The following is a 72,089-nucleotide window of genomic DNA, read 5'->3' on the forward strand; positions in this document are numbered from 1 at the left end:
AAAATCTATAGCCCCAAGCAGGAACTCAGTTTACATTTAAGTAATCTCATCGATTTTTGATAGTGATTTTAGTAGCACTGCCTGTGTGTTTAAACACAGGAAAAAAACCTGTATCAAATTCTGTGGAAGCTCATGATGGAAGCAACTCATGGAAGCAATATCGAGAAAAAGATTTCAGGAGATGTATCATAACCACTGGAATTGCCCTGATGTTGTTGGGAGGCTCCTGGAGGTGATGCGCTGTCTCTGAGATCATAAACTGCTGTGGTGCAGCACAAAGCACTTGCAGCAGAAGTGCTGCACCATGCCCAAATATGGCATGGTATGAACAAATAAGTATGGAAAGTTCCTCTGTGCACTTCTTCATGAAACAGTGCTGATATCTTGCCTTCTCCTCAAGCAAAAATGTTCCAAAGAGCACAGTTATGATTTCTCACAATTACCATTCTCTAAGCAGATCTACTCTTTCATACAGGCTATATAGATATATATTTATATGAATTTAAAACAGGAAAGTTTCTGAGCTCCTGCAATAAAGTTATTCAAATGGAATTCATAGCCATAATGAAATTAAGCTGAAGCCAAGAATTAAAAAGATTAAGGTAAAATGCAGTATTCTAAAATGTAAATGAAAAAATATCTGTGATACCCTTTGCCATTTTTTCTTGGTCAGTTTTGAGAGTTCCATGTACTACGAAGTTCCTTAGCACTGCCCATACCTGTGCAGCTGAGCTGGAGTTACACTTCTCAACATTTAAAAAGGACTGCTTGTTCTCTGTTGAATCAGCCTCAGGTCATTATCAAACTTACAACCTAGGCCCAGTCTTGCAAAGGCTTTTACACACAGGCTTAGCTTTATGCACATGAATAGTCCTTTAGAATTCATTAGAATGATTTGTGCACAAAGTAAGCAGGTGCATGACTAGCTTCACTGAAGGATTGGGACCCAAAATGTCAAAGACTCCATATTCCCTATTAACAAATGCCTCTTCTGCATTAGAAAAATACTGACAGTATAAAGATGAGTGTGATCTTTTGTTTTGTCCGTTCACTATAATACAATGGAGATCATTCAAATAACTTTATAGTTACTTTATATCCAAAAAGGGCATTATGTATTTACTTGTACAGATGTAGACGTTGGAAGAATACTGCAGGCGGTATGAACACAGAGTGATATATCCAGAGGAGCTTAAAGGATTTAGGTGCCTATCTTGCATTGTAATATGGATATATTAACTCCTTAAGGCTATTTGAGAGGCTCAACTCAGCTACATAGTATAGGTCCCTAATTTCAACTATCGGTCCATGAATCTCATATCTAAAGCAGATCTGGATCTGGTTCCTGAAGCCAATGGAGGAGCCTGCTAGGATACTGAATGATTGATTGGACCAATAATAACAGATGTGGTCTATTAAATGATAACTGTCCAGCTACTGGGGTACAGAGATTTATAAGTTAACTGCTGAAGCAGGAGGTAAATTTAAATTTGAGCAACTTAACTGTTCCACAGAAAAGGCTAGGAAGACTGTATGTTTAGAAAATGACTTGGCTCCCAGCTAAGCTGTGTGAAAAGCTTGTACATAGCACAGCTGAAGAACCTTATTTTAAATATTCTTAAGCATCCATCACCATTATTTCTTTTAAAATAATAGCCAAATTATACTAATAAAGATGCAAGCTACAGTTTTTAAAATCAAGCACTCAGCAATCAAGGAATCCCAAAAGTTAAAGTTTCTCTGAAGTAAATGTGCTATATTCCTCTTTCCCTGTTAAATATAGATTTTCAAGTATCCCATTAAACCTGAGTTAAATATATACTATGTGCAGCATGTACATATTAATGCAGTGGAAAATCATTAATTTTTAGACTATCTTCAGGTATGAGTGCTTAATTTCACAATGCTTGTGTCAATTTACTGAGAGTTTACAGACAAGGGAAACACTATGAGCATAGAAACCTACTCTGCAAGACACCTACATTTTCATGTGATAGTCTCAAAAGGAAATTACAGAAAGGAGGTTTATAATCAAACCTTTCAAAGTAGCTATAGAAGTCTAAAATTCGTGAACACAGAATAATTATAATAATAGTTCACTGACTTCTAAGAGAGCTGCTGAGCTGGGCCTTGCAGAGGTCAGTTCTTGATCCTAAATTATATAACTGAAGAATTTTGTGCAGAAGATGCTAATCTTATTTGCAGACAGCAGCAAGAAAGAGGGGGCAGGCAGGTAGATAAAAAATATGGTGTAAAATTACTGAACAAAGACATGAAAAATAATGACCAAAGTAAGGCAAAGCATGGAGCAGAATTGGAAAATCTGAAGGGTAAAAAAATTCAGAAAGGAGGGGCCACAGGTCTACGTGCATGTCAGGATAAGGACACTAAACAGAAAACAGGCAACAGCCTCATGAAGATTTTGCATTTTGTTAGGAATGATAAAATTACTGCAAGTCAGAAATATAAGATACTTGTAGTTGCTTTTTTTTTTTCTTTAAATGCAAATACATCACAGCTGTATTTCCCACAGGACATTCATACAAATCCCCTTCCAATCCTGTCTGAACAGGGCTTTCTAAATTTTGATAGAGTGAGAGAAACACCGAAAGGTCAGCAAAGACATTTGCTTTGAAGGAATGCAGCTCCTATTGGAGAATTAGATTTGCAATTCAGAGCCTTTATTTGATGAAGTTAATAAGCACATGGCTACATTTTAGGGAAGCAGGCTGCGTTTCTTCAGCTGGAGCAGTGCTTAAAATTAGGCACCAGCTTAAGCCTCTTGTTGAACCAGGACCCATAACCTTGGTTGGAGTGATGCCTTTTCCTAGGTACCCAGGTAGCAACAGAAGTGAAGTGCTCTTCTTCTGAAATTAATGCTTGGAAAAATAAATAAGAACTTTTATTCTGGAGGGGAATTTGTTATGTCCTATTCTATTTTAATCCAATGGGTAGGATACTATCAATTTTCTATTTATAAACTGAGATAATTTAGTGCAGCACTGATAATCTGAATATTAAGGAAAACTACATTTACAGTAGTCACTGCCAAGCTGAACCACTTGCCTGGGGCACTGGGCAGAATTCAGTGTATTGTTTTTATCTCTGAAGCTCCCAATGATTTCAGTTTAATTTTTTTTCTGAAGTGTTGTCTCTTTTGCCTTTCTATGCACTACAGCTGACATAAGCAGAAGTACACAGCATGAGCTTTTCTATTCAGGAGAAAAATCTGCTTATACATTACACAGGCTCCTTAGCTCAGCATTTCACTCTTTAGCACAACAAACCTCAGCCACTGGTACATTCTGCAAAGCACCCACCTTTGGGTGTTAGTTAGGGACAAAATTAAAGTGCGAGTTCAGTAATTACGTTAATATAATATTCAGCAGAAATAGTGCTAGTAATTATAACAGTGGTGACCAGCAAACAGAATTTGTGTCAATTTATTAAACTTTACTGTGATTTTAAAGTGCCTAAAGGCACCTAGAGTTGGAAAGAGGTGTATATCTATATCATTTTATGAACCAAATAAAAAGGAGCAATAGTCCAAAACCAAAAGAAAATTCTTTTCCATTTCAAAATAATTTTCACCCAAACAACAATATTTGCTATTGTGTTTATATTTTTGGTGGGAGAGGCTTTCATACACCTCAGAGATCCATTTCAGGGATCCAAGCTGCAGAAGATTTAATATTATCATGATAACTCTATCCCTGAATGTTGAAAGCAATTCCAGATTATTCCCTCCCTTGGTAGCCACATTATTAAAATATCTCAAAGCGGCCATTACTGCCAAGTTACACATATTTAAATCTTCTGATCCCTCATTCTAAACTAGAATCTGTATCTCCGGCAATCTACTTCTTGCCAGTTTTCTACAAATTCCCTCCAAATTACCAGTATCTTTCCAGCAATGAGAGCTTCCAATATTTTATTGTTTCACCAGCTTTAGTGAGCATGCCATGTAATTTCCTCTGTCTTTATGGGAGGCCTGGATTTACTGTGGCCAGCTTTACTGCCAGAGGCGATTGCAAGTGTATTCATTTTTACTGTGCACTACACACAGTGAGCATATAATCATCTTCTGGAACCGTTCTGCTCTGGTCTGTCTCTTGCATTAGATATGAATGTTTAACATACTTTGTCTTAGTGTATTTGCACATTTTTTTCTGTATTCTCATTTTCTCACATGCTCTCATTTTTCTACTCTCTTAAATCAATTTAGATTATTTCTGTTCATGCTTGCAAAATGCATTACATAATTTAATCTGTGAAATTTCAGATGCTACCAAATTTATTCAACTAGCAGCTGCAACACAGCTCAAGGCTTCCTGAGATAGTGAAAGTAGGAAGAAAATCTATGTCCTCTTTACCCACAGGAATCATTACTGTTTCTCTAAGAGAAGACATTTGTCATTGACAGTAAGAAGGCCAAGATCCAGTTTCTGCTTAGTAAATAATAGGTGGACATCAACAACTCTACAGACTGCTTCATGGTCTTTTGCCTACTCTTCTTGTAATGATCACTGAATAAATAATGGTACATCACCTCCACCATCTCTTGATATCCTCCACATTCATTCATCCTCCCTTATATTTCCATGTATATGGCAGTGTAACCTCCAGTACCTTTCTGACATTTATGTGCTTATCACTTTATTTTTCATTCGAAACATTCTGTACCCCAAAACAACCTCTTGCTAGGGATAAAGATAACGTGCTCAAAAGCAAAGGAAAGGTCTCAGGTCTCTCAACTAATAAAGCTACATCTAGCCCCTGCTAAGTAGGCATACACCTGCTCCATCACTCCAGGAAAGCTGCATTTTTCAGAAGGGGAATTTATCAGGTAGCTGAGCTTTCATCACTTGAAGTTTAAAACTTGGTTCAAACATCTGAACTTGATCTATCTTTGCAGGTCATTGGAGATTCAGTCAGGGCAAATTGCCACCTCTGACACTGAGAAGCAACAATCAATACCAGGGTGTTACATCTGTGCTCCATATTCTGTTCTGGCCAGCAAATTACTTACATGTTTATTCAGTGTTATAGTGCTGGTGGGGGAAGGGGAAAAGAGATTGTATTCTCTTTTATTCTTGAAAGCTTCATGATTTGATCCAAATGATTATGTTCCGCAGAATTGCTTCAGCTGCCTGTCCAGAGATAAAACTGCAAGAGCCAGGGCAGGCTGAAGCAGCAAGTCCTTGACCATGAGCTGGAATTACCATTGTTGGACAGAACTGCAAAATAAAATTTCACAATCTTTCTTAACTGACTACCATGTTTTGTGTATGTGTTCAAGATACTGTCATTTGACAAAACCAGTATCTTTGCAGGAATTAAGTAAGTTTCTCTACATTTCAGAGCTTCCAAATCAGGAACACATTCTGCATAAGCATTTATGAACCAGAAGAGTGGTTCTCATCATCCAAATCCAGCCAAATGCATCTAGCTCACCTTAGATAAGATATTCTTGCAAAACGCAGTTCTCCATGAAATGTATTTGTAACCATTAGCACTGAAGTCCTCTTTGGAACTAATTTTCCTATGGAACTGAGCAGACTCTACTTGAGACTTCTCAAATATTTAAGTTGGTTGCTGAATGGAGACACAGAATACTATGTCTTCAGTTTAGTGGGATTTATTTTCACTAAATTAAGGTAAGTTTTATCTGGATGCTTTACAGAGGAATGCCTTTAAAAGACCCCCCAAATCTTCAGTCAAATAAATTAATCTGCCTTCCTAACATCTTTATTTAAGAATGCTTTAACATTTGTATATACAACATCCACCATTTCCCAATGGAATAAAAAATTCTGGGGGGAGGGAACAGGAAGAGGTATGACGGTTAAAGGATCAAAATTAGGGTATCAAGGGAAACATCAGGTAGAAAATCTTTGTCAGCATTCATCCTGTCCTCGGAAAGAAATGAAGTAGACGGTCTTAAGAGGGAATACAGTCTCGCAAGTCCCATAATGAGAGTACTCTGACAAACCTGCTCCTTGTGGTCTGATGAAAAAACAACCTTGCTGTAACCAGAAAGGTTGAGGGTTTGAAGAGAAACACATATGAATGTAAAGAAGTGAAGGTACAACCAGAGAAGCACAGCTGAAACAAGCGCAGTAATCTTAAATAACACTTAAGTGGACACGCGTTGTTCTTCCCTCCATGCACGAGCACTCGGCAGAGGCACTCCTATAAGCCTGCCTGCCATGTGCCCACGCTGACAGCTCCGTGGAGGCTGCTGAAGGACAGGAAGGAGCCAGGAGGCAAAGAGAAGGGTGAGGGAGTAAGGTGGCCTTGCAGGGAGAGGACGCCCCACAGGAGCTGCTGCAGTCTAGGGTTCAAAGCCTGGTGGTACCAAAGCAGCACGCAGAGGTGGGCCTACACGCCTGGGCCAACACGCGGTGACTCTGCGAGCACCGAGGCGGTCTTTCACCTGCTGGCTGCAATGGACCTGAGCTGAGAAAAGCTTCAGGGTCCCAGAGAGGTCTGAGGACGGAGCAAAAGCTAAGATGCTTCCTCAGGCTTGGGAAACGGGGCTGCTCGCCACGCTGCAGAGACAGGTACTGCAGGAGAGGGTCCTCCGCACACCACAGCGTGGAAACCCAGGGGGCCGGAGGGGGCCGGAGGAGGACGGGCAGAGCCCGGCCAGGACAGCCAGGCCTGAGGCCGCCTCCCCAGCCCGGGCCCTGCTGCCGCAGCCGAGAAGCCGCCCCGGGCCGCCGCTCCTGCGCGTAGGGGCAGAGCAGCCCCTACCCGAGCAGGCCAGGCCAGGCCAGGCCAGGCCAGGCCAGGGCAGGGCAGGGCAGGGCAGGGCAGCCAGGCTCAGGCGCCGCGGGGGAAGCCCCTCGCCCCCGCGCTGCCGGTAACGGCCGCCTCCCCTGCCCGCCAACGCCAGCCGGCGCCCGCAGGGCCGGCCGCTCCCCCGGCGCGGCGCCGGCCGCGAGCGCGCAGCCCGCGATTGGCTGGCGCGCCGGTCCTTCAGGCCGCGGGGGCGGGGCCGGCGGGCACGGCCACCCGAGGGGGTTCGTCATCGCGGAGCGACGGCGGGGACCTCGCCGGCGGCCGCGGCTCGGCCCGGTGTCATGGCGGCGGCGCCCGGCCCGCTGCAGCCCGGCGGCCACGCTGCGGAGATCGGCGCCGACCCTGCGGCCTCGGAGGTGGCGAGCAGCGCGCTGCGCTGCCTGGCCGGGCTGGCGGGGCAGGTGAGTGCGGGGCGGGCGGAGGGGGAGGCCTGCGGCAGGGCTGGCCCGGGCGCCGCGGGCCCCGCACCGCGCCCGGCTCGCCCCGGCTCGCCCCGCCCCGCCCCGCCCCGGCCCGGCCCGGCCCGCCTCGGGGGCCCGAGCAGGGCCTGCTCCCGCTTCTCCCCGGCCTGCGGGGCCCTTCTGGGCTGCGGGGGCTCCGGTACGGCGCCGGAGAGAAAAGGCGGCCGCCGCGAACGAGGGAGCGGCGTCGCTTCGGGAGGCTGTTGAGGCCTGCCCGCGGGAGCCGTGACGCTCCTGTCAGGGCTGGGGGCTGGGGGCGCCGGCTGCGGCCCTCCCGGCGCGGGCAGCCCCAGGGTGCGCGGCTATATCCCATAGTCGTGGCCGTGTCTTTGCCTCTTCGTGGCGGGACGTCTCATGTCACTCTGTAGTTTGACGGGTCCTCTCTCCCGTGGGAAACGGCAGTCTGCCCAGTTGCTGTATCTTAACGATTAGTGATTCGGAACTGAAAAGCTGCTAAAAGCTTACTTGCGCTTGAAATCGAAGTAAATGATCAGGAGCGTGAAGTTAGCCTTGCCTTGGTAATAACATACTATGAAACACACAGCGCATCTCGGTGGCAAAGCTGCTTTAAAAATTATGTGGTACTTAAATTGAAACGCCTACTTTAGGTTTAGTAATGGCTAATGAGTTATTTAACAGATGTTAAGGTAGTGGTGGGAGGCCCTTATCAGGAGAAGATTTGGGTAACAACATAATTATTACCATAAATCATTTACAGATAAATTCCTTTTTCACTGCAGAAGCATATATGTAGTTCTGCGAAGGCAGTAGAAGCACGCTCTTGCTTCTGAAATTAGACAGAAGTTTGAAGGTTTGGGGCCAGATGATGAGCGATATCTGCAGGAGATAATATAACAATGTATGTTTATGTTAGAAAAATACTCAGAAATGGACTCTCTTAAATACAGAGGCATTTTAGTGGTAGCTGCTGACTGATCTGAAATGGTTTTTTAGAGCATTTCACCTCTCATCTGAATAGAATTGTGTGTTATACTTGCTTCTCACCTCGAAGTCTGCTAATAATTGTCTCCCTTTTCAGACAAAAGTAATCCAAAATTAAGGGCCTGAAAATTCAGGCACTGGCTAGTAAGAGGCTCACTTTTCCTATCTCTAAAGTGGTTAAAAACTACCCTTGCTTTTGACCAGGAGTGCCAAACAACATGATGATCATACACCACTGATTCATAGGATTGCAGAGGCAGGAAGACTATCTGTATTGTGGACAAAATATCCCGTAATTCTTCCTGGTGAAAATTCTAAATGTAATCAGTGAAGAACTAGCACTGTCAGTTTATCTAGATATGATACTGTCATTCATACTGTTGTTCATACAATGTTAACATGAGTGAAAGGTTGAACTCCAGTATTTATGAAAAACACAAAGAAGAATAAAGGAAAAGTTTCCTAAGCTCTTAACTAGGGTACTCATCACAAGTTTAATTAATTGTTTTCAAAACTACCTGAAATACTCTAGCTTCTCTCTCTTCTTCAGTAGCGTACTGGTTCTCCAAAGTTTGCTCTATGTCTAGCATGTCACTGGAGAGTGATTTTTATGATTTTTAACCCATGATTTTTAACAATATTTGGGTGTGCACAGACAATTGCAAGAGACCAGTTTAGAGTTGCTACATCCCCTTAGTAGAGTTACACTAGTTACGGTGCAGAGTAAAATTATCTTCATTGGCACTTGGAGTGTATTCTTTCCATGATGACAAGCCTGTTTTACTGTGCGTTGCACTGAACTATGAGTAGAGGTCTGGTTGCTCCATCTTAGCTGAGAAGGTCTTTTTAATTGCTCAGTCATGATTGTTTCCAGTTGTTGAGTTACACTCTTGTCTGCCAGTACTTGAGTTCTGGTAGATTTAACTGTGGTGTTTTACCAGCTTACTGACTCTAGCAATCCATCTTGCATTTTTGACTGAAACTACTGATTCCCCATTTCCCTTTTATAGAGATGAGTGAACATATGCCAGATTGTTAGCTATCGCAGTTTGTGATCTATCGTAGTAGCTTAAGTTGGATTTATGCTAAAAGGTTGGACTGTAAACAGGAATATTTCTGGCACAGGAATTTTTTTACTAGAGTAATCACTTGCAGCACAGTGACTAGGTGGACATCTGGACATAACAACTCTCAAAACCAATATGACTGGTGATGAAAAGTTCTTTAAGCCCCAAGTAACAGTCAGTGTCTTTCATAAAACAATTTCAAAGGGCTGAAATGACTTATGGTCCTGTGAGTTGCCGCAGAATAGGCTGTGGACTTGTAAATATACAAAGGCTTTGAAGTTACCAAATCACAGAATTTATAAACCTGCTTGTCACAGTTCTTATAGGTAGAAGGATGTGAAACACTGAGAAAACTAATTCTGTTGTACTAGAAACATACTTGGATGTGGAAGGGGTTTATTCTTTACTTATATTTAAAAATAATGTCTATAAGTTTAAAATATCACTGGCTTCTAAATTATTCTAAATCAGAAGCTCTCCTGGTTTTGTCCATTGAACCACCTGGACAGGAGTCACACACTAGGATATGAAAGCACACATCAGCTGATTCTTTTTGAAAAAGGAGGCTTATTAGGAAATTTGTTGTGGTTTAACCCCAGCCAGCAATTGAGCACCACACAGCTGCTTGCTCACTTCCCTCCCACCCAGTGGGATGGGGGAGAGAATCGGGGAAAAAAAAGTAAAACTTGTGGGTTGAGATAAAGACAGTTTAATAGGACAGAAAGGAAGAAAATAATAATGACGATAATAATAATAGTAATAATAATATGACAATAATAATAATAAAGGAATTGGAATATACAAAACAAGTGATGCACGATGCAATTGTTCACCACTTGCCAACTGATGCCTACTTAGTTCCCAAGCAGTGATCTGCCCTGCCCTGGTTAACTCTCCCCAGTTTATATACTAGACATGATGTCACATGGTATGGAATACCCCTTTGGCCAGTTTGGGTCAGCTGTCCTGGCTGTGTCCCCTCCCAACTCCTTGTGCCCCTCCAGCCTTCTTGCTGGCTGGGCATGAGAAGCTGAAAAATCCTTGACTTAGTCTAAGCACTACTTAGCAACAACTGAAAACATTGGTGTGTTATCAACATCATTCTCATACTAAATCCAAAACATAACACTATACCCGCTACTAGAAAGAAAATTAACTCTATCCCATCCGAAACCAGGACAAAATTGCAGTAGGATTCCTATTTTGTTTCATTACAACGACTAACATCTATGCCTTTTTTACCCTGTCAGTAGACTGTAACGTAGTGTATAGCAGATGTTACTCCAGAAACTTTTGAAAGAAATACGTGCTTCAGGTGATCACATATGCACAATGGCTTAATTCTTAAAGTAAAGTTTTATTCTTACTAAATTATAAAAACATTCTTGATGTTGTAACGTGTTCAAAACTAGTGTTTCCTAAAACATTACTTTTCCTACATTTTATGTAGTTTAAGTGCTTGTGTGAAAATGATCTAAAATACATTTTATATCTAGTCAGACCATCTCCTTTGGTATGTAATTTGGAATCTAACACTGGATTTAACAAGGCTATTCTTTGACTAAAGAAGGAAAGCTCAGGCTTATAGTTGTTTACATACAAAATTGTGATAATACTGGGGTTTAAAATTAATGTAGAACAACTTTGTATCCACTGCTTTGCCTTCAGAGTGATGGAGGCATTCTTGTGTTTAGTTCTCATTGTTTCCTCATACACTGTGCAGTGGATTCAGGAAACAAGTGCGTATGCATTCTGTGTTCTTGTCCATAACATTTGATGCTGTTAGAAGTTGGATATCTTTAGACCATATGTTAAAGGTCACTTTGGTCATCTGCCTGAGGTCTCTTTTTCTTTCTTTTTTTTTTTTTTTAAAGAAAAAAGGAAGGATCAAGATGTAGATGTACAAATATGCATATGACCTGGGAATTCTGTGTCTCAGAGTACCTGTAGGTCCTCTTGATTTTAAACAAGAGTTTTATCTGTATCTAGAATTTGGGGCATCACTTAGAGGTTGGTTGGTTGGAGAACAACCTACTTGGCTTTGGGAAATGAAAGTGCTCATTACTTCAAGATCTTGAGAAGACCTTTAGTGTAACAAAATGGCAATGATGGGTGTGAAAGTATGTAGTTCATTAGTGATTATTAACAATCAGCTTTGTATTAGAAAGTGAAAGTTTATTTTTTAGCTTATAGAAGATACATAGTTCCTTTAAATAAAACTTCACATTCACTATGTGTGTTTCTCTTTATTGCTTTGGGAATTAAATATTGCAATTCCTTGGCAAAGAGAATAGACTATGGCAATTGTTATTTTGATCTGAATGCACGTAAAGGGAAATAGTGCGATTTGGAAATGGGTGTGATAGTGGTGCTGTGTAGTCTAGAGTTTGTTTAACCTCCAGATTTTTTAAAGATTTATTTTTTTAAAGACAAGATTTTTTGAAGATTTATTTTTTTAAAGACTTATTTTTAATATAAAGCCTCCTCTGGATTAGCAGCAAATAAAAATTTCAAGAATGTGGCATGGTGCAGTATCAAGACCTTGGTCGTACAGGCATAGATAGCCTTGCAAATCTCAGAATAAAATACATGAACTTACAGAGACTGCCATCCTGGGTGCAGGTTTCTTCCTACTGGTGGTTATATCATCTGTTAAAAGAAAAGATTTGAGTGATTAACGTGAACAGTGTGTTTTTGTACAATAGTTAATTGAATTGAGAATCGACTAAAATAAAGATCAAATTAATACAATGAAAGTGTGATGAGGTAGTAAGGAATTCTTAATTTTGAATATACTCTACAAATACCAGCTTACTTTGAAAATGACAGCTCCTTGAATTATAATTAATGTCAAACCTCTCCAATGTCCTCTTATAAAAAGGGGTCTGTATGAGATTGAGCATAATTGTTGTCCTGTAGAAGTCTTGTATACTTTTGTGATGTTAATACAACATAACAACATAATTTTTTGTTGTGCTTGTTTTGCTCTCTTGAAGCTTAACCTTGGAGACGATATCGTGAAAGTTGTAATTGATTGGAGCAAGCTTCAAAGCACATCAGCACTTCAGCCAACATTGCTCTTTAGTGCACTTCAGCAGCATATTTTATGTTTGCAGGTAAATATTTCATTGGACACATTCGACTTGACAAAAGTGATCAGTGTGGTTATATTACCTAAACTGTAAGATTTCAGTAATTTTGATCTTATATTGCTATGTCCAACAAAAAAGAATGCAGAAGTATTATACGCTTGGGGTTCCGCTATGCTTCATAGGTACTCACACTTAGGGATTTTTCAGATTCGTGGTGGGAATAGCCACTGTAGGTGAGCAGGCTGAATAAATGCAGCCTCATTGATTTCTAGACTTGCATTGTAAATGTGATACATTTCCATCTATGGTGGGTTATAATTAAGCAATAAGACACGGCAGGTGTGTGTCATGCTATGATAATGATTCCATGCGTTGGGTGAGTTTTGAGGCTCATGGAGTGCTTTCAGTGGTTCAAGAAGTGGCATTATCCCAGCATGACACATCCTGGAGTGTCTTACTGCAATTAAATATATTTTCAGCGTAGGTTTTTTTTTTTTAAAGAGTAATTTCTTTGACATTAATGTCTCATCTTGCCAAGTAGCCAGTCACCATTACTGTCATTTCTTTTAACTATTTGAAACTTTCCAACCCTGCCAAAAGTACGTGTAATTTAGTTGCATGGCAGGGTGAGCAGTTTGTCAGCTGGTAACTGAACAGTGCTTTGACCTTGATAGTTCATCTGTAAAAGGTGGGGATTTGAATACCATTATTTTGCTTCAGCTAGTCAATGAATTATTTCAAGTGTGTAGTACTGAGAGGGTGAAAAAGGAAGTTCTTGTATTTGCTTGTCCGTAGGTAAAAGAAAGACCTTTAATGTTTTCCAGACATCCACCAAATCTTTGGTGTGATAAACAAAAAGAGAAAATATGCAAGATAAAAGCAAGTAAAATCCAACTGTAAGAACACTGCAAGTAGGAATTTGATTCCATTTCAGGAAATGTGACTGGTAAAAATCATGTTGTCTTTAAAAAAAAAAAAATTCTAGAGGGAAAATAACCAGTGAAATTCAGACTAGATGAAACTGGTAAAAATTATTTATATTATTATAAAAAGGGGGTGTGACATATATATGTACTGAGGTTTCGTGATTACATCTTGTGTGAGTTACTGCAGTAGAATAAGCATTCATTTTTGCTGCTACAAATGTCAGTGCATTCTCTCATTTAATTTCATGACCTAAGTAGATAATCAACCGTGTCACAAAAAGCATGTGTTCAGGATAACGCCTATATATTTCATGTCTGTATTCTCTCATTCACTTGGGCAACTGCAGTTTCAAGTGGAGAATGTAGTGCTGTGGTGATAAAGTAAAGGCTTTACAGCGTGAAAGCATTGGCTTTCATGTTAAGGAGGAAAAATACTAAGCCTTACTGTTCTGAGTAGGCATTTGAATGACATGTTAATTAAGTGGCATTGGTGCTAATGATTGAAGCTTTGATTTAGCTAGTAACAGACAAGTAGCAGGCAGACTTTTGCAGAAATTTGGGAGTTTTCCTATACAAACTTCTAAAAGGCACGGGTCAAAAAGGCCAGAATCATGGCGTGCACAGTATTTGGAACTATAGCTTTTTTAAAAATTTATTTTATTTTTATTTTATTACTGTGTTCTATCAGAGGCAGATGGAATTTCTAAAATTATTTGTTAGTCTGTTTTAGAAATTGTAATAGAACTTTTTGCTTTTTGTTTTGGGGTTTTTTTTGGCTTTTTTTTTAACCCTAACGTACTGTGTTCTTCGTTCAGCCTCTTTTAGAGAAACTCCAGTCATTGATTAAAGAGGAAAATATAGGCCATGTTGAACCTGCAGGTAAAACAGAAGGCCAAGCTTGTGAAAAAAGTGTAGATGTTTATGATGGTAACTGTCAGATGGAAGAAAAGTATGCAAGTTATGACTTGGGAGATCTGAAGGATGCTCATATTAATTTTGATCCAGAGGTGGTCCAAATAAAAGCTGGAAAAGCAGAAGTAAGTGATTTACCTAAATTTAAAAAAAAACCACAAAAAGACCTTTCTAAATTTTATATTTAAACAATGAAATAGATACATGCCATCATGTTTATTACCTGCAGATTGACAGGCGGATATCAGCCTTCATCGAGAGGAAACAAGCTGAGATCAATGAAAATAATGTCAGGGAATTTTGCAATGTTATTGATTGTAATCAAGGTAACTGGCTAGCCAGACTTTAATCTTCATAGCAATTTAAGTTGTTTATTTTTTTATTTTTCAAAAGCACTATTCTATATTTAAAACAGAATTTTTAAGAGTAACTGTTTTAAAGTTAAGAACTTGCATGTGCACTGCAGATGTCAGATCGACAAAAAAAGAAAGTAGTCACTGGATGACAATGTTTAATGCATCCCTTACAGAAAGATTATAGCTATTACTGTGTTCATTTTAAGAACTGCGATCTTAAATCAGATGATTTTGTAGCTGTTGTTCCCAATGTTTTAGCTAGATGTTCTTTCCAAAGTCAACAGAATTGCAATTCAGAAATGTCTTGTGAATTGTGTGTTCAAACTGAAGTTAATTTAATGCTAGTTAAATTACCAAAGTATTTTTTGCAATCAATTTGAATTACTAGCTACTTAGAATAACTTTTTCCTTTCAACATTACTCAAGCTATTGGTGTTTTTAATGTACCAATTGTCACAATTGGCTGTATCTATAACCAGTCTTAAATTCATCTGGGAGGCAGGATCCCATTAGAATGATTAGTAACTGTGTAACCAAATGTGTCTTAAAAGTGAACACACTTTTATATACAGAAGTAGTACAGAGACGTTTTCTAAGTACCTGTGAACCCAGATGTGCATTGTCTCTGTGATGTACTTAAGCTTTTAGAGATCAAAGCTTATTGTTCCATAAGCTTTATAGGAGGAGAGTTTAACTCCTTGAGTATTAGTTGGAATGAAAATGACATCTGAAATCTAGTAGAATATGCTAGATAGTAAAATACTGATTCCTAAAATTGTTAATTATGTACAGAAGAAATATAAGACCTTCCTTTTTATGTTCAGGCATAATAAAATATGTGTAAAGCTTTGGTGTATATGAACAGAGATTAAAATATAAACTTTAGAATAAACTGAGATGATCTGTATTGTAGGTTTTTATGATTAAACAAATTAAAGAAGTCACAGGCATCAGAATAAATGCAGGAAGGTGACAAAAGAATGCTGATGAGTAAACTAGATCAGTCTAAAAATAGGAGAACAGTTTCAAAAAAGGACATAAAAACAGAATAACAGTGGTAAGCAGGTAAAAGACTTCTGTGCAGAAAGAAAGAAAGAAGTTACAGAGGAGTGCAGTGAAAAGGAAGAACCAAATAAAATGTAAATTGGAAGAAATTTGGTCCTGATCCAATAAACTTTTATATACAAGTGTGCATACATTTATGTAAGTGACTTATGCAGTTAAAACCATTAGGTCCATGCAAGTGTGTGAAACTATTAATGAGCAAGTGTTTATAGAATGAATGAAGTATTTCTGATGTTTTTATTGTATGAAGAATTTTAGATTTGTTAAAAGCCTCAAAACTGATGATGGTTAGAATATTTTAAATTACAAATATGTAATTAGGACCTCACTTTTTATATTATTATTATTTATTTAGAAAATAGCTGTGCCAGAACAGATGCCATTTTCACACCCTATCCTGGATTTAAAAGCCATATAAAGGGTAAGCAACTATTTTAACACCCATTTAGTAAGAGTGTCCAGATAGAATGGCACTGATGAATTTTTACTTTAAAATGTTTTATAGATTGCTCAAAAAATTCAAACTTAACCTATTGATTTTTGACTCTAGTGAGTACTTTTACATCTTCGCTTACTTTTCCAAGGTTTTCAGTCCCATAACTGCTTCATTAAGCTGATGGTTATGCACTAAGTCCAAAACAAAGTAGCCTATTTGCATTGTCTGAAAGGAAAGATGCAAAAGATAAAGCAGGACAGAGAAGCTGAACAGTTCTTAGCTTTTCTTGTAAGGCGAAGCTAGCAGTCCAGTTAAGGAGTTGAGATTAAATAAAATCATATTCTATTTTTCTAAGTCGGTATAAGTATACTGAATTAGAAAATAGTGTTGGGACACAGTGGAAGTTCCGAGACATAGGATTATGGGAAGTGGCAAGCTGGGGAACAAGCTTACCACTGCACTGCCTTTTGGGCAAGGAGTAAATAGTGTAGAAATGATTGTCCAACAGAAGTTATGGATAAAAGATTGCTTGTCCATCTACTGCTCTCTAGGTGCATGCAAGTTACGCTGTGTTTAAAAACAAACAAACAAAATCTCCAAAATGAGAATGAAAGTAACCCTCTCTTCCATTTTCGAGAGTGGTAGTATTCAGTTATCCACTTGATACAGGTTCTAGAAAGCAATTAATTATCCTGAATACTGCGAAGCATGATGATAGGTATAAGCGTTAAAAGGTCTGGTGAACTAAGGGAGATGGGGAAGTGGGTATGAGTTTAGAATCTTTCACTAAGAACCCCTTTCAGTAGTCACTTTTTTAAACTGAGTGCTAGTTTGTAACTTGAATGGTAGCGTATTACAGGAAAAAAGAAAAGTTTGCACTTCCAGTAAGTAAAACCCAAACAGTTCATAACTGAAACATGAATAACACTTAGAAAGGACTTGGAAGTAAAACCAGCATAAACTGAAGCAAGAATGTAACATGTGACCTTCATGAAGTACTGAGTAAGAAGGTGTGTGCTTCAGTGTCTAGAGTTGCCAACATAGTCTTTAAGTCTGTAGTACACTGCAGTATTCCTATCAGGAAGGACTTGAGAAATGACCGTGATTTCAAGAGAAGTGACCAAAATCTTCCGATTAAGACATGGTTCAGCAGGGGGAAAGGACAGACCCAGAAGCAGCTGAAGAGTCATTAAAGCTGTTACCCAAATAACGAAAATTAGAAGAGAACTTCCTTGCTGAGATTTGTAGCGGTTCTTCTAGTTGTTTACCTCCCCTCATCTTCATGTATTTATGATGCTTCCTGTAATATTAGGTCTGGCCTCTTCTTTGCATTCACAACAGCTCACATGTGCAACTGCTGACATAGATATTGGGTTTTCTGCTATTTATCAGCAGCTGATGACAAATTCTTGATACTGCCATTCTACATGAATGTATGAGTAATTCTTTTACTTTGCATATGTAAAGTCCTAGGTTTTTGTTTAGTTTAGTTACTCATGCAAAAATAGGAAAATACTTTTACTTGAACCTTTGATCTTAATGTGTGTGGGACCCTTCACATGAGAGACTGATGTGAAATTGATTTAACATAGGTTTTCATATTTTAATTGCTTTAGTTAGATGTGCTTTGTGTTTCATGTGCATATATGTTAAATTTGTGTTCTCTTTACTTAGTTTCCAGGGTAGTAAATACATATGGACCTCAGACTAGATCTGAAGGAGCACACGGGTCCAGTCACAAAGCCAATGTACCCATTCATGATTGTGGAAACCAAGCTGTTGAAGAGAGATTGCAAAACATTGAAGCACACTTACGGTTACAGACAGGTTTGTATCATGTTTTTATTTTGACATCAGTGTGCCAGTTTGTACTACAATTATCATTACTGTAGTAAACCTAAGTCTATAAAACCTGTGACTGTACAAACAGTGGATAGATCCACTGAAGGGTTTAGTCACCACAAGTACTGCAATCTAATGTTTAGGCTCTTATGCCCAAAATGGAACCCAGATTTATGCCCAAATTAGGGTGCTGAGTTAGTAAATCTACACTTGATGTGGTGGCAAATGAGAGAGGAGCACTTCAGAATGGGATTTGAAACAATCTGGAATGTTTGGATGTAGGCGTTCTCCATAGTCAGTGGAGTCCTTCTGCCTTGACCCACTGAATGGGAAAAGCTGAGGTTAGGACTCGGTCCTGCTTCATGGACACCCTGTGGGCTGGGGATAGGATGAACCCAAAACACAACCTGAAACCTTTTCCTAAAGGTGGATGATTCTTGAAATACAGTTATGTGAGAAGCTTATTTCCCAGAATGTGGGAAGCTTGTTGTCAGTACTTCCCTTTAGCCATGCAAACATGAGTCCACACCTTTCACTAAAATAAATGCCATAGCCACCAGGCTACTGACATTAAGTAGTTTCTTTCCTCACCCCAGCACCAGTTTTCTAGAATATAACTCAATGAGGCACTTATCAAGGAGGAATCTGTATTTTTCATGAAAAATGTTTTCAAAACAGAACAGAAGCTGAGATCTTCACCTAAGAAAGTGAATGTTCTACACATCATACTGCAGACACACTCTTTACTTTTTTTGTTTTCTGAATACTGAATAGATGCCAATACTTTCTCTAAGAATATGGTGAACACTGACTAGATTACTAGATTCCTGTGAATGCATACTGGATCCTCTGGTGGCAGGGAGAGTAGAATACTCCTAGATACGGTTGAGATGGCAGTCAGGGCTTGATCCTTAGCTGTATAGGTGTCTCAAAAATAAGGTGCTTTTTGTGCATGCAAATAGAATTTGCAAGTGGCTGGCTAGCTTTAAGGTTACAACATGTAGTAGCTTTGGAGTTTATGCATATCAGGGATAATGATTGGGGGTAGCTAAGGAGGGGGTCCTTGCTTCCAGATTGTGCCTGTAATAGGTAACGTAATTTTGTTTGAAGGAGCAGGTCAGCTAAACTACAGTATAGGGGAAAAGGATGAAAGTGTGCAATTCCAGCTCAGCTCCTGTCTGAATGAGCATTCCTGGCAAAGGTCTCAAGATCATTTGTTACTTACCCCAGCAGCTGTGCAAAAAGTATTCATCTGAGCAGGTAACCTGCCTCAGCTACCTGCTCACCAGTTTTTGTTTCTGAAGAATGAAAGAATTGTTCTTGACTCACCTGCTGTTTTTCAGAACAGCTTCTTCTAGTGCTAGCACTGCTCTTTTCCCTTTACGTTAAGAGACAGCAATATTAAGAAGAGTGAGAGGTTAGCCGATTTAATTAGTAGCTGCTGAGTGACGTTAGAGAGCAGAACTGAAGGAGGGAAGCTACCTGCAGAATTGTCTGTCTGAAGTGAGGAAATAGATGAATGGCAAGAAACCCATTAGTGCTTATTTCAGTAGTTTGTGGAATAGAATTGTCTTACCTAATAGACCTAGGAATAAATGGAAATGGGTGGCAAGAGAAAGAGTAAAAGCTTGCTAAGGCTTTGGTTGTCACTACTGCTCAGACCCAGACTATCATTTTAATTGGGATAGGCAGTAGTTAGTTGTGATAAACAGTTATTTCAGGTTATAGAATACTATGTAGCATAAATAAAATGCTTTCTAAGGCTGATCTCATCAGTTCTGTTCTTACATGGGGAAACAAGCTCAAGCTGCTGTGGTACAGCTGCAAGATGGGTTGATGTGGGGTTTTTCATTGCTGTTGTGTTTGTGGGTTTTTGGGGGAGTTTGGGGTTTTGTTTGTTTGTTTTCCAAAGCTCTGTTACTCCTCCATTCCACATACACATTCCCCACCCCTGCTTCTCCCATCTATGGCCAGGCAAACGCTGTTAATTGTCAAGCATAACTCATACCTGTCCTCTAACCTCTGATGCTCAGTGGAGATAGGTTTCCTTCAGAACAAGCTTAGGTATCAATGCTGAATTCATGTCTGGTCTGCCATCCCATCTGCTCCCTCCTGATGCTGCTGTCAGTTTTGAAGCGGTAACATTTGGTGTGTGACAAAAGGTATTGTAAGAGTGATCATTAGTTGTTCCAGGGACCTTGTCAGACATATTGCATCCACTTGCATAAAGTTGTCTATTGTCTTCACTGACTGCCCTGGCTTATCAGTCAGGTTTTACTCTGAATCATATTAATTACCCTTCCTTTTTATTATCCCATCTGCTCATTTTGTTTCAGCTGCTGGTTGATAGCGGACTTGAAGAATTTACCTGTAAAACTTGCAATCTTTAGTTTAAAAAGTTACTCAAGTGCTTTTCCTGATTTCTTTGTATTTGTACTGGTGTATTTAGGTGGTCCTGTACCAAGAGACATTTATCAGAGAATTAAGAAGCTTGAAGATAAAATCCTTGAGCTGGAAGGACTATCTCCTGAATATTTTCAATCTGTAGTAAGAAATTCTCTCAACTTCTTTCAGCATATCTAAATGCATTCAGTACTTTTGTGCTCAAATCTTTGATGTACAGACAAAAACCTAAGGAGTCAGAGGGCAGACTCTTTTGATAGACAACTCTGGCTTGGTGTAATGGTTATATTTCATGTGGACTATCTATGTAAGTTCATATTTCTACCTAATTTCTCATTTGAAAGAAAATAGTATTTGTTGGGGGGGGGGAATTGCAGCCACCCGAGCTTAACTAATTTGTAAGAAATGTATTATAGAGGTTGGATTCTGCCCGCTCCCCCTCCAAAAATCCAAAGTGTTTCTTATGACAAGAAAATTGACTAAAGTTTTGATCTCAATACAAATCATTAATGGCTTAAATCAGCTGAAATCCTTCGGGCTTCTGTACATGATCTGATTACTAAAGATCAGCTACGTGAAATAACTTCCAATAGGATGAGAGAGTAAACCCTTTAAAAATTGTTTGGTGTGATTCTGTGGCTTTGGTTTCTTTGTTGCTAGTCTTCAGGCAGAGTTCTGTCTTTCTGAATAGTAAACCTTGTGCTTCATTCACCAAAGGAGATTAGGACAAAGAGAACATTAGTTGTTGCTGCATCAGGCTCTGCTTGTCTGTAGAAATTTCTTGTCTGTTATCTTGCTTTTCTTTCCCCATGTAACAGGAGAATGTCTCTTACTGTTGATCATATTTTAATTTGTATCTTCTCCCCTGAGACCAGCCAAAGAAGAGTCAGCAATTAAAAATCAATAGCAATATTATAAATTTTTGTTTCATTTTTTTGTGTTGGAGACCAATATTTTTTGTCAGGCTATTCCTTCTAGTTGTTGGAAAACAGAAGTTAAAACATACACTTTCATAAGCTGAAATTTCCATGGAAAGTGCTTTAGGATTTTCTCTAGAATGGGGATCTGGGAAAAAATTTGTGATGGTGGCAATAGTAGTGTTGTGCAGTAATTAGCATTTTCTTGTCCAGAGTTTTGCATAAATATTAGTGTGGATACATGAAAATTTTAGGGAGAAAAAATATTGACAGCTTCAAAAGCTGGATATTGATCTTGGTTTTGTCTGAAGGAAGCTTTAGTTAAGCTGATAGTTGTTGGCTGCCAAGCGTGGAGAAGCTTCAACAGCTTCTGTCTGCTCTCCAGTAGTATTTCTCATGATCCAAAGTACTTAATTATAAAAAAGATTTCTTTAATCCATGGAATGGCAGTCAGTGTTCTTTCTGTACTTTAAAGACTCTTGTCAATGTTGTTACATTGGTCCTCTGTCAGTGCAACATTAAGTCTGTTTTGATTATGTCTTTTCTTTAGAGCTGTTCTGGCAAGAGGAGAAAGGTTCAACCTCCCCACGTAAGTGCTATTAAATTTGTTTACCTTAAGTTTAGGATGTTCTGAGTGAAAAGTAATCAGAAGTTCAACCAAGTAAATATCTGACTTCTCAGAAACAGCTGCATCAGTATTGGATAGCTTGCTGGCAAAGAAAGAGAGGGAAGAAGACAGAAAGTTAATGGGTGTCACAATGAAATGAGTCTTCTAAGAGTCTGTACTAGGGTAGGTTAGTTAGTGTTTTCACCAGTTAGAAGGATGATAGAATAAAATTAATTTGTGGTGTTATCAAGCTGGGGGTAACAAGCAATTTGTGAATTCTGATCAGCCTCCTAGTAATGTCTTCTGGGTTTGTTTTGTGGCTTGTTTTTTTTTTGTTGTTGATTTTAAATTTTTTTTATTGGCTTTATCAGTTTATGAAGAGATAATAAAAGTAGAAATGGCTGGCTTGGCAAAAGTGTTGCAGAAAGACCTGATATTATAGCTGATGTTATCCTAAGTCAGTTAGACTTGCTGTTTTTATGACACTATCACATAAGGGAAAGCATTAACTGTGTACCTTAGGACACAAGAGAGAATTTCTCCTCAGTGCAAGTGAGACTGTAGCTGGAACACTGTCTGCTACTGTCCCGCACACTCGGAGACAGATGGACTGGAGAGAATGCTTAGAATGGGCTGTGGGCCATCTGAGACTTGAGGAAGTAGGCTTATTTACACAAGAAAAAAATCCTCCATATGGTGAAATATTTTTATGAAAAGGATGATGACCGGTTCTTTGTGTAAGGAGAGAGAAAAAAAATTGTCAGGTTAAGTGGGCACAGAGGAGATTGATGTTGGGCAATAGGAAAAAAACCCTTCAGTTGTAAATCTGGGTTCTACAAGATCTAGATAGTCTTGTCCGGTGTTTTAACATCAAAGGATTTTCGGTTCTTTATGAACAGGTTAAACAAGCATCTAATGGAAATGGCATGGATATATTGATCCATGATTAGGACTGTCAGTTTCTTCTAAGTTTACATTCTTTCTCTTTTTTCAATAGCCATAGACTAGATTCAGACAATTCTGCAAAAGTATTTCTATCATTTAGTGTAATATGCAGTGACCTCAAGTATCAAGTGCTAGGCCACTTCTCTAGTAATTACAAGATGTAAATGATTGTGGTTTTTATTTTGTTCTTTTAGCAGAACTATTCATTGGCTGAACTTGATGAAAAGATCAATGCTATAAAACAGGCATTACTGAGGAAAACAAAAGAAAGCAAGTCCAAGGAGGCTGAGCGGCTTCTTCGATAAAGTCTTTTCAGAATCCTCATCGTGCTTTACACATACCTAAACCATGGACCTGAGTAGTGTTCATTGGGGATGACTTTAGCAATGAAAGCAAAGCATGCATATAAGCTCCTTTTGGATGATCTTGAAAGCTTTGTTTCAGAAGAACTCATTGAAAAACAGTCTTATTAATTAAACAGTTACTTTAAAATGAAGAATGTTTTAGAAATAGCATTCTAATAATCCATTCCCTTCTGTTATAAAGGAGGATTGCAGCATTGTTTGTATGTGGAAAGTCTTAACCTGCATACAAAAGCTACATTTCACATGTGATTCTTGGTGATTGAGTATTCAAAAGGGCTATCTTTTGAATACTTTTCCTGTAAGTAGTTTGCATAGACTTGTGAAATAAAATTAAATACTTCCTCGTAAGTAAACTGTCTTAGGAAAAAAAAATTACAAAAAACCTTGCAGTATGCATGCTTACCTGCATTTTCTTCCATATTTGTCACTGTTTTCACAGCTGTTAGAAATGCAGCAAATTGTGTTTCTGTTTGAAAGATGGTTATGGAAATCCTATATGTGTAAATAGACAAACCTGTTCTTCACTTCCTCAGTGTCCTGTAGGAATTCAAACTTCTTACCCTGCTAACAAACTTAATATATCCTAAAGACCACGCCAGGGGAGGTTTTGAGGAGCATGCCAGCAGGCAACAGCTTCCCTTCCTTCCATGTGCATGCTTACATGACTTCTGAAGCATGGATGCTGGGTATGTAGTTTAAATTGAAGTCAGACCTTTGGCCACACACTGAAGTGTGATTTTGGTTTTTGGTTTTGTTTTTGTTTTTAAATAAACCATTTTCTATTTATACCAGTTCTTTAGTTTGTTTGCTGTCTCTCTTTATTCCAGTTTAGAAGAAAAATAGCTGTTACACTTTTATCTTAACTGCTGTGTTTACATCAGTCATGTTATCGATGTCCCTGTATCAGTCTCTGTGACAGGTGTTATAAACAGTACTGACTGGACACAGTCTTGCACTTTGAAGAATAGTAGGCATTTTCTGTGATTCCGTGTTCTTATCTAGACTGACGTTTGTTATAGCAACTGCACCTAATGCTTCTCTGAAGGTGAACCAGCAGAAGTGGGAGACAAAGCTGCTTGAGCTCTGGTCCTAGCTCCAGGAAAGAAGACAGCATGATAATTACTTGTTCAGGTGTTTAATACCCACCCAGGAAGAGATAAACCCAAGCAGTCATGAGTGCCTCAAATACAACATTGGATACAAAGAGGTACTTTTGCAGTTGAAGGCTCTGACCTGCATATGTGTAGCACTGTTACTCAGATTGTATGCTACATTATCAGTACCGTATCCTACAGTGACTGCTTCTGTTATGCAAAGCATTGCCATTGTTGAAAATACTAACAGCTCATATTATGAGGGGTCTTTTGATGAAGCAGCACAGTGGACTGCAACTTTTACCTCCAGTAGATAAGCTTTACTTGCTGTCTGCAAACTTTTTTTTTTGTACTGGGTTCCAAGAGTCATAGCTCAAAAGAGTACAGTGTGGATATAATTGTGCCTAGCACCACACACTTCACACAGTAGTACTTGGAAGAGTGGTGGGAGATGACTGTTGCAACTGGGGACAGGAAGGATGACCACAGGGATTTAGCTTTTACAAAGCAGTAGCCTCTACTCATGTGCATCATAACTCAAGTACCGGTGGGACATGCTGGCTAAGTCTACTGCATTTACACTATGCAATTTTCTCTGGAAAATTCTGGAGTGAAGCCCTAGAAGAGATTACCTAGGTATGAAAGATTTGTTTAATATTAAATTATTTGTTGTTAGTTTACATTAAAACAAGTGCATATATATATACAGAAAAAAAAATACTTCCATCCTCATCTGGGGTTAGTTCTTGGAATAGATTACAAGCTGCTTTCTTCAAGGGAGGCTGGTTACAAAAAGGCTGCATTAGCAGTTTCAAAGTGGCTTTTTCTGCAGTGAATTGCCTGCTACTTGAAAGATGTCTTGCCATGGGATTCTCCTTTTCCTCTTTCTCAAGATGGCAGCAACATAGCAGTTAAGACTTGAAAGCATAATGAAGATGCATTATAGCAAGACAATAGCTAAGGAGACAACAGCAGAAGTACTCTGGATGGTAATTTATTAGCCCTATATACTTTATCAAATAAATGCTACAGAGACACTTGAAAAATGTCAAGGTATTCATCTTGCTTTGTTATTAGACCTTTGCTGTTCTTTGATTTCAAGTTGTTAATTTCTTGTACACTTAATGCCAGTGTGCCTGTCCTATAAAAATTCTTTGGAAAGATATTCTCTGCTGTGAGTTGCGCATTAAAAGTAGTTGCAGATTTCAGGGGGCTGCCAAACTGTTGGAAGTTTCCCTTCCTCTGCTATATGACTTTTATGCATAGAGGGACAGGGGAACTGGACATTGTTCTTGTATTCAGTGCTACTGATCTTACTAGTTTATCCTTCCTGCCTTTTGCCTCTTTGGGTTTTACCTCCTACAACTAATTTCCACTGTAAGGACTATTTCTGTAGGAAGAGATTAGCTACCCAATCCACCACACCCCCATAATAAAGGGGATGCAGGATAGACCTCTTACACTACCCATTTCCCAGAACTACCAGTTATGCTGGTTTTCTTTCTTCTGCACCTGAAACACAACAGTGCTTGCTGATAGGTGGAGCTGCAGTAGCTGAAGTCTGAAAGGTAACTACAGGGGAAGCAAAAGCAGAGGAAGTGTTTGCTATCTTGTTGACATGTCTCAACACCTTAACCAAGACCTTTTTACTGATACAGGGCTGATTTACATTCCCTTTCCTCCAAAAGGACACACCAAAGTATGGTTAAGAAGAGAACTTTATATCTTGGTTAAAATCTTTTCCTTCTCCACTTCAGCTAGAGCTAGCAGTAAGAAAAGCAATTCTGTTAGGACCATGTGAACCCCTAACTTGGTAGTAGATAAAAGCCACCTGGGTTTGGGTTACACAATGATAATTTTGTATAGAATGTTTCCCTGTGGAGGAACTCTTGCACTGAAATAACTGCAACCCATTGCAGGATGATATATCACAAGGTTCAGATGAAACTCTGTGAACCTTTCCCACACGTACCCAATCTATATATATATTAAAATTGCAGGCAATTAGGAATGGCATTGCTTAATTAACTTACCCAGAACAGGTTTACCATTGTTCTAGTGTATAGCTATTCCACATTACCAACACCAACAAACTTATTCTGCTGTAAACTGGCAGGAAAAGAGAATGACCATGGTATGTCCTGCTGGAGAGAGATTGCACAGTGTTCCAGGCTGCCAAGGCTCTTACCTGAGCTACATCTCTTCTGCTCTGATGTTTTCAAGGTGCATGCTTTGAAAGAAATGCTTAAAATCTCTGTAGCCAACCAAGAACTGAAAGGATAGCTTGGTTTCTGCTGCAAGAAGTCAAGGCAGACTTGTATCCCAGCTGCAATACGTAAAATTTCACAGATAAAATGAGACATTCCATCTCCTTATTTATGCTTACCTGAAAGCTGACCTAGCGATCTTTCCAGGTTTTGCAGAGTCCAATAGCCTGCACTTCACACTTCAGCTCAGTTATTAAGGGCTTCCAGTTACAAGATAAAAAAAAGATAATTGTACAGCACTGTAAATTTGGCATTAATTATTTGAGGAAGGTGTCCAAGAGCATCACTTTTAAGCCAAGAAGTTGTCTCCCTTAGGAATGCTTCACATTGCCGTTTAGCACCTTGCATGGGAGATGTAGTAAAACATCGGCGCTTGTGTTACTGTGCAGTTCTGCTGTGTGTGCGTGATCAGTTTCTTTGCTTCAGGCTCCTGTGAGTAGGGAGTGATTCATCTCTAGGAGGCTAATTTCTTACAGTTGAGTGCAGGATTTTAATAAATAAACCCAAAAGTGAAGTGCCCTTTTGAACAGCCCTCGTATCAGCAGGTAATATCAGTAATTTAGGAAACTCAAACCATTCACCATTCCATCCAATGTATTGTGATCAGTGCTGGATTATTTATTTATTTTAAAATCCATCATAAGTTATCTCTTTTGTTTTAATTAAGACCTTACAACACCACTGAGAAATTTTAACCGCAGAATGACAAAGATACATTATTTGAAGGGGAAGCAGTCAAAATACTGAATAAAAAATGTATTTTTGATTGGTTAGTTTACAAATCATTTGCACCAGCGAGAACAGACAAAACATTTTCTACAGTAACAGATGCTGAACCATCCTCTCCTGAATGAGGTCATGGAGAGGGGGGCTTTGAAGAGGAAAAAACATCTCCAGAAAGATTCCTTTACAGATACCTTTTCCCTTCCCCCATAAAAGCATTTCCCTTAGCCCTTCCTGTTGAAGACTTGCTGAGTACTTCAGGCTTCTGTAGCCATAGGAATCTCTCTACCCTGATTTCAGATGCGCTATAACATGAACCTGTATAATCCTCTCACATGGCAGAAAGTGGATTAAAACTATCTGCAGCCCTGTGGGTTGCTGAGGGTCCAGGCAACCTGTCCAAAAGCGTTGGGCTACACATTGCCTTTGCTGCCAGCATTGCCCTAGCCCAGATAACATGCTCCTATGGCTAGGAATAGGATTTGCTGTCCTATCGGATAATCTATCCCACCCAAGAGCAGTAAGACCTAACTCAGGTGGTCTCCAGGAGATGAGTTTTCTTGTCATTGCTTCCTAGGATATATGGATTTGATTTCTTCTGACTTCAAGTGCTACCTGATGGGGGAGAGGTGGGAGTATGTATTGTAGAAAGTCTAATGATTGAGAAATAAGAAAAAAGAGAAAGCACATTTAAACAACTGCCTCTGTAGATCTTGTAATGAAACTGCCTTGTCATGGACAAAACACTTAGAAGTAACAATGAAAAGAATAAGCATTGTTTGAAGCTATTATTTAGAAATCATCTAAATTTTTAAAGGTTAATTAGTGTAATTTACCCATTTTGGTTATTAAAAAGGGTTATACATGAACAATAAATGTAAGAGTTCAATCCTTTTTATTTCCATAGTTGATTCATCCACATCTGTTTAGCTTTTTATGACCATCTAATTGATTTGTAGAATTCTGTCCAGTACAGATGGGCTACTGTTCATGACTACTTTCATACCATTTATATTATTGTTGCTCTGATTTTTATTCAAGGCCAAACAGAGGGGAATATAAGAGTGTGATGTTCACCTAAACATAACAATGACATTAAATTTCTATTTGGCTCTGAGACAAGAATAGATTTGTGGAGACAATCCACTATGAATACAAATAAGTTGTTTATACATAAATATAATAAATTTTCTTACTTAATTATGACCTATTTTACCGGTTCTACAATATGCTCTGTTATTATGAAGTTTGTAGCAACAGCCAGGCTAAATCAATTGTCACAAACTCATTTGGCTCAAAACTAGAATTATACCCCTACTAACACTTGCGAGAGAATAAAAGCTATGCCTCTGTAGCCTGTTCTAGGATAATTCTAGTAAGTTTATACATAGTCACTCATACAGCTGTACATGCATATGCTACATTATTTTATCCACAGTTTATACATACAGAATTTTGCATTTGATGGAGACTCTTCCACTTCCCTTTGAGTTGTCAAAATGAACAGAAGCTGGCTAGGTGTTTTCCACCAGAGTATCCTCTCTTGCTGTGAAAACACATAGCATGAGCAAGCCTTCACCAAGCGCTGGCCTGTAAACCTAGGTCTTGCTCCGTTTCGTTTCTGAGTCTTCTGGGTATATGGGGAGTAGTTTGAATAACCTGCACTGTAGTTGTCTTTATACAGAAGAATTGTTATCAACCCCAGACCCTGAATCATCCAAATCATTCAAAGAATGAAGAAAGTGTCCTTTATTTTTCAGAATTTGATGTCACCAAATAACAGCATCATAAAACGGGAGAGGGGGGCAGAGCCTTCTGTTTAATACATACTAAACTACTGCTGTGGGAAGGCAGCCTGTTCAAATGACAGCTAAGCAGATTCTACTGCCTGTAACTTCAGTTACAGGGTGCAACAACAAATGTCATGCTTGCTTGAGTTATTTGCCACAGCTTAACATGAGACAGCCAAATACAGGATTCCTCAACACAGTGGAAAATCTTCACCGACATGTTGCAATAGTTTGACAAAAACATTTCTTAGCTTGTGGGGATGAGAGAGATTCTTCTTTAGAGTGAACACTCACAATTCTTCATTATTACATGTCGCAAACAGCAAAGGAGGAAAAACACCACAAAATGGAGATGTTTTGGAGTATTTAAAAATCAGTATGTCAAGAGTTGCTGATGGTAACTGCTTCTTACCCATGGAGAGACAGTACTGATACACCCACCAGCACAGGTTGAAGGAAGCATCAGTTCAAAACCCACGCTTAGAGGGAGCGTTTCATCTCTGCTTTTGTTTTCAAACAATAACACATACCAAACAACAAACTGTTCTGGCCTGTGAATTCCACTTTAATACAGTTCAATAACATTTGTGTATATGGACTTGTCTTTTAGCTGTGCCAAAGTGTTTCACCGAGTGCCTGTAATGCAATTGTAAGGCAAGCAAGCAGCGGAGAATGAGAAAAATAGCAAAGGTGAAAAGCTATTTCAAATGCAATTTGAAACAAGACAGAGTCAACAAGAGACAAAATAAGGTTGTTCCAGATGGTGGAGCTGCAGAAGAGAAGACGCTTACCCAGCACAGATAGCGGTGAAGGTAGAGAAGAGACCAGGGTGATACAAGATGGGCCAAAGGAGCGTGTCAGAGATTGACCTTGCAGGATGCTACACAGAAGGGTTGTTAGCACAGAGGAGATGAAAACAAAGAAAAAGCAGTTTAACAGGAGAGGAAGGAACCAATTCTGGTTACGTGACTCTGACAGGCTGCTGCTGCTGAAGATTACACAGACACCAAGAAGTCTAAAGGGTATCAGGTCATTAACTGCATAGAGGAGAGCTGTTTCCATGCAGAAGAATACCAGACTATTAGTCCCTCAGAACACCTCAGTGCAAAAGGTGTTTCTGACTCCTAACGATGCAGAGCCCCACGATTCTGCCTGCAATGGCTACGGGCTTCAGGAACCAGTTTTCTCTCAGTTAATATCAATGTTGCAGCTTATAACCAGGGTTCAGGGCTCTTGGAGGATTAACTAAGGAAGGAATTGGCTTCACCATCTAGCTTTCAGGGAGGTAGTTATAGTCATTTTTGTAGCTCCACAAATTTGATGAATGACAAAATAATTGTTATATCCTTTCAATTCAATTTGTCCGTTACCCAGAGACTGCTGTGTGATGACAGTGAATTTTGCCTGCTTGCCTCCTTCTGAGGGAACAGATTTACTATGGTAAGAGTTAGAAAAACAGGTTTACCAGATACTAATCACCAAGAACATAGCATACCTTCATGATAAGAAAGAAACCCTGCCATCCTTCCACAGTCCAACACTCCTCACCATATCCCAACACGTTCCCTGTGACTCCAGCTGCTTTTTATTTAGTCACTCCCATTCTTGACAATTTAGCTATGCAATCACTGCTACCTTTCCCACCTGCTCCCCCTTGCTCAGATTACTGCCCTCGTCCTCCCTTTTTCTGCTGTGCTTTTGGTGATCTGCTCATTATTCACTGCCTGGGACATGTGAAAAAGCCCACTGGTATAAGGGAAGTCCTTGGACTGTTGCCAGTGGGTCTATGTAAGGGTGACATGCAGGTCTCTGTTTTAAAGCAAGGCACCCTGGCTTCATGTGGGGTTCTGCAGTTGACCAGAAGTCAGCAAAGGTCTGAAATACAAGTGGTAGAAACACTGAAAAACAAAGAATTCAATTAGACTAATACAAACTTCTGTGTTCTGAAAGAAAGGATATTCTCATGGTTACAGTTCTCTGTTAAGATTTAGCAGGGACTGGGCCAGTGCCTGCCACATCCACAAGTTATTGGTGGAGCTCTGTGCGAATCATTTGATCTTTCTATGCTTTATCCCTCAGTTCCCTGTACTTAAATGGGGATCATAAAGACTGGCTTACAAGGTTGCTGTCATGATATATCAAGAAATGTGTTTGGGTCCTGCACTTAAAATGGTGCTATCACATCTTGTGTCTGGGACAAGAATAAGCAGACTTTCTAATAGGATCTTGTTTTAACAATGCTACAGAGTAAAGAGGCCTGAATTACGCTGTATTCCGCTGCTGCAAGACTTTAGGTAAACTGGTCCTGCAGCTGAATCCAAACGCAGTTTTACAGCTGCTAAAGCCAAAGAAGTTCAGGCAGAGCTACGCTGCAGGCGGTTTCACCACGAAATGTCGTCACGAGCTCCTTGAACCACAAGCGCGCTTTTGCCAGGCTCTGCTTTCCCCCGCGGGTCGCTGCCTGGCGCGGGTTCCTTGTCCCCCTCGGTCCCGCTCCCGGGCCAGCCCCACCTCTTGGCATCACCGCCCGCTCGCTGCCCTTCCTCCGGGGGGTCCGACAGCAAGAGCAAGACTTCACATGGGAAACCCTCCCAAGCAGCATAGCAAAACTTTTCTTCCGATTTGAACCTTTCTGTGTGGCTGCTTAAGAATTTATAGTTATTTTGTTCCTTTTTTTTTTTGCCAGAAGAATCAGTAAAAAAAAATTTTAAAACCTTGTTCCCTTAGGAAGACATCATTTCTGAAAGCATTTCTTTGACAGAAAATGAATTACTACCCAGTCAAAAACCAGTAGTTATACCATTCTCTCATTTTAATACCTAGATGTCTCAGAGAAAAAAAACAAAACAACCCCCCCAAACATATATATGCTGTTTCTATCTGTGTTTATTTCACTGAAATAATGTTTTCAAATTGAAAGGAATGAAGGGGCATGGGAAATATTGAAAAGCCATGAATCAATTTCAATCAATTTTAATTCCAGTATAAGAGGAAGTAATGCCACTTGTCGAAAACAAAGCAATCATTTCTGACAGCTAAATTTGCAAGAGACTTATTGCTGTCTGGAGAGAGGTAAAGCTGGATGCTTCCCTGCTTCTACCTCCGCATTAATTGACTTTCAGTGCTGTTTGATTTATTCTGGTGAAGTTTCTCTGTGTCCTGTGACTTCTACTTTTCTTCCCTTGAATCAGCCCTGCCACACAAACAGAATTATTTTTTTCCCCAGAGTTTTAACTTGAAACTTGGACTTGGGTTTGCAAAAATGTATGCAGATGTTCTGTATAAGTACTTTTCTTTATGAAAGATATCTTGATTTAAAACAGTTGTTAGGGAATCTTGGAATGACAGGAAGGCTAGAATAAAACTAAGAATAAGGATAAGATTAGAAAGAGCATCAAGTCCCACTTTTCTGTCATTGAACTCTTTTTTACAAGCTAACTTTTCTGGCCTGTGTGTACTTTGTGGTTGAAATAAGCCAAAGTCCTCTTACACACATATTCATCATTTAGCACCCAATAACCATTTTGGGTGGTGGTTGCCTAAGCATTTGACTAACTGATTTCCCCTGAAATCTATGAGAGTTATGGATTTTACACTCTTAGATTAAAAAGTTGAACAATTTTATTTTTGCTACTACAAAAAAAGGGCAGGAGCCTCCTCCTTTGGAGGAACACCATGGGGACTCACAGCCCTCCGTGAAGGTTTGCAGGGAAAACACCCCAGTGGGTTCAGGAGCCTGGAAGGGCAGACCCGCAGTGAAATAATTTGCCCACGTATCTTCACGGTCTCAACAGCAGGTCTTGGCTTTCGCCCTTTCATTCGTATATAAACTGCTTCCTCCACATACAATGGGCTCAGGTAAACCACAAGACAAACATCCAGATGGCAAACACCACTGAACATCGGCTTCATTCAATGATCTATTCAACACTGAGTTTTTTCATTACTGATTTCAAATTATGTGCACTACATTTAAAAGATACAGTAGCAGAAGAGGATTTGACTTGGTAAATTAAAAATTGTGAAGATAAATTCACTTACTATATTTGAACAGTTAGGTACCATTATAGCTCTGCCTTTTGTACAAAGCTTGTGTTTTACACATTTATTCATACACACGAGGGAAAAAATCTTGTTCTGAGCCTCTGCGCCCATTACTTGTGTGAGTAATTCCTCGCAGCGCAGTGAAGGCGGCTGTAAAGGCTCCTTGCATCATTAAAGACTCATAGGACTGGGCCCATCTTTTGTTACGTATGTTGAGACTGAGATCACTGTAACAAGGAACTTTCACAACTTTTAAAATACCGAGAAACAAGTATTTCGTCTTAGATTTCGCCCCTGAAGCCCATCATTACCAGTTAACTAACGGTTCCCTCCAAAGAGAGCCCACAATGCAGAAGTATATTTTCAGACATTCAAGAGCCTGTCAACGTGACACCCAGTCTTCCAGGCAAATTCATTAGGCCAGAATTAAATACTTACTGTGGAGGAAAATATAGGAAGAGAAACTTCAGCCTTTGTCACCCATACTTTTGTTACCCTAGACTTTGCCAGATTTGCAGCATGTCACAACCGGTGCTTGCCAGGGCCATTGAGGCACCAGGAATGCGTTCGCTTTGTGAAGAAGTAGTTTCCGCTTGCATGTGACAAAGCAGCTAGCTGGCTAGTCAGCCTCAGTCAGTGTCTATTTATGGCAAAATGTCAAAAAAGAATGTCCTGCATTTGTGGCTTAACAATAATGAACATGGCTAAATCTGAAAATGAACAAAGGGAAGTGAACAGCTTTTTAAATCCTGAAGAACATTCGATTCTTGGTGTCCTTTTTGTTCCGATTGTTTGGGCTGACGGCTGTGAAAGGACCACCTGTTGGGCTGCCATTTTGGGATTGTGCTAAATGCAGAGATTGCATGAAAGAACACTTTCCAAAATAACCTGGTATTATTATTCACTTATTTTATAGTAAATCTGCATTCAGAACCTGCAGGAAAGTATAAGGCTTTTTTTCTAAGTGAAATTTAAAGCTGTAAGTTCTCTATAAATGCACTTACTGCGGATGCATGATTTTATAGGGACAATCATGATACTTTCAAAGGAGCTCAATTAAACCTTTGATGAACCAATAAGTTCCTCTGTAATAGAAATCTAACCTTTTGAAGTAATAAATATAAGATGAAGGAGAGATTAAGTTATACAGGACTGAGTATCTCTGAGGATTATATTAGCAAGGACTACTTGCACCAAATGTAACTCAAATATTTATTTTGCTTCTGGCAAGAATTTGAAATTTTTAGTGATGCCAATTATTTTTGATGCCTATAAGAATGTTCTTGGGTGTAATTTGCTTTTGCTCAAAAGACTGCATTGAAATGTGCTAGAATCTTACTGGATTTTGAGAAAATTTACCATAAACCAGTATAAACATTTCATTGAAAAATATGAAAGATGTATTCATTTTTCTAAGGTTTGGGGTTTTTTTTGGTAAAAGATACTTTATATATTCAAGTGATAATGATGATTTACATAATAAAATCAAGACAAATGTTGCCAAAATTAAAAAAGAAAAAATCATTTGTGTTTTATAAAAATCAAATCACCTATTAGTTTTTAAGTTGAGACAGATGAATCCATTCACACAGTTTAGTGTCTTTAATATAATAGATAAAAACTTCCACCTGATTCCAATAAACGTGCTCATTAATGTATTAACAAAGTACATCTTTCCATGAGTTAAATAACCTTTATTTAGAGCCAATGTTAATAAAGCTTGAAGTAGCAAGGAAAAAACATGTTTTCCAAACTATGTTTTCTTTTTACACCCACAATGAATTCTGAAGGTATTTACATAATCTCCCATATATTACTTTAAATATATATGCCTGTGTAAGCTTATTGACACAGGTGTGTTATTTACCAGAATGAGCAATGAGCCTTCTCTGTGTGCATCTGAACTTACACTCTCACCTTGTGCTACACAACATACATTTCTGAAAATTTTATATGAATTTTAGCTGGGAAAGGACTTCAGGATTGGAGCTGAGTTACACAGTTAATTGGAGGGATAGCAGAAAGAGAAGTCCATGTGAATAGCTGGATGTATTTCCAGCTGCTTTCACCAGTTTCAATCGCAAAAGTTATAGCTAAATCTCAGGAGTTAAATCTCTTGGGTTTTGCATATTGTTTATCCTCAGAAAAGTAAAAGCAGTTGTACATCTGAAAACAAGCCATAAATATATTAGTATACATAAGAGAGAGCTTATTTCCTAGAAACACCCCATATATTTTATATTAGCAGAAATGTAGCTTAATGTATCACTACCACTACTTTTAAAAGTTAAAATGTGATTTTAAATATGTTGTGATGGGTTAAAGTGACCCTTAGAAAACACTCGTTTTGTTGGTCAAACAAAATTGCTAGCCAAGCAGATTTTTACATGTGGATTGAACTATATTTCCTACATTAGAGAAGAATGAGTTTTTATCTGACTATCAGTTCAGAAGGGGAAAAAGGTGAAGTGGAACAGCGTACAATGCACAAGTATAAATTATTGTCTGGATTTATTGTTCACTGTGCCATAAAGAGTATGTACTACACACAGCTATTCTATTAGGGAATTATGGAAACTGAGGCTAGCGAGCAAAAATGACTTATGTCTGAATAAAAATATGTATCTTTGGGAGACATACAATATGTTTGGAACCCTGAGGGTTAATGAGAGGTAAGCTGGTGAAGGGGGGAGAGGAGATAAGGGAAATAACAGAAGCTGAATAGATGAAAGAAGTGATTCAGTGGGAAGCATTGTTGATCACAGCTAGGTGTCAGAAACAAACTAGAAAAATGGGAACTGCTTTAACATTGGCAGGAAAATAATATATAAAAAGAAAGAACTTATACCACATACTAAAAGGAAAAAGAAAATAAGAAATAATAAAAGGCTTTCAGGCTTTCTTTGGGACGCATCAATGAAAAATAATGCAAGAAAGCAAGAAAGAAAGCGCTGAAATGGAATCCTCTCTGAAGGTATCTTGGGGACAGGGGCTCATTGTCCCATCCTTTTCACATCAAGAATTTAATTTTGCATTCTCTTTGTCTGTCTTGAGACATACTTGCAGTTATTCTGCACTGGTTACTTTTTCTTTCTTACCATCCACTTAGGTAGTCTACAGTGGCAGAGAGACGGCCAGAATGGGAGAAATCTAGCCATGAATTAAATCATCCAGCTGTCCCTTGCCAATGTGATTTTTGCCTAAAGTTCGAACTGTACTCAGAGGCAGAGTGGGATTCTTTTTCCTGAATGCTAGAGGGAACTGCAGTTCTTGTCTTTCCCTCATTTTCCATTCCCGTTTTTAACATCTGTTTTTACAGAGAAATTATATCTATCTGGAACATCCAGATTTCATTATGCTTCTGCTACATGGGATGCAGATATACCTTACAGAACTCGATTACCTATTTACCTATCCTTCACTTTAGGCAACTTGAAAAAAGGTACCAGCATATGTTTTCCCTCTGGAAAGACCTACGCTAAAATGTTATTAGCAGAACATTAAAATCCCCCAAATGCCCTATGGTTTTTAGTGCCAGGGACATTCCGGTTCCTGTATACGTATTCTGTTTACACCCATCCCCCATGAATTCCTAAGACAGTTTCTCTTATATTAAGCTTCCTTCTGGTGCCCATAGCAACACCATCTAGTACTGAAATGTTCCTGTAGGATTTGCAGGAGTCCTTTCAAAACAAGATGCTGATTCTGCAGTTATTGCACACCCAGCTACTTATATCAGATTCATAGTCTGAGCCCTTGGTTGCACACAGAAGGCAATTCGGCTGACCACCAACTGTCCTCATCATCATTAGGGGTGAAACATGTTACCTATGTTCCGGTTTGTTTGGGTTTTCTTCCCATAATAACAACCGACTTGGGGGTTTTCATAGTTAACTGTGCGAAGAAATCACGGCAGGCGGTGGGGTTTGGAATTTGAGATGCTTCTGCTGTTTTATTTACGTTTCTCCATTTGCAAATGCACTGACATGCAAATTGCCCTCTGCCCTCTGGTAGGGGGCTCAGGAGCCACTTTCTGACCTTGAGGGCAATGGTGCAAAGGCGGAAAAAGTACCTTTGGTTAAAAACCAAGCTGGGAGAAGTTCATGGGGAGTCCCAATGGCTGGCTCCTGCAGCCCAGGAGCTTTTAGCAGAGCTCGTGTACCAGGTCACTTGGGACACCTGGTAGGGGTCAGAGCCGCCCGGACCTCGGCAGGCGCCGCAGACGCACGTGGCGGGATGAAAGGGAAGGGCCTGTGCCATTGCCACTGCTCCCGTCTCCCCCGCGTGCGTTGGGATCGAGGAGGCTCAAGGCCAGCTGTGGGAGCCGGTCTGCCTCCATGCCTGTGCCCTGCACGCTGGAGATGCCAGAAGATCTCCAGAGGAGTGGAGAAGGCTGAGGAGCTACCCCAAAGTGTGCTCGGAGCCTCTTAGCCCCCTGTTCCAGATCTTCAGGCTGAAGAGTAAAAATGCTGCTCCCAAGCACTGGAACCATGCCCATTGTCAGTACCAGTCATTCATATGATTTTGGCTAGAAGCAGGAAAGGACGAGGTTAGTGATTGACACTATGCACTTTGTTCACTCATTTTGAACATGGAATTTCATTTAAATTCTGTGTTGTGCCACACTGCATGCTAGGAAATGTACCCTAGGATATTTTTAAAGCTATAAAAGTTCAGTAAATGGAGACTTCCCTGCAGGACTCAGCTATTAAATCTTTGCTGGAAAGTAGGAGCCACGTCCATTAAAAAAATCATATTCTGGTGAGACTAATCACATCTTTGTACTACTAAAGTATGCTTGAATTCAGATGTTAATCGCATAAATATTTGGCAGTTATACATCCTGTAGAACAAATGCCACGATTTGGCAGAGTTAAATAGCCCCTTATCTCTGAAGTTATCTTGAGAACACGGAAATATTCGGGACACGTATTCAGTGTGAAGGCAGAACATTTGCCACGGCGAGGCAAGAAGAATCCCTTCCCTCACCATCATCCAGCAAGAGAACAATTCGCCCAGACTGCAGCTGCACCTACCCTCTGCCGTGTACCGCGGCGCAGGCTGAGCTCTGCTCCCTGCTCCGAGCAAGGGGGGCCTGGCCAGGTGCAGCCCCCTGCCCAGGCACCACACCAGCAGCACTCCGAGAAGGAGCTGGATGTTACCGGTGGATATAATACAGCCAGAAGGTTTGGGCCTTTGTACAGAAAGTGTGCAAAGGATGGTAAGGGCCCACCCAGCCCCACTGGTGCTCTGAGAGATGCCTTACGTGGTGGTGGCAAGGAGTCAGATTCAGGTGTGCAGCAGGCTCGTGCTCTGAACAGGAAAACGAGAGCCCGTAAAAGGGAGAACTTGTGAAACTCCTTTGGAGGTGGTGGGTCACAAATCATTCTCCTGTGCGCTGGCTTTAGTAGAGTTGTTCCAGAGCAGGAGTAAAGCTGCACAAACAGTGTCCTGAGGTGCAGCATGGGCCCATTTCTTCCTTGCAACCCTCACACATACTGCACAAAAGGTGTAATTCTAAATAACTAAGAATTTAATTCCAAGTTTAATTCTGAATTTACAGCTTGTTAAAGAAAGAAAAAGTTCTTTATGAGTCAAATACCCTTTTGAACTTGCAAGGAGATGTGAAGGACTTCTAACATTACTATTGGACAATCGTATTTTTAGCTGATATCATGCTTCCTACCCAGCATTAAATCCCCCGTTACTGACAATTAACTCCTTGTTCGGTCATTGCTATGCTTGCTCGAGCAAAATGAAGATCTTAGAAAATATCTTTTGTTTCAAGGATGGCAACCTGGTGAGCATATCTAGCCCATGGGACAGTTTCTTCCACACTCCTGGGAATACTGCTTGGGCAGAGGAAAGCAAAATTAGGGGTAATATCCTGTGTGTTGCAGGAATGGGGGGTTGCAGGGGGAAGGGAAGGACAAATTTGCATCCCAGCTTGGATCTGGCAGGATTTCTTCAATCATTTGATGAAGAAACGCTGCATTAACATTTCTACACTGGATGGACTGAGAGCACCAGGTTGGAATTAGAAGTGGCATCCAAACGTACCAAACTGGTTGATCCCAGCTGGCACAGACAGGACTAGATAGGAGTTTTAAACAATACAGATAAAAAACATCTGGGCCAGTGCATTTGTTTATGAACACAAGGGCTAGAAGAATAACTTTTACAATTGATTCATGCTGAATCTTAGGTTTTCATCCTGGGGTGAAACTGGGTTTTTTGTACTCTCCTTTATATCTTATTATTAGGGAGTATTTCTTTTATGCAAAGGAATCCTGATGCTACACAAACCTTCAAGGAGAAAAAAACATTTTTCTTGTCATGGGTTTTAAGTAGAAACTGCAATCTGAAAGAATTGTTTATCCTCCACTTCTTAAGAAAACTTTTCTTGTGAAGATACATTAATCCTGCAAAGTTAACAAACCAGCCAGTTTACACCAGACTGCATCTTCCTTGTATTTGAGACTCTGTGGTTTGCTATTTAGATCTCAGAAAGGTCTGAGTTGTGGGGTCTGTTTCATCACTGCATTAATTTGGTTTACACTTGCATAAAGCTGTTGCTTTTGAGTTAATTTAAATTAGTATAAAAACTTTTCAAGACACATTCTGCCTCTTTCTGAATGTCTAGAAAGTCCCTGGCAAAACTCACAATGAAATTTTTCCCAGGATAGTTTCTAATGATAATAATAAGTCACATCCAAAGTTGTTTGTGTGCATGTGAAGGCAATGCATACTTTAAGTACATAAAAGGAAAAAAAGAAAAAAGGAAAAAAAGTAAAAGGAAAAAAAGTAAAAAAAAAAAAAAAAGAGAGAATAAAAAAGAAAAAATGAAAAAAAAAAGAAAAAAGAAAAGAAAAAATACCAAGTGCAAGAATGATGTAATTCAAGAGCAAAACTGTGTAACTCAGGGCTGTCAGGTTGCTCTCAATGTTAAATCTTGTCCCAATTCTTAATCCAGACTGGTAGTCTATGTTTCTTGCAATGGAGATACTAGCCCCCCTTTTGAAAAACTGTTTTACTACCTGTATGTGCTACTGAGAGAAAATCTGGGCTTTTGCCCAGCTATTGTTCCCTTAAAAAATTCTCTCTGCTGATAGTCAGAATCAATATTTACCAAGTCAAGAAATGCCATTCCTTTTCTGAACGCTCCGTATGCTTGTACCCGATTACAACCCATCCCTTTGTTATCACTTTGCTCTGCGGAACAAACGCAGGTTCTTTTCTTAAAATGATGAAAAATCAGAATTGTTGACAGTAAAAGTTATTTTTTTAATAAGTAAAGTAGTAATCAGGTATCCGATATACAAGTTCGAAGAATGAAGCATAGTTAATTTAATAGGAACGATGAGTTTCATCCGCTGAAACTATAAATGCTACGCAGATTAGTTGCTTTTAATCCCATTTAACTAAAGCTCCCCATTTCATTCTTCTAATCTTTCCTCATAAACAAATCCTTCCAACTTCTCAGTCATGTTTTCTATCCTCCTTGGAATTCCTCTCTATTTGTCTACATATTTTGAGCATAAAGAGAGGCCCAGGGTGAATGCGGGATTCTAGGAGGGACTCCGTCAGCATTGTGCTAAATCCTTAATTAAAAAGGGTTAAAGTTAATATATTTAAGCTACAACAGCGAATCCACTTGATCACACATGACAACAGAAGTATTTATAATTATAATGATTGTCTTACCTCTCAAATGGTCAGACTTAGAGTGTTTAATCTGTACAGATTTGTTTTCTATAATGAAGATATTAAGGACATTTCCAAGGCAGAGCAAATTTCGCTTGAATTGGGGAAAGACAATTATTTTTAAAAGGTTTAAAAAATCTTATGCCCTGGTGATTTTGGTCTGCAAATAACAATCTCTCTCTTCTCCGCTTTCACTTTAACACTGATCTTTCTGTCTCAGTGGAGCAGGACCCGTACCTTACAGCGGTAGCCTCCGTACACAGGCACAGAGCACGCAGGACAATGCACAGTAACAACAGCAGCTGCAAATAAAACATTTTTGTGCACTTTTACTGAAATGCTTAAATAACACCATGGAGACGAAAACCCACGTGTTCATTCCATCAGGCATTAACCGAATGCAAACAGAGTTTGCCTGTGTACATTATATTATTTAAATGTCCCCCAAACTATGCCAAAAAGCCAGCTGCATACAGAAATCCCAAAGTTGTTGACTGCAAGGGTGTAGTATTAGACTCTGAGACAGCAAGGATTATGATTATACAACTGTAATATTTGTTTTATTACCTTTCTGACTTATAACCAAAGCTGAACATAATTTTAAAGTCAAGAACACCATCCATGCCACTTGTTTATTAAAAAGGAGCATAGCCCACGTTCTGATTACATTCTATTTTTTGACTAGCCATCAACAAACCCGCTCTTTCTGTTGCCACCATTGGGCATGAACAAAACACCTCGGAACCCCTCTCATGCATTGGGATTCCAACAGGGTAATGACAGTTGCCACCTTACAAAAAGTCTCTGAAGAGCTTCCCCTGGGCACAAGTTCTCAGTACTTTGTATTGTCAGACTCACAGGCACAGGGTTCAGAAAGTTTGGGGGTTGTTTTTTTTTTCCAGCCAGTGATGCTATGGAGTTAATCCAAACCAGCTAACATGTGAAAATAAAGTGTGCTCTCTCCAAAGACTAATTTAGCTGCATGAACCACATATGCATGTGTACCTTACCCCCCCACACACCTGCACAAGTACACACACACACGCATTTACGTGAGTAGATTAACTGCATCTAAAAATCAATTACTTATCTGTATGCACACGTGTTATTAAGATTTATGAAGACTCTGCATAGCTTTAACTACAGGTTCTGCTCATGTTCCTAAAAATTTGAATGAAAGTATGGTCCTGGTGCTCTTCATCCCTCTACTATTTACCTACACACCATGAGCATGTGATGTTCATTTATATATGGTATATACAGGTGTCAGGGAGAAGATGTATATAGATACATCTATCTATGTATCTGTATATGACCATCATGCATTATTTATAAAATGAGTTTATTGCATATACAAACAATAATTATTCTAAGCATGCAATTATATATCCATATTTGTGTGTCTATATAGATTTTTTTTGTCCTTAATGGAAAACTTGAACTGCAAGCAGCCATGTCAGAACTCAGATGGTTAACATTCACTTCTTGCTGTTTTATTGCATATTACTGTGCGCTCCTGAGCAGCAGGAGCAGATTCAGGCAATTACAATCAAGTCAGGGCACACGCCGTGGCTGAGCAACACGATCATGATGAGGATACTGATGAGGCACTTATCGAAAACCCCACATCATCCACACTCATCAGCCACAACATGTCACCCCAAATGAGGCATCAGCTGCCTTCAAATGGCTCATTGCACACTGTTTACAGCTTTCTTTGGACCCACTTTTGATTTTGCGGTCAGGACTTAGTTCAAACAGCAGCTGACTGGCACTGGCAAGCCTCGGGATTCAGCAGAGCCGACTTCCTGGGAGTCAGGAGTGTTTTGACACGGGGCCTGACTGACGGAGAGGAAAGGTCCCGGCTCAGTCCCCCCCAAACATTGGTCCCTCCGAGAGGAGGGGGTGAGTTATCTCAGAAATGTCTGAAATCAGGTGAGGAGGGGCAGTGGGAGAGAGAGAGCACTTTCTGGTCTTTTTTATTTCCTGCCTCCACCTTAACCAGTGGCCAGCAACAGGAATTCAGGCAGAAACATTTTGGACCAGGTCCCTGTCATTTCTGGGACCCCTTGAGCCACTTTGACGGTGTAAAAGGGTCCTTAAAGTGGGGGCACAAGTCATGGGTTCTCTATTCAAAATTGTCTTTGCGTGGGAGCTGCACTAAGCTGGGCAGAAAACTTTTCCTGGGCTGCAAACCTTTCCCCATTACTTACTGGGATTCTGGAAGACCTGCCTTTCTTATTTACTTATTTCTGCAAAAAGCAAGCACACAAGAAAGAATCAGCAAAGACGGGTGAGAATACATGGATGGTTCCTGGGGATCAGCCCTCTGCTCGAGTGAGGGTCAGGGATGACCCAAAAAAGAACAACTCCGAAATAGAGAGATGGAGACTCCCTCCAGCCCAGCTGACGGGCACTCAAAAGAGGGGTTTAGAGACTCACTGGAGTAGGAAGGACCACATCCAGACCCTTGCCTAAATCAAGTGGAGTGAGAGCTCTGAGCCGGAGATTGGTTACTCCTGCTGAGCATCCCCCTGGGCTGAACTAGAGTTGAGACGCTTTCTCCTGCCACCACTGCCTAGAAACAGATATTTCCGCAGCACGGATTAAAACTAATTTGTTTTGACAAATAGAGATTTTTCTGGTGATAAAGTGCTGCATCATGGAGTCCCTGACACTCTGCCAAAGAGAGGTGGAAAGACCTCAGGGTGAATAGAAATCTAGTCCTTGAACTCCAGACGCTAGCTGATGAAAACGTATACTAATCAATTATTGTCAGTTTCTATCAGTTTATGTGACAGACTGGAAAAAATGAAGTTATTTTACTTTACCGCTCTTCCTCTTCTATCTCACAGTATCTTACAAAAATAATTTATTAATTTATGACAATGACAAATGTCAAAATTCCCATATAGTTGGCTTCTATACCAATTAAAAATCTTATTTTACAAATAGACAAGCTTATGAACTGAAAGCTGAAGTTATTAACCCAATCTTACACGGCCGGCCCAGGCTCATGAAGTAAATCATTAGACAACACTCCCTCTTCTGATTGTTCAATTAAGATGTAGGAATATATATATATATATATATTTACCATTATGTGTACTGTCTGCAGCCTGTGCTGTCTGCCTCAATAGTTCTCAAATTCTAGAACGCAGCATGCTCCCTCCGGATGCCAAATTGTAATGGCATATTGCATCATGAAAACATTTGAAGCAAAAATAGAGGATCCGTGCAGGTTTTCCTACATTTGTATATACATCTGAGGTTTTTTTTTCCTTGCTGCTTTCATTTCTAACCTGTGTTGCACAATGCTTTTTCTCTTAGGGACAGATTCTTCCTGCTGCTTACTAAGATTTTGTTTAATGTTAAATAGAGGAAAAATATTTTCCAAAAAGGCAAAAGAGGTGGTCCCAGGAGAGACAGAAATTAATTTGCACAAGCCATTTATTGGTCTTATTTACTAAAACCTTCTTTTCTTTCCCAGGGATAGCAAACATTCTACACAAATCCTAAACTCTTTAATTTCCTCAGAATAACTTAAATTTATTGTTAGGACTCCTATCACGCTACCTTCTCTGTGGTGTTCAGCAATATAAGCGGGGGGAGGAGGTAAGGAGTGTGCATGCATTAGGATGGCACAGCATAAAATCCCTCAAAACTGCTTGACCGAAATAAAATTGAGCTACTTGTGCACAGCGCGGCAAAGACACGAAACTCTGTGTGAGTGATGCTAGATAAGAACTGAAGCCCCGGTGGTAAAGCATCCTAATTACAAACCTGCGGTGCAGGCAGAATAATGGACAGAGTGTCAGCTCTGGTAGCTGTCTAAAAAGGAGTGGAAGTTTACATTTTTGTGGCTGTATCGTGAATTGAAGTGTGTGTGTGAGAGAGAGAGAGAGAGTGAGAGTGAGTGAGAGAGAGAGAGAGTGTAAAGAACTGTTTTTGGGTCATCATCTTACGCTCTTTGTGATGCACATTCTAATTTAGGCAAAAGGGATGCATCTTTCAAATGCAGATCATGTTTGCATTAGAAGAGCAATGAGAACACTTGTCACTTTCAGAACATTTATGTGCTAGAAGTACTGTTAGCAGAAGAGCAGTTTAGATAAATTCAAGACTTTTTTTTGCTGATCACAAACATTAAGCTTCACACCTGAAACCCTCAACCCCCTGCTGTGCTCTAATCCTAGCACCATTCACCCTTAGAGACTCAAAGTGCTGTGCCACTGCTCTCAAACATTTGATTGCCCTTACTTTGAATGCCACCACCTGCAAAAATGCCTTTTTATTCCCTTTGAGCCTCTTGAGAAGGAAGTAAAAATGATAATTCATGACAAACATTAATTAATTGTTTACAAGATGATCTTTTCTTTTTCTAACTTCTGTTCAGCAGACATGTTGAGCTGCAAGACTCCACGCTTGATGCCAGAGCTTGTCAAGAGGTCTGCATTGTTGTTTATCACTCAGGCATAGGATAGACTGCAGGTCATTGTTTCTGCAGTTCAAGTAGGACTGTCTAGCTCTTGTTTGAAGAATGGAAGTGCCATGCATGAGTTCCCCAGTATAAAAGAACTACCGGTTCTAAGAAGGAACAGGGATTTAGCTTCTAATGCAGAGTAAATAAACATTTTTCACCATCTCTTGCTCCATGTGATTTTGGAAAGGTCAAGAGGTGCCATTACAGTTTTTTAAAAGCTTCAAATTATGTTTAAATAACGTATCACTAAACTCAGAGAAATCTTATCAGAATTTAAGAACCTATTGTCATTGTTTTAGTTCTTGAATTCATCAGAGGAAGACGTATTTTGAAAGGAATGCGCTGTTGTTAGGAAGGCTGAGATTCACTCAAGGCTTGGACTCAGCTTCTGCCCCAAGCTAAAACATACCCCCCCCCCCCCCCCGCGCCCCGACAAAGCAGACTTGATTTAACCGAGTCCTTAAATTCAAGAACTAATTCTACCAGAGATGTTACACCGTGCTAATAACTGATCCGAGTACCCCAATGACAGGCTAAAAGAGGAAAATACAGTCAAATTTAAAACAACGCCGCCAAAACATTGAAACCTTCGCAGCAAAATTAGGTCCCCAAATTACACTTATGCAGCTAAAGGGGAGCAAACAGGTTTGCAGAGCAACTGAGCTGCCACAACCCGGCTGAAATAATTAGAAACTGTGGTGTACAGCACCTTTGCAAATCAGACTTTTTATTTACTCATGTATTCTGTAATATATATAAACATATGTTTATTTACGCACAGGTAAGCAGGCATGTTTTAGACATGTTGCTCTGTTCCTCTTGCAACAAAACAATTCCAAGAACTTTAAACCACACCAAAAGTCTGGCAAAAAGGTAAAGAGAGTGAAAGGTCTTACTTGTAGGAAGTGTACAGTAATAGAGCTTCTCGCAGAACTCTGGTTTCCACATTCCAAATTAGGAGCCCTTAGATCACGGCTGCAAGGCTAAAAATCAATGCTGTATTTTCTGAGTTAATACTAAGGGTTGCACTTAACAGACATGGAGACTAATAAGGTATGCAGAAGGAGTAAAAGCAGTGCACAAAAAATTCAGGCCTTCATCTTGGCGACGATCCAGCACAATGATGTTTCAACCAGATTTGAAAAAAAAAAAAAATCAATAACATCTGTGGTATAATGGTTAATTAAAGAAGCTCTTCAGCAAAGCTCAAGATGAGAGGCTCGGCCTGAAATTCAGACAGCTGAAGCTTGATTATCAGGAAAGAATGCTTTTTTAGCTATGAGTGGGTAGGCCAAAAGCTGCAATGTGTGGAAATGGGGGAAAAATTGCTTTTATTTTAACTTTCTTTAAGTAATCAATACATGGTTTTCACCTGCATTAGGAGCTGTTTAGAGCAAAAGCTTCTTTCTATACATCTATATAAATATAATCCACTCCCTTTGGTATGTATAGACTTAAAAACAAGAGCAAAGATAAGCAGGTTGTCTGCCTGCTCTTAATTCACAAATTCTCCACTTTCCCTCCCCGCCCCCAGCCCCTCTGGCTGTGCCTTAGGTACAAAACCCATCCCATGGCAGATCCCTCCAGCTACAGTCTTTTCTTATTTAAAGACCTGAGCCTTTCAAGATTGAGCCTGAAAGAAATGAATCAAAGATTGAATATTAAATCATAATATCTGCAGTAACCAGACAATTCTACCGTCAACCTCTGCACCTTTCTATCCTGTTCTTTCTACACTTTTATTTGTCACCTCTATCTAAAATATATATGCACAGACTTACAGCCAGAAGGGACTATCTTAATCCTTTGCATGATATGGGACAGAGGTTTCCAGCTGGTAATTCCTGTACATTATCTATATCCCAGGGATGAGCAGGAAGACACATAGTAAAAAAAAAAAAAAAAAGATCCTGATTTAGAGATTTCAAATTACAGAAAATCCACTCCATCTCTTGGCAAGTTGTTCTGAAAGTTAATTAGCATCACCATAAAACTGCCTTATTTTTAGTCTAAATTTTTTCTACCTACTTGTGTCTTGGTCTGCAAAGTTCAAGAGCCCTGGGCTATCAGAAATCATGTCTCTGTAGAAATTACAGACCATGGTCAAGCCTGCTCTTCAACTTCTTCCAGATAAACTGAAAAAGCTGATGCCTCTTTACTTTCTTACTGTAGACAGACTTTCTTACTGTAGTCAGATTTCCCAGATTTTTTCTTGTAACACTTTTCTATGTCAGGGTCCTTTTCAAAGACAGATAGACAAACACAAGCTCTTCCAATACCAATCTCACTAATGCTTAATATTAGGGCCCTGGCTTCTACTTAGTTTTTCCCCATTGATCCACCCAAAAACTTCTCAGCTGCCAACTCGCACACTAAGAGCTCAGTTATTTTTAGCCCCAATTATTTCAATCCTTTTTTCCAAAATGCGTGTCCCTTCCTTAAAAATAAGAGCTACATTCCTTCTTCCAGAAGATGAAAATACCTTGTATATGACCATGTTTTAACAAACCTTGTTAGAAAGAGCACAGCTCTGCAAATATAACAATCCTTTCATTCTGCAATGCTAAGCAAAACATCTCCTACATATTACAACTGTCAGGAACTGCATTTTCTATTTTCTAGGAAATTCCAAAATGGAATTCAAACAGATGGCAAATATTTTTTAAGTTAGCCAGCAAATGAAGTTTCAGGCAGAAAAATTTTGCTGGGTAAAAATGATTTATTTAAATAATTTAAACATTACATTCAGATTTTTATTTTAAAATTAATATTGCTTGTATTTATATATGGCTTCTTAAATTCACATAAAAATTAATTATCAAAACCTGTTCCAAAATGTTAAAACAAGATGTTTCAACACTAACACAGCATTTCTTTTCTTTTCCTAGGTGCAAGCTCTCGAAAGCATTACTTTTCCCAGACTTCACAAGTCTAAGGGAAACAACACTGCTCATTAAAAAAGGTCACAATAAATTAGTTTAACTCACACTAATGAAAATCTAAGTAGGGAGGTCTTTCTTTTTAAATTGTAAGGCACAAAGTAGCAGTAGAAATAAAATCAGAAGTTTTGCGAATTCAGAATTTTCAGGGCAGGGCTTCTAAAAGCAATCAGTATCAATTTACTTACACTTCCATTGAAATCAATGTTAGCTTTATGGCTGTTTTCAAAGGGAGCAGACCTAAGTCAAGAGAAAGTGCAAAGTAAAATCCTGCCCCCTCAAACTTTCTGTCAGAATTCTTCAGATTGCTCTGGAGTTCAAGTGGAATTTTCCTCAGCAAACAGCATACCCAGTGCAAAGATCTTTTATGTCATCAGCGCTGAAGAAATGAAAACATCAGCAAATACATATTTGGAAATATAGCTGCATTCACAGTCAAAACCAAAGGAGACAGATTTTGTTAAGAAATAGCTGCACCTGCCTTACTCCATGTCAAATTATGTCCATCGGTGCATTTTGTTGTATGTGCCAAACATATCTTAGCATGCTACTTTTCCCCTGAATTAAGTTGTATCTGATACACGGATATGACATCCAAGAAACACATAATGATCTTTTCCTTTTGGACAGGAAAGATTCCCCATCCCTTAGACCTGTATTGCAAAGCATCCCATTAACTGTTCTCTGCCACGATTATAAGCTCCTGCAGGCATTGAACCATTTCCAGTTGTCCTGTCTCACACAAGGTGAGAAGAGCACTGGCAAAGCCTCCTTGCTCTCCCACAGCATCCAAAAGAGCCAAACACTCTATTAATAAAATATTTCTGCCTGTAGACCTCCTCACATGAATTGACAGCTCTCCACTCTACAGTACCCCCCGGTGAGATCCCTTGCAAGGGTCCTCTGAACAGGCAGAGTCTGCCAAGAGATGACGCACTGAAATGGTGTCATTTTTAAACCCAGCTTTAATAATGATCTGGCATTCAGCGAGGTCCATCAGCCCTACCTCCCACAGTCCTGTTTAGATAATCGAGTAGTTCATTATTATTTGGCATGTGTCATGTGTACTCATTGTTCCAGGGAGAATTCCTCCCAAAGAGGACCAGGGTCTTCAGCCAGATAAATGGTGGCTGTAAGGGCTGCAAGGGCATGCAATGGGGTTAGCACCGGACTAAGGAACTGAGGCAGTCCCACTGGCATTGGTCAAGCCAATAATGCTCTCAGGATCCTATAGAAGGCCCAGGAGTCAGACATCCAGCTGAGAAGCTGAGGTGGCATGAAGATGGTATGTTATCCATGCAGTTTGATGTGTGCCAAGAGACAACCTTGAACTTCCCTGACCTTTGCGGACTCTCTAACAGGACCTCAACACTAGACTGCTGTTCCTCTCCTTTCCTTCAGAAGGTGTCAGTGGACTGTGGGTGACATGGCATTGCTCTACTATGAGGACCCAGGCAGCCCCATCTTTCTGGCACCTTGTTAATAGTCTCTGTGAACCCTAGAGTCCCATAACCTATTTCCTACTGTTTCCTCCATCCCACATCTATGGCTGTCCCAAAACTTAATCATAGGTAATGTTTGCAAATCTTGGCCCATATGATCAGCACTCTTTCTCATTTTTTTCCTAAAATTTGTTCCCCCTGAAGGTGCAGATTCCTGAAATCCGTTGGGTACGCAGACACCGTGGGTAGGATATGCAGAACCCTGGCTGTGCAACCGGTATCTAAATTACTGGGCCTGTCTTGTTGGTTTAATCACAGGGCTGATATGATTTGGACCTGGGCACAGCACCAGGTTAAACATGTGCAGGCCTCTCACAGCATTGCTTCAAACTCCATCTTAAGCAACCAGCCTGTAACCATGCTTCAAAATCTGCTGTTTTGCAAAGTCCAGCAACACACAGGAAACTTGAACTGCAGCTAAACCCTAACTCCTGTAGTTACTTTGGACAACAGACACCCACTAGGAGCTTGCAGAATGCTCTTGCATCCCTACGAACCTTAAAAAAAGACCAATGGTATTCTTAACATACATCTGGGATGACACTTCTGGATAAGATACTGAGCTCAGAAAAGTTACTTAAGTGCTGGCTTTAATGTATCTAGTCATAAGAGAGCAATTTGTTTTCTGTGGTTTGTTTCACCCCTGGCTCTCCCAGAATGACGGTTTATAATGTGAAATGGCAATCTTTGAAACACGGAAAACATACACATTAGGAAACAAGCAGACCACTGACGTACTTTACACACTGTAGCCCATGAAAGAGACACCAAAGTTATCTCTAGGTTACCACAGAATTGAGGGGGTGATGTAGAAATGTGAAGCTCTGTATCTAACACTTAACTTCTCTGAGACCAAAGAATAACTCAAAATGTGCATTGCAGTGGTTGCCCTGTTGCTGACTCTCCTCTACTTGCCTTGCTCTGAGCTAAGACAGGTTTGTGTTTTCCTTCTTTAGGCTGAATAAAGAAGCCATAATAGTTGTTTGCATCAAGAGAGGAAACGACTGGCATGGGATGATCACAAAATTCCAACGTGTTATCGGGTTTGATGTTTTTCCTCTGTATGCTTAGGGCAGGTGTGCCAAAGGAACACTTCTGAACTGAATTAATGAGAGAGGTAAATTTCAGAATTACACTCTGCAGTTCAGCCTCTGAACTCTAACCAGCAAAACAAGATTCAGCGCGAGATCCTCCTACACTGCTTCAAACACGCACATGTAGATACGCACACACTTCTGCAAAGTCTGAAGCAACACAGCAGCTGGTAAAATCAAGAATTAACAGCCAAACTGCATTCCAAAAGAGCTCTTGCTCAACAGCCTCTCCTTAAAAGTACTAAGAGCCACATGCCTCGCTGATAAAATATATCTCATTTCTGCCTGTTGTTTGTGTACCTCTGTTTTGAATTCTGCAAGTTTCATGCTTCAGTGTTTCAGAGAACTTTGTACGAACTGCAGTGAAAAAATGACAGGTAAAAGCTGATAGAGGTGTTAGAGTTTAAATAGGATCTACCCGGCTCAGAGAAGCAGCGAGGTAATGGATCTCTTTATACAAATGAATCCAAGAAGCAGAGGTTTCAGTTTAGAGAATGAACTGCTTTTAATTTTGCCTGATTCATCTACGCCCTGATTCATATATCCAGATTGATGATGTCATCCCCACCACCACAGAAGAAACACAGAGCAAGAGGCAGACTTCCACTATCTTTGCAGAAATCCGGAGCAAGTCAGTTGACTTCTGGGAGTTACTCTGGGTTTACAAAGAAATAAATGAGAGCAGAATCTAGCCGATGAAACCATAAACTCAGCTGTTATTGGGCAGAGTCTTAGAATTCACTATTAATATCTGCACTGAGAGCTATTCTGATTACAATTGCAAAATAATATTTTATATCCACTTTTACTATCTTATTCAAATACAGGAAATGAGTCAATCTTCAGAGAACAGAAAGACCAGTCAAAAGAATTGGAGAGTCATATAATTCAGCATCCGACTTTGAAGTGAAGGAAAAGAAAACTGATTCCTGCAAATAGTCTGCAAGTGGGACTGTTAACATATAGCTAAAGGTCATACCCATAGACTCTCTCGGTATGGTGGTTTCAGTCATTCTCTTTAAAGCACACGCAGTCATGTGGACGCCCCACTTCGCTACATGCAGAATGAGCACAAACACTGCTGAGCAAAAAATGGCCACCAAAATGTTCCAAAAATAATTCACCGTGAAGTAACTTGGGATTCTCTGGATGAAGAAAAGTGAGGACGGTACCTGCAATTTGTGTCACTTAAGCATTCCCATCCAATGCTAATTATAGCTCTCTTAAATTTGGGAGTTTTGAGTACCAGTATGTTTTGTATAGTTCTCACTTAAAGAAGTATTTTTTGTAAAATACAGCTAGACCCAACTCACTTGCTTTGCACTATAAACAAAGTGTTAAAAATAGAAACCAAACCACTTGGCCTTCCCTGGTGTAAAGGCTCGAGCCGGCTCTGCTCTCAGAGCTCAGACTCTCTTTTCCTTTAATGGATTATTACAGACATGGCTCAAAAAAGAGGCAGCACCTAGTTCTACTTTTGTCCCTTGTTTTTTGTTGAAAGCCCATGCCTTCTAATGCTTTTAAGAAATCCAGTTCTTCATATTCACATCATGTGCTGGCTTTCACTGATGTGGTAGTGAAGCCACGGAGGTAAAAACAGGCTTGAGGGCAGGTTGTACAAGTCTATCCAGGACTTTGGATATCAACGTGGGTTCTGGTTCGCTACGTGCTGGTAGTGCCATCCAAGGCAGAGTTTAAACTACCTGAGATACTTTTATAGGACAGCTGCAGCATTAAAAGGAAGGGATACAGGAGCCAGGCAATGACAAAGAAAGCCCAAGGAATCATCAGGAAATAACCTTAATGCGGTCCTAGCTGAGCAGCCAGGAGCTGTGCGAAGGAGGTCTTACTCAGGGTCTGCATTCAGAAATTGCCACGGCGAGATAAAAAACAGGTTGGCTTAGCTGATCGCTTGCCATTTTATTTACCTCCAATTTCTGCCCCGGAGATTGCCTGGGAAGTCAAGTGTCATGCCTGTCCTCTGAAAGAGCAGTGCTCTTGCTCAGTGGACTGAGAAGAGCCTTGCTGCGATCTCCTCCCGGGCCACAGGCGGGAGGGCTGCTCCGCGAGAGGGACAGTGCAGCAGAGCCTGGGGGTCTGGAGCAAGGGCAGGCACAAAGCTGTGAGCTTCTCGTTGGAAACAGGGCACAAGTCTTAAAGTCCCTGTGAGAGAGCATTTTAAGTTAAAGTTCTTCCATAATGGATAGGAATATTATTTCTAACTTATAATTCCATATATTTTAAGGTGCTGTCGTATGGTACTCTAACAGCAGACGCTTCAGAAATCCTTTGAAGAAGAAAAATTGTGGACTACATACTTGGCTGATTCCTCCTCAACAGCAATGGTGCGGCTGCTGTGGTATGGCTGTCTGGGTCACTTCTCCTGTGGCTCCCTCAAACATTTTACATTTAACAGGAGGAGGACTTAAAATGACTGATAAATCAAATGGGCAGAAATGATCAGCAATGTGCATTGAGCACCCCCATAGGTAAACTCTAAAAGCGTTTACTATGTTAATTGTTTTCAAAAGACATCAAACTCCGCATCGGTTTTTGAAGTCTGTTTTTTTCTCAGTGAACCCAGGGTACCAAGGTCATGTTAACTACAGAGCTCTGCTGACGCCTGAAGTCATTGCATGGTGGATGAGACATAGGTCTCCCTTCCTCATTTTTTTTCTTTACATTTTCTTGTTCGAGCTGTTTTGGGTATTTTTAACCTCATGGACAATAAGACCAGACTGCGCTTTCCTGCTGCATGGGCAGAGAGAAGCCCATACAGGCTTTAGGCAGTTGCAGTCCTCCAGCAGAATTAGGATCGTGGTTCACCAGGAGTGGGGGAAAAGGAGACAGGGCATAGCACAGACCGCACTGGGGAGCATGCACATCCTCCTTGCCCTCTGATACCACAGGGCACACTGCAGCTGTGGCCCGGCGGTGGTGGGGAACCTGTGCCTTACCCTTTCAAAGGAGTGACACAGCAGAAGGGCTGAGACCCCCAGTGGCTTTGTCTGGAGGCTGGGTGGGAGCTCAGGGCTCCCAGCACATTGCAGCTCCATCTTCAGAAGCCTGCAGATTAGTCTACACAGAGGCACTCAGGAAAGTTAACTTGAATTAACTAAGGAGAGAGGTTTAAAGTGAGTGCATTAAGCTACATTAAACCCCTCTCTGCTCTCATCCGTTTCAGTTGTGAAGAAGCATTGCCTGTTCTTTTTCCATTTAAATTGGATTGTCCAATAAAAGATATTGCTTCTTCCTGAAAACTTTCCCTGCCTTATTCACTTCAGCCCTGAGACTCCTTTGTTTGTTAACGAGTTATCTCTTGTGTACCCATATGAAGGCAATGACGCAAAAATTCACTTTATAACAATATAGGAATATATCATTACCCTAACAGATAAGTATTTCGAACTGCATATCTGTTTGGCTAAATTAAACCTTAGTTTGTAATAGAATTTAATAGCACACTAATTAACTATTACATAAAGCTGAACCCACAGACTATCTGCCTTGCAGCTGAATTAAGACAAATACCCCCACAAATGTGACCTGATGGCACTGGGTGTTGTTAGTGTCAATGTTATCTTGTTCTGGGGGAGGGGGTTATGTTCACACAGCAGCTCTTCCCTCCCTCTCTGTGTGTGTGATCTTCAGTGCAGCATGTGCTCACCCATGCAGCTGGAGGGGTTCAGCTCGTTTGCAGCAAACAACGTGCAGTGTTGCACACATGTGCTCTCAGGACAGCTCAGCTCCCGGAGTTTCCTGCCTTTCATCTGTTTACACCACAGCCCTATTGTCAAAGACTTCTTGTTTGTTTGTTTCTTACTAGGGTGGGTGAGAAGGTGAAGGAAATGGATCTCTGGTTTAATAAATTTTTTGTCTTAGTTTAAGCGTGTCCCATGTAGTTATGTCTACCCGTTGAACGTGAATGATATCTTTTCCAATTTTAATTAACAGTTCACAAGTGGATAAGCTAAATAGCCATTTAGAACTATGGAAATGTAATTGCTCCACCATCTGGTCAGCTGTAATATTTTATGATGACTATATGAAGAAACAATGTTGGTTTTTTTACCGCCACTGTAAACCACCATGATGCTTTCAGAGCGCAGTGGTGTAGTTCTGGATTCTGTCCCAAGGCCATCCTTGAACCTGAAGACCAGCTTCCTAGGCATCATGGCTGATGGCCAGGTAAAGTATCATTTGTATTTCCCTTCACTTATTTTGAACTTAATGCTTACAGATGCTTTGGTTTAGTTTTGACCTTTGTTAAGCTAGCAGGAACACTGAATGAGCTATATCATGTTTTAATTTTTTCTTATGCAAGTCTGATTACTGCGTGGTACACAGAGTGGAGGCAAAGGAGATATCATTCCAAGACCAATGTGATATTCTTTGTATTTACACTGCTACTTCAAAGGGAAGAAAAAAAAATGTCATTACCATAACAATGTGCAGTTCATGTATCACAACTATAATAGAACTCTAGCAACTTGCTGGCTACTGAGTCTTGGAAATTTAAATGTAATAACACAGTTTTGCTGCAAATGTCTGGTGGCAGAGGCCATTTCTTAGGTGCTATTGTAGAAAGGATCTAACTGCATTGGAAATGTATTTATTCTTTCTGAAAGGATGGAAAATGGTGCAAAACCCAGGAAGATGATCTGCAGAAATTGACTTTTTTCTTTTAGGTTGATGACTGACAAACACATAGATCTTACTATTAAGAGTGCAAACTCTCAGATAGAGCTTTGGCAGATTTAAAACTTTGATGGGGTCTTAAAAGACAAATATTGAAGGGATGCTGTATACTGAAATTGCTATGGACAAAATTCTGTGAAAGTCAGCAGGAATTTTACCACTGACTTGAAAGGAATCCAGACTTCCTCCCATACTGGAAAGACTTTAAGAAGATTCAACAACTTGAACCCAGCTTGTTACAGGGAATTGTAGTGGGGGGCAAAGAATGGGCAGCTCAGCCCTACAAGCTGGAATTAGGACTGAAGCAATCAAGAAAAGGCAGATTAATTAAAACAATAATGACTGCTACTTTCCAGCCAGAGTAGACAAGAGCAGTAAAGCCAGGTCAGGAGGTTTTTGTTGTTTTTTTTAAAGATTCCTTTAGTATTTGCCTTCTATTCCTACCACTTCTGCTGGGGGACGGCGCGGGGGCTGTGACTGTGTGATGAACCAAGGTGGGGATGCTGCCATAAGGCTGGTGCTAATGCAGCTTTCACAGAAGCTACGCCTGCTTGAGGAGGGTGGCAGGGACTCAGGTCCTCACTCTGCCTTTGACCATCTTCGGGCTATTCCATGAGCAGTCAAATGAGTAAAGCTGGTTACCGATATATCTGTGTTCTCACCCTTGCATCTTCATGCTGCCATAACACCAGCATCTCCCATCTGCTGTGTAACCTCGCTTCTGTCTGCTATATCTCCAATTTTCCATTTACACAAACAAGCCACTTCCATGGCCCTGATACCTCCTACAGTCTCCCAGCTGCACTATTGGGGGGTTTCAAGCCATGTGGCTGCTGACTGGCCAGCCCCCAGGCTAAGCAAAACAGGCCTTGGTGGGCTCAAGCAGCTGCTTAAGCCTCAGAGAAGCAAAATGTTGTGCGTCCCTGTCCTTTTCCCAACCACCAGTTTTTACAGTACTTGTGGGAAGCTCTAACAAATGTGGTTGAAACCAGCCAATGGGCTCAGAAGTTGTGAGATGGCAATATGAGGGATGGAGGAGAAAATGAACCAAGGGAAAATTTAGAAAACACTGCATTAAAGCCTTTACATTGTTTTATTCCTACCTCAACCATAGCAGCTTATCACAGCAATCAAGGAACTGAAATACTGCCAGTGATCAATCCTTTATAGGCCATGGGATAACTGTCAGGTAACACTGAGTAAAGCAGAGAGAAGGCAGATAACCATGCATAACCCGCACTAACTAGAACACCAGACACAGTACCAGGACCAAGAGAGAACTTAAATCTGTGAACAAACTACTAGAGAGACATGTATCTGAACTACACAAGTCACCAAATAATTTCTTCACATAAAGAGACAAGATACTGCACTGTGCAATGATTTGTCTAGAAAATCCCTTCTGTTGCTGGCAAATCCTTACATCTTACATAATGAGAAGTAACACAAACAAAATATCCAACTCGGAGGCTGGAGCCATGAACTTACTTGCAGGCTTTTGTTCAATGTTTGCTCACTAGCATGGAGGGGATTTTACCTGTGATTTGCACTGGGAAAACAGGACTTATTCTCTTGCACATATGAGGAAAGAATTAGCACCTTCAGAACATTTCATTTTTTGTCAGCACTAACAGAAAGATCAGATTTTGCTACAAGGTTATGGAAGTCCACCCTGAGCCTCCTGTGAAACATGACCCTGCGCAAACAACTGGAAGTGATGCAGAACGAGAGGCCCGCGGTTATCTAGGCTCCTAATGGCCATGTCTGTGTTAGCATTTGAGTTTGGAGGAGCCCTGAGGTTTTGAAGCAAATCCCCCAGTCATCTCCACTTACCGTGTGTTGGTTCAGACCACAGGATGGTTTTGGTGTGCGCTAACTGGATTCCCTCCCTTATCACATCCATGGCTACTCAGAGCCTCCTGACGCCACTGGGGTTTGGATTTGGCTCCCCACGTTTCAGACTTCTTTTCAGAATCTTTTTCCTTTCTCGAGCAGTGCGGTCCTATGGCACAGCTGGGATCAGTTCCAAGGCTGTGCACTAGAGGGCAATTACACTCGTGCACGCGCGCCGGTTCATTACAATAATATTCTTGCAGTAGTGCGGAATACGACGATGCAGATATCCTCAATTACCTGCAGGACCCTGATGACTACAAATCATTCACTGCGGGCTAGCAAATGGTACTTTTTAGCTGTCTCCATTGTATAAGATAGCTCTGCCTTTTGAAAATTACCTGAATATCTTATTTTTATCCACCTAGGAGATGAGTCTACTTAAATAATCCTATTTTCCACATTTAGATATTACTTCTTTATCCATCTTTTTTAACTTCAATTTAAGAATGCAGCAACAGTGATTATATGTCTCTATAGACAGATATTGGAAAACAATTGAGAGTTCAAATTGCTGTTTTGTTGCATTAGATTTTATTTAAGATTGTATGTATGTCTTTTGGAGAGAAATATTCCCAGTTCTGCACTGAGTAAAAAGCTATCTTCTGTAAAAGTCCGTCTGAAAGCCATTGACCTCAATGCATTTTGTTATTTAGTTCAACAAAAACAGAGAAAACCCCAAATTTAATTTGTTTTTGTCAAGACATCAATTAATTGTTATTTGCTACAAAAAGAGGCTTTGTTGTTGGTTTTTTTTTTTAATAAAACCATGACTATATACCGCTTAGAAGGGGTTTGTGTGTCACCTGGTTTCCGGTGACTTTGTGACTCACTCCTTCCTAGTATTTACTAGCCACAGCTGCTTGCAGGTAGGTGTGATGGGAGTACCTTTCATGTCTGTCAGGAGAGACGTATGTGAAGAGAGAAGCAACAGGGGCTGACACAAAGCTTTGCGAGACCTCAGCAAAAAAAATGGCTAAGAACAATCCTTCATGTGAATTGCTGGAGACCTAGAAGGTAAATGACAGCTACTGGAGCTGAAGGAGGAGACAATTGCTAATGGCAGAAAAAGGGCAGTAATGCAGTTTTCCAAGATTTGGCCAAGCAGAAGTCATGTGAGCTTTTAGTGAGGTAGTGAGGACTGAAGGTAGATTAGAAGGATCTTGAATAGAAGTAAGAGAGAAGGAAGTAACTTCTGCTCTATTATTATTCGAGTAAAATACAGTAGTGTCTAAACCTACCAAGATCTGTTCCAGAATCGCTGGATCCATGATTCTCTGCAAAAAAGATGGCAGACTTACAACTGTGGGTCACCACATGTACGCGCTCCACGGGAATTAGATCTAGAACATAGAAATAGCAACTCCTCGCCAAAGTCCTCATCTGACATACCTCTCTTCACCTAAAGATGTGAGGTAGGCTGTCCCTTACTCTAGGCCCAGCATACTTGCTGAGCTTCTCCTACCAGAAACTGAGCAAGCCTGGAGATCCCCACCGGGGTCCTGGGCACCACAGCATCGCCCTTGTGACCTGAGCTGATCCTTTCTATGGTGCAATACTTACTTGGCACTGCTGAGGAAAGTCTCAGGACTACATTCTTCTCTAGCTTCCAACTTCCCCACAGCCCAGAGCTCACCTCTGCAGGTCCCGCAAGACCCCTGCTAGAAGACCACTCCTCTGGTCAGAGCAGTTGTCAGAGGAACCACTTCTGCCGCTGGCTGTTCAAAGAAGTGTGCAACTTGCTGTCTCTAGTCCCTGGAGAAGCAGCAACTCTGTTGATGATATTCTGTCAGCTGAACATCATCCGTCTTTTCCCTTTTTACTGAAAAAAAATTATGAAAAAGGTAAAGGCTGTATCAAGTTCCCAGCCTGCTACTCTTACCGTTGCGTTTCAACCTCTTGCCAGATTCAGGGGTGGTTTGCTCGCCAGCATTCCTCATGCTCTTTAAGTCTATTGGCTTGTGTTTCCTCCAGAAAGCTTATTCACTGAACCTATACAGAATTTCTTCTGGACACAAAGACCCAAAAACTTTGAAAACTGAGACAGGATCCTTATTTGCAAGTGTGGTTGTTCATTCCTCTTCAGCATTCTTGTTATTGTGCATTTAGAAACATGAACCACTTTTCTGCTCTCCCTTGATAACTGAGATCTCTCAGCTCTTTACAAAGAACAAGCTCCTTAGCTAAGACCAGCTTAGATTTTACTTTAGCTAGACTGTCTGGGACAGGCTGCAAGAGGCATAACTGTTTATTTACAGTTAGTTACAAGAGGCTCAATGGAGAGAAAAGTGAGGGGCCTTGGACAAGGAAGAGAAGACGGGTGATCACAACAGTACAGGGAGAATATGTAAGAGGGGCAGAAAGAAAAAAAAAACAAACCCCAAACCCCTGAAAATTCAATGAGATACTCAACCAACTATCAATGGATGGATGGTGACTTATATTGTGCTCCAGAAATCTGCAAATACCCCTGCCAGCTGGAGTTTGGTGAGTTCTCCTTGCAGTTTGTCCTAAGGATGGAAATGGAGTGGGACAGTACAAAAGAGCAAAAATCCTCCCTGGGTCATCGTGCTGTCAGTGAGGGATGGGGAATGGAGGGCAGTAGAGAGGGGAGAAGAAAGGGCTTTGCTGTACTCCAAGTAGCTCTGAGTGCACACTGTTCCCTTGCTAGAAATGCACTAGTCCATAAAAATAGCCCCGAACAACCCCTGGTGAAGGGTAGTACTTTAAGTTATTCACTCATCAGAAGCCCCCAAATGCAACTCAGTTCAGAATATGGCTACTATGTGGAAAGGATAAACATAAAAAGCAGAAAGAAAAAATTCTAGTGAAGGAATAAATATACTGTGTAAATATTACCATTTGATTCCATTAACCTACTAAGCAATCTTCTATTTCTAACTTAAACCCCATGTTTTTTCTTGACTTCAGGGGTTTTTTATCAGTTATCATGATTTTTAGATACCAGAAATGAGATATTTGAACCCTGCAAGCCCCCCCAGCAATTTAAAGATTATACTACGCTAAGAAATACAGTCCTTTCTTTAAAAAAATTGGAATGATGTGCAAGGGGAAAATATTTCTATATTTTTAATAGAAACAATATTATATGTGAAAACTTGGCCACACAACTTTTCCATTGATTGAAACAGAATGCTATCTGGAGTTTTGTTTTCATGTTCATTCGGGCCAGCATCTAACCTAGCATGTATATATACTGCAAAATATAATGTACATTCTATACAATACAATAAGATTATATACAATTGTACATTATGTACAATATACAACATTGGCACAAATGTTTTCCTCTGTCTTTTGCACTCTAATTTGTATTACTAAGACATCTCCTAAGCATAAAGAAAGGCTTGACTTTTTTTTATGGATCCTTATGCCCAGTAAAATCAAGCATGGTCAAGAAGCAAGTTTTGAACACCTCTCATTTACTATATGTTAAAGAGAAAGCAAACATTTTCACAGCATTGAAGTAATGGGAACACCAGGGTCAGGGTTTTACCCAAAATGTTTTTCCAAAGGAAGTAGAAAGTAGCCATCAAAGTGTTTTCTGCTCTCAACAATAAAGAGAGAAGAAAGAACAAAGAAAGAGGATGAGGTTCAAAATAACATCTATATGGTCCCCAAACTAAATTATTATTTTACATTGTGTTTCACTTAGGATAACGAAGTAGAAGCTGGGAACAAAATCAGCTTGGCTAGTCAGAAAAGCATCTAGAAATAGAATAGAATTTTCAGTCTTAGGTGGAAGAAGAATTCAAACAGCTCAATGTGCTCAAGGAAGGTACACTAGATAACCTTTATCCCAGACTACTGAAAGGACTGACACATGAAATTGTGAGCCCTATAGGAAGGAGTAAAAATAAAAATCTATCAAGTCAAACTGGTATTGTCTGACTGAAAAAGAGCAAACATAGCACCTGTATTTCAAACAGCAAAAAAATGCCCTGGGCTAGTACAGACCAGTGGTAGCCTGACCTCAGTAGCATGTAAAGCTTTCTGGTGCACTTTAGGGGAAGCAAATACCACATTTCAAGGTGTATAAATGATATACACACAAAGATTTTTTTTGCTATGGAGCATTCCCTTGGGTTGCATACATGTGCAAGCAATAAAAGTGCTTGTTTACTTGAAGTAAGCAGGCAGCTCAGATCCAGAAGAGAGGCTTCTGGAGTAAATATCCTCTTTACAGCCTTCTGGGGATACTCCTTCCCCATTCCTTGTTCCTGTCTTTCCCATGCTCTGAGCCCCCTTGCTGTATTGATGTCTTCTACACAGGACCTTCTTCTGGTGCCCGTGCCCTCTCCCTCTCCCTCTCCTCTCCCCTCCTCCCTTTTGCTTAGAATAGCAGCTGATACTGTATTTTCATGTATATTAACCGACATGTTACTTGAGGGGGTTGGGTTACCTGGGCACCTACCTTTTGTGTACAATAATTTTAAAGGTTGATGGTTATCTGGTGTATGGGTTATACCCACGAAGAAACAATGATTAGATGTGTGAAGTTTAAAAACATTTGAAAAGGCAACATTGGTTTTACTTTATCAAAAATAGGTCATGCCTTCTTTATTTATTAAGAATTTTCTTCTGTATAAAATAGACATGGCAGACCTAAGGTTTTACAAAAGCCTTTGTTGTGCAGAGCATAAGAAATTGTTAGTCTACTAGGATAAATTGAGGAATAGTGCAAGAACTGAAAGATGGATAAAGAACTGGATAAAGGAAAAATGAAACTGGGTTATTAAAAAAGCTTTTGGGCTGGCTGCAAGCTATTGACAGAATTAGCCTTTCAAGTGATTGCATTTAATCTTTCCTTTAATGATGTGAAAAGCCCATAGTCTCAGTCATGCCCTGTTGAGCTAATAAAGACAATTTTTGGTGTAAGTGGCACGCCAAACCAGCGCGGCACACCTGCACAGCCCATCTCCCCGCTCCCTTCTTCACTGGGACAGCCAGGGAAGGAGGAGACAAGACCAGTGAGTGGCTCCACCTTGGGAGCAGATATATGGCAGCGTGAGCCCCCCATGCTCAGGCACATGCCACACGAGAGGCCGGAGCCAGCTCTGTCAGCTCCTGATTTATCCTCTGCTTTCTCAGGGATTTGCAAGGGGACCGTAAGTCCCCTTTCCTTCTAATTTGCTCCTTCTGCATGCCTCCAATTTTTACATTTGCAAGATCTTTCTGATTCTTTTAATTTGATGTACCAGCACATGTTGTCTTGGTCTCTTCAGATGTAACAACCCAACAGGCCTTGGGGCCTTCTTCTCCAGAGTCTCCCCATCTCCTGAGCAGGCACCTGCCTCTATCTTTACAGCTCTCTTACTGAGATAGATTTTTAAAGAAAATAGCCTGCCCCAAGGATATACCAGCCTGTTCAAGTTATCTCAAAGGGCACTCACAGGCAGGTGGAGGCTTTGCTGCCCGACTTCTAGTAGAAAGAAGGCCCACTTTCTTACGATGTGTCTTCTTTCTGTGCCTCCCTTCATGGATGCCTGAGGGTATCTAATGGGGTGCAGAGCCCAAAGTAGAGCAAGGGGGCATGGTCTTCTGTGAAAACAAAAAAAGAAAGAAGAAAATAAGAAAAAAAATCCAGGTCTTCTACCGTTTAGCACTCATTAGGCAAGCTGGAGGAGGCCAGGTGCAGCAACAGCAGGCCTGGTGTAAGAGAAGGGGACAGATCCAAGGGCAGCGGGGTGCCAGGGCAAGCACAGTAGCTTGCTGTACAACCATGATTACGGCCCCAGCCTTGCTCTAGCCTCCTCTGGATTAATGTGTCCTCTATCTCCACTCTTCAGCCTAGGTCTGGCTGACCTGAACTTGTCTTCAACACAGTCCCTATTCTCTTAATCTCTCCAGTTTCCCCCCTTGTTATCTTATTCCTAAGGTTTCTGCTAAGCCTTACCATTATCACCCAGACCTACTCTATCTAATCTCTCCAACACCTCACCTAATTTAATCTAAATGGTGCCCAGCAAACAACCTAAACTCACCTCCTAATTTGCATTTGTCTCTCCTTGTAGCACCAATATCCCCAAGTCCAAGATGAGTGTGATGGGGGTTAGTGCTTTTATGTTGAGAGATGAGCTCATTGGTGGTCTGGGAACTTTACTTCCAAAAAGCCTGAGTTCAACTACACTTAAGGCATTTTCAGTGGGTATGGTAGGTTTTAGATGGCTGCACAAAGGAGATGATCAGCATCAGTGCCAGAGTGAAATGCAGACATCTCAGAGGGCAAGAGGGAAAGAGTTTTGTACATGTACAAAACAAGTAGCATATGGGGTTAAGGATCTCTATGGGGCTATCTCTAGCTGCCTACTGAATTCAGGTATGAAGCTGGTGCTAGGAATCTGGGATGCAAGTGGGAAAGCAGAATTTAGTGGGAGAGTGGCAGGGTAGTAGAAATTAGCAGCCTAAAAACTCTTGTACTGCTAACATAAGGAGATGATGTCAGTGTGTGATGACCACTGCATGTAAAGCACTGCTCAGCTTTGCTGTTAGCTTGTATTCCACCCTCAGTTTGTTGAGCTGTGCACGACCCATCCCTGGCACCCAGCAGTCTCCCTGTCCTACGTGGTAGAGTCTCAGTGATGAGGGCTGACGGCTGTGCCAGGCAAAGATTTGCTCCCAGTAGGAGAATCCCCCGGCTTTCTCTTTGCAATCTCTGAAGGCTCCTTTACACAATCAGTCAAGTTCAAAGTGCTTTAAGCAAGGGCAAGGGTTTGCCTGAGCATTTTTTCAGATAGCGGTTTTAATTGTGCATTTAAATAATTAATACTACCATGTGATATCTTATCTAAAGCTGGCTGCAAGATTTACCCGGGAGGCAGCAAGGGCAGGAAAGGGGGCAGAAGGGTGTACAGAGGCAGTTTTGGCTGAGGCAGGGGGTTGTATGGAAAGGACTGGCTGCACAACTCCAGCATGCCATTGTTAGATAAACACAAAGAAATGGCCAGGGTTTTGTGCCCACCGCTGTTTTCAGATCACTAAAATACCTCCTGGCTATCCCCAAATGACTTGCCATTTAAAAACAGCAGCTTCCCTCCTCCTTCCCCTTCCCTAAAATGTATAAATTATTCTCAACCATAGAAATCACAAACACATTTTTCAGTAATAGCAGTGAAAATTCCCTTCCCCCTTTCCTATAAAGAAAATACCAGAACTTCTAACATACAATTGGGAGCTTATAATAGGAGGCTATTAGCGCAATGCTAAATTTGGGATATTTCAGAGAAGAAGTACATTGTTATGTCTGTTGCTTGATTTGTGGCACATGTACAGTTGCAGTTCAAGTTTCCCTGGAGCTGGAAGAGAGGTCTGCACAAAATGCCATGATAAATTTTACAGCGGATACTAATATGCGGAAGGGGTTAGTTTAAAAACAACAAGCCATCACTTCTAATCAATGCTTGACACGTGTCCAGTTTTCTGAAATTATAATGAAAGGCAAGGTCAGTTATTCATTGCACAATCCGGTCATATTTATTTGCATCCGCGCATTTGAAAATCTGAGTTTACATTTTTAAAGCTAAATAAAGTTGCCTTGTGACACTCATATTGTATCTATTACATATTTCACTTCAAAACCTCATCTCTCCTAAAGCCTCTTCAGTGTGCTTGAAGTAGCACAGCAAAAGAAAAAGAATTTTCAATTTAACTAGAGCACTGACATTCTGTTACACAATTCGATCTTGTCTATTTACCTGCTCTTAAAAAACAGAAGACACTAAACAAAAAAAAAAAAAATGCTGAATACATCCAGCCGCAGTGCCATAGGTGTCTGAATGTATCTGTAGCTTCCCTCTCACTCATCAGTGTAATTGTTGTCATGTTATTCCATTTTTTGATTAGGCTGGTCCGCCAAGCTCCCAGCTTTTTCTGGCCAAACGTTCTTCTGCTGGTTGTCATGGTGACTGCATTGTTAGCGGGGAGAAAGGCTCTGTTGTCTGGCATTGTTCTGTTGTGCTTTAGGTAATGCACGAGGCATCACAAGTGAAGTGGATGGACCTTTTTTGCTCGGCATCATTGCCGAGTATTGAAAATCTCACATAAAAAAGGAGCAAATAGGCCCTGACCAAAGAAATAACCAAGTTCTTTTTTTTTTTTTTTTTTAAAAGAAAGCGTGCATTATTATAAAGAGGTAAAACAGCGCTGACGATTAACTGAATAATCTACGGAAATGCTATAGAAATTATATTTATTGCAAGAACAATTGCTGTAATTTGAATGTTAGTATACAATGCTAACCATTTGGCAATTTATCTTGAGTATAGTTTTTAACTATTCATTGATTTCTCTCCAGCTTGCAATGTCATTTAACCCCGGATTCTATTTAGCTTAAAACACTACACTTTAGCAGGTGAATGCAATAATTTGGTTTTTAAAATTTAATCTATGAATGTCTGCCTTTTTAAGTAAGCTACCACGGTTAGTTTATTATTTTTTATATCACCATCAGAGTATGTAATCACTGATTTCCCCCCCCCCCCCGAAATGAGGTTTTACTCTGATATTAATTAAACTATCTGAAAAAATATTAAAACATCAGGGACTCTTCACAGGTTTGACTTTGACGTTCAGACAATTTCTTTAAGAGACCTCTCAGGAAAATTAGGGGAGAAGCCCTGAGAAAGTTCTTCAAAGAGACTTAGCTTATTTAAAGGGATTGCCAGACAAGATATTGGCTTTAAATTGTGAGTAATTAACACCTTTTCAACAGCAATTTACACGTTAAGATTGAAGGTAAACCTAATGTAAATCCCGACTGCCTTAAAACAATCGATAGTACATGGTTTGAGAGTCTCTGATTTTCAGCCTGTGTTCAAATTCATCTGCTGATCCCATTAAGGGAAACCAGCAGGGTACCAGTGTTTCTCTCCTGTCATTCCAGGGGGAAAAAACACCTTTCAGCAGAACCTGTCACTGGATGTCACCAAAGTTCCATGGATTTGCAGGCAAAACAGCACTAATTTATCAATAAAACTCAAGAGTCTTAAAGAAAGACAGCAAAAATGAGGATTGCAGGGAAGGCAGCCTACCTGTAAAGCTGGCAGGGCCAGAACCTGCACTCAAACAGCTATGGATGTGCTCACCATCTTTAGTGGAGCCACTGAGATTCACGTGCTTGTAGGTTCAGCTGCCCAAGATCCCACACACGTGGAGTGAGGCGAGATTTTGACTGCTGGCACAGGCAGTTGAAAAACTGCACAGAGTGGCTTGAATTGGGTTGTAACACCTGTTGACATAAATTTCGCCCCTTCACGTCTGTAAAATGAGAATGACATTTTCCTTTTTCCTCCTTATTTAGTGAGGTTTTTTTGTCTGGACTGTTTATTGAGCCCAGCAGGGCTGGGATCATCCCGTACCCCACGTGCTTCCTGCACTGGGGACTGCTGGTGGCACACACTTAGCACCTGAAGGAAGTTTTTGCCTCTCAGGTGCTCAGCTCCTCCACTTGTCAGCTTGGGAATCGAAAAAGAAATAGTAGGAGATGCTGATTTCCTTGCAGGGGAACCAATACAAACACATAATCCAAGGAGTAGCTCTTTGACTAATGCCAAAGTAATTTAGGTGAAGATGGAAAAAATAAAAATTTGCCACCAATATGAAACTTTTTAATAACTGTTACGTGTAAGAGAAAAATGGATTGTTCTCTGCGGAAGAAAGATTGCCCTATCATGGAGTCCATGTGCTTTTAAAGCTTAAGAGTGGGCATATCAAAATAATGAAATTACTTGGGCATCTGTGCCACAATGACTTCCCATGGGTATTACATCCCCAAATCCCTCATCATTTCTAGTTTTCTCAAAATTTCTACTTCTCTCAGAAATTACTTTTAAAAGCTAGAGAAATTGGTAGTCTTCATACAATTTGCCAAGGAACATTGAAGTACAGTGACTCTCTGACTTAGAGTTCACCTTGGACTCCAGCTGGCCCCGCGTTTCACAAGCGCACGCAAGAGCAGGGTCTGGCCGCAGCAGCGATCCTGCTTTTCCGCGCTCCTCTGCTGTGAGGTGCTCCGGACACGTGCCCGGCACCTCTGGCAGAGAACGTGCACGCAAACACCGCTGAGACTGAGTAGTAAATCAGGGTCTATCACGCTCGCATACACGCACACAGATTATTTACTCAGATGGCAGAGGCAGGTCTGCACGCAGCCTCGCATCAGTTAATGCCAGCCTCATCTACGGCAGAGGTATAATTCCTGCTAAATTCCTAATTCTCTTTTAATTCTATGAAATTACTATATAGCCCTGTTCATTTTACCCTTATTAAATTCAGGAGAGCTTTCCCATAAGGGATAGCTTCAGAAACATTGAAATAGGACAATTGCTGTTTTTTGGAGAGCTCTATTGCAAGTGTATTGCCTTCTCAGCTGGAAAGGATGATTACTGATGTCTGAAAAAGGTACTTACAGCTTAGTACACAGTAAACATGTATTCTGTTTTTCTTTTGCTCTGTTAAACAATATAATACATAGCAAAAAATCTACAGAAATAGCAATCAAAACAGACACACTTTAAGAAGAATCCCAATGCTTCTTAATTTGTATTTCATTCCTCCCGTCAGCGTTTCCACCCGCATTCATCACTGAATATTCATTCCTGCTTCTGCCTTTGGGTTGAGTGTGGCAGCAGCCCAGCAGAGTCACACAGGTATTTTGGTGACGGGGGTGACGTGACATCCCTCCCCTATTCCTGCTGCAGCACAGGAGGGTCCCCAGCCCCTCTCTGGTTTGGAAGAGCTGAGGTCCCCACCAGCCCCCTTTCCCCTGCCTGATGCGCTGAGAGCTCCCCCTCCTGTTGCAGTCAACCTTAACTGCAGTCGGCAGATTAATATCATTACCTCATTTTAATTAATTCCTCTCCTCAATTCAAAAAAGCACATCTGGAGCTTTTCAGAGCCAGACAAAGCTTCTTTCCTCCCACCCTCTCCTGAACATCAATTAATAACTTGGCAACAAAAAGAAAATAAGAATTTCTTCTGCATACCTAACAGTCGCAAGTGACAGAGAGAAAGGGACTTGCTCCAGACAGGGATCAAGAAAAATGACAGAACTGCCAAATCTTCTGTGATTCTGCACCTCAGCAGGGCTTATTAGGTCAAGCCACAGTGACACAGCTACTGTGGCTGTGTGGTTTCCAGACCAGGGCTGTCTCACATCTCTTTAACTTGAAGTGCATGAAAAGTGATGTGTAACTCTTCATACTCATCCAGGTGGGTGGTGAACAGTTGGCTCCCTTGCAACTCCTCAAGCCCAGAAAGTGATTTCAGACCTTACTGCCAACATTTCAACTCTCATACCCACAGTTCAACTTCTAAATAAGAGTGACTCCCCTTCCAGAATTTCTGAAATATCTCCCAATACAAGCAGAAAACACACAGCATCCTGAGCCCTTAGTCCTACATGGCTCCACGCCCTGCAAACATAACACAGTGACCAGCGGGGCTGAAGACAGTGAGGATGAAGACCGGTTGCCAGTTCTGCAGAGCAGGTGGAGCTCTCTTTGACCAGAGAGATGAAAATAAAGTTCAAAGGAGGCTTTATTATAAAAAAACCCTGAGGACAAAGTTTGGCATACAAAAGGACAAGAGTTTGTTACAGCCACTTGTGCAACATTAAAAGATGCAAGACTAAACTTTAGCTCTCTGGGTATGTCCTCGCTGGTCCAGGTTCCCCCATGAGGCCAGATCTGCAGGCCAAGGGAAAAGCAAGCCCATAGGAACGGGCACAGCTGAGCCCAGGAGGTGCCCAGCTGGCTGGCAGGATGGTTTGGCCGACACGGGCCATGCACCGAGCGGGGAGCCACTGGTGCTCTGCAGGCAGGAGGTGTGGGTGCTGCCAGAGCCTGCTCACCTCAAAACCACCTCCTTGGATGCACATTCAAACAAGGTTCAACATTCGCCATTGAATTTTGTGCAAGTGGTTCCTGTTTTCCGACCTGACCCCAAGAAAGTTACTGATGCCAGAAAAAACATATGAAACTTCTCAGGATGATAAACATCCATGATAAGTAAGGATTAACGTCACTGAAGCCCACTGGGTCAAACACAAATGTAAGATAAAAATTAAAGGAATAATTTACTAGTTTTCAAAAAGGGAAGTGATGCCATATTGTTCTGTTGTTGTCTACAAGCAACTCCAGGACCTCAGTTCTTCAGTTCTCATTGGAGAGTCAGGCTTTGAAGTTACTGTCCAAACTGGCTTTCTTCTTTTAAACTCGACATTATTGCAAGCTTGGTAGTTCAGGATTGTGACTTGCTCAGGAGCTTGGCTTACCCTTAGAATTTCCCTCTGACGATGCCTTTGACCCAGCTTTGTAGCAGATTTCCTTCTCCGTTTCATTTTACCTCCTTCCCCTACCCTCCCAAGAAATTCAGAGTGTGGATCACTCTCATGTGATTTCATTACAGTTCCAAACTGAAGTTCTTCTTGAGAGCACATTTTTTAAATGTCCAGATACCTTGTGGCTATTCTTAATGGTGCTATGTACGTGAACAGCTATATATTTTAAAAATCAAAACAGACACGAGAATGAGATGAAAAATGTATTTACACATATTTTATATTGAACACAAACATATTTTACATCAGATGGGAAAACGTCTTCTCAAAGGATGGAATTTTACTAGGCATGAGGTGAATTTCATTACAATTAAACCAGATCCAGAAAAAAATGGGGGCAAAAAAAATAGCTAGCTGCTGATAAACACAGATTAAAAAAAATGCAAAAATTAATTCAAGTGTACCAAAACATGACATTCAGCAAATTAGAAGTACACCCACTCTTAAAACCTGCTTTAAAATTGCTATTTTATTTTTATTATAGAACTGACTGGCACACAGAACAATATAGGGAAGGGAGCTGTGTTAGCTAATCTGCTGTAATCCTTTCAACTCTTTGAAAGAACAACAAGCGGTTGATAAGCAGGGTCAGGCTGGGTCAGGATTTCGATAGGAGACATCTAAGGAATGCCTAGGTGCTTCAGGAAGGGGATGTGGGTGGTTTAGCAAGCCAGCTAAATCAGCAAGCCTGCTCTCCCCTCCACTTCGGGTAATGCAAATGGAGCAGACCATGTGCTGCGGAAGGGGTAAGCTTTTTGGGGAGAGAAGTGTAAAAACAGAAATCCCAATTGAGGCATTATTTTACCCTTTTATCAGGCAGTGGCTTTAACTAACACCAGCTCAGGTGAGTACATTTTGCCTTGCTGACTGATGGATAAACTGTTTCCTACATCCAGTCCTAAAATTTGCAGGGTGTTGTCAGGTGCTGTTAAGCCATGCCATAAGACATGTTGTCAACCCATTGTCTTGAGTCACTTCTCTCCTACATGCTTTGGACATATATTTCTGCAAAGTGCTTATAAATTGCAGGAGTACCAGCTGCACCCATTACAGCTATCACCCATATCAATTCCAGTGTTGGTTTTAACAGCTGATTATATATATAATCACCAAAAAATGGATGATATTCAATATCAGTAAATATTTTTAATTCATCCACCATGAAGTTCTCGTCTGAACCAGCAAAATAAATGAGATAACATTATTTTAGAAGTACGTACCTTGCACTTCTGAAATATTACACAGGCTGTGCTGGCAAAAACAACCACCCTCCAAGAAAATATTTCATTGAAAAGTCAGTATCTGTGGGTTACTGAAAGAAATGTAGCAGTTTCAATGAAAAGACTAAAAGCCTCTCTCTCAGACCTCATTTCATGCTTTTTTGTTTCCACTGAGCATATTTTAAGAACTAATCAGCCTTATAAAAGGTACCACTGTTAATCTACTGTTTGTCTTCGTCTTCACTGCAGCTGCTTAGTAGATAGAGAGCAAACAAAACCAGAATTAAGGTCATTCCATTTAAATCCTTCAGAGTGGAAGACAAGGACTAAATTATTGCTGAGAATTACATGAAGGAAAAGCCCAGGATAAGGTAACTATTGTTTATTATTTGCCAGACCCGTAGTGGCACTGCATTTACATATTTGTGAAGGGATTACATTAACATTTTATGAGATTAATTGGTAGCATGGGGAGATTCTCTGATATACTGTCCACACAACTTAAAAGTATGCTCCTGTGCTTTCACAGACCATATGCTGTATATATGGCTAGTGAGAAATAACCTAAAACTACCAGCTACCAATCAGTTGTCATGTATGAAATGTAATGACATTTTTTAACATAAATAAAATATAAAGGACATTATTACATTTCATCATAGACCACAGGTCTGAATTGCACAGGATCATAGTAAAGACCTTAATGGATGATTTTTCTTTCCTTCGCGAGACACCTTAAACCTGTATTTTCATGTCTTTAAGGCAGAAGGACCAACAGCACAAAAGATCTCTTTTATGCTAATAACAGGAAATCATTTCACAGTAGTCAAATAGGAGTAGAAAATGAGTGGTCAAATGAGTAGAAAATCTTTTGGCCATCAAAAATCCACAAGCTTTTCTTTCAAATTAGGAAATATTCTCTGGGAGCTACTCTATAAATAATACATGGTGGGGTTTAGCGTAATCTTTAGTATGAGAACATGTTTTCTTTAGAGCCAACAGTAATACCACTTCAAGAAGGAAATGCTGTGTGAAGAGAGGATCTTGCAGCTCTCTCCCACTTTAAAATCAAGTACATTGGCTCCACAGCATCTCCAGCCCCAGGAGCCTGATGGCTACAAGGTATGAGTCAGCTCCACC

The 72,089-nt window shown here is 40.4% G+C and overlaps 1 protein-coding gene across 4 annotated transcripts; it reads left to right on the top strand.

The window, feature by feature from the left end:
- Positions 1 to 7,033: 7,033 nt before the first annotated feature.
- Positions 7,034 to 23,934, top strand: MBIP (MAP3K12 binding inhibitory protein 1). Of its 4 annotated transcripts, none has more exons than XM_075030255.1 (9): positions 7,034 to 7,205; positions 12,271 to 12,390; positions 14,108 to 14,329; positions 14,434 to 14,530; positions 15,981 to 16,046; positions 17,736 to 17,888; positions 20,353 to 20,450; positions 21,774 to 21,812; positions 22,970 to 23,934. In XM_075030255.1, exons 1-9 carry the CDS (start codon positions 7,086 to 7,088, stop codon positions 23,078 to 23,080), a joined length of 1,026 nt encoding a protein of 341 aa, XP_074886356.1. In that variant the 5' UTR covers positions 7,034 to 7,085; the 3' UTR covers positions 23,081 to 23,934. The 4 variants fall into 4 exon arrangements, with proteins under 4 accessions (XP_074886356.1, XP_074886357.1, XP_074886358.1 ...); XM_075030256.1 differs by having other exon boundaries at positions 22,973 to 23,934; XM_075030257.1 differs by lacking the exon at positions 20,353 to 20,450.
- The last annotated feature ends 48,155 nt before the right edge of the window (positions 23,935 to 72,089 follow it).

The sequence above is a fragment of the Buteo buteo genome, chromosome 6 (genome assembly GCF_964188355.1).
Source record: "Buteo buteo chromosome 6, bButBut1.hap1.1, whole genome shotgun sequence".
Lineage (NCBI taxonomy): Eukaryota > Metazoa > Chordata > Aves > Accipitriformes > Accipitridae > Buteo > Buteo buteo.

Coding starts and splice junctions, on each gene's coding strand:
- MBIP (XM_075030255.1), top strand. CDS start 7,086: ATGGCGGCGGCGCCCGGCCCGCTGCAGCCCGGCGGCCACGCTGCGGAG. Junction 12,391..14,107: donor AGCATATTTTATGTTTGCAG/GTAAATATTTCA, acceptor TTCTTCGTTCAG/CCTCTTTTAGAGAAACTCCA. Junction 14,330..14,433: donor TAAAAGCTGGAAAAGCAGAA/GTAAGTGATTTA, acceptor TATTACCTGCAG/ATTGACAGGCGGATATCAGC.